This window comes from Uloborus diversus, chromosome 1 (genome assembly GCF_026930045.1).
Source record: "Uloborus diversus isolate 005 chromosome 1, Udiv.v.3.1, whole genome shotgun sequence".
NCBI lineage: Eukaryota > Metazoa > Arthropoda > Arachnida > Araneae > Uloboridae > Uloborus > Uloborus diversus.
Genome location: NC_072731.1, coordinates 3,981,100 through 4,049,602, shown reverse-complemented (window position 1 = coordinate 4,049,602; position 68,503 = coordinate 3,981,100). Strand labels below are relative to the sequence as shown.

Genomic DNA, 68,503 nt, shown 5'->3' with positions numbered 1-68,503 from the left:
CTCAAATTTCGCTTTCTTTCGTCGAAGAGGCATAGTAAAGATTCAGTTAAGTTTACTCCAGCATATAACCACAGATAATCATACACGCCTCGCTACAGCCGTCTACTTATATTCGGTTCGATCCGCCGTTCAGAGAGCGCTGCTCAGCATACGCATGCGCTACCGGTCTGCAATTCTAATCATTTGCATATCATGCCCTACCTTACATTTCCTGCAAATTTCAGGATCCTCTGATGAACGTATCATTAAAAATAACGACGTTGCCCACCTCTAGTATTTGTGCAACATTTACAGCAGCAATTCTCAACCGCTGGTAAAGCTGATCGGCATCGGTCCTTCTAAAAATTGCACCGATTCTAGGTGATTTTTACCAGTCCACGTTAAAAAATTTCTTAACCCCTTGAGGACCAGCGCTCGGAAAACGAAGCGCAGCTACGGGACCGAACGTTCTGAAATGGAACGCCGCCATCGGCCCGAGCATTTACAGCAGTTAAGCCTAACTGAACAAAAATATTCATATAAAATCCGCATCTCAAAATAATGGCTTGAAATTTTAATTTTGCTTAATTAATGTACTACTGATTACTAATTATTAATATAAAGACTATTACATTATTAGAAAGAAGTGAAATAAGTAGAATACTAAAACTTTAACCATGTGCACAAAATTAAATGATACGTGCACAAAAACAGAGTTAGAGTTTGACATCGTGAGTGTGGAATCAAAGAAAAAGAAATGTAGCAAAAAAACATGTTCCTTATGTAATTTTGATTAAAACAACTTAGGTCAACGAATTTAAACTAGTTATATTTCCCACGCGACAAGTCTCAAAACTGCTTCATAATTCACTCGAAAACATTCCCTTTCACTCACTTCGCTAACTATTTTTATTGCAGTTTTCAATTCTCTAAATGAAAAAGAATAAATACAGAAGAACAATATCAGAAAGGATTCAAAAATAATCATAAACTTCAGGCCTCTTGAAATCATTCATGTACTCTCATTGAACGGGGAATCCCAAAAGTCTGGAACACATACGCAAAAATATTTTAACCTTCCTTCCCTCCCCCATAATTTATTCAGCTAGATGTATATCTCTTTCAATTACTCGTAAAAAAAAAGAAAAAAAGATATAAACAAGAGCAATTGAGACCTCACAAATCATATGCGCAGAGCAGTGATTCACTGTTGTTTACATAAAAAAAAATCTATCCCATTGAGAGGCCCAAATAAGAAACTAAAGCGTGTACATGAAGGTCAAATACCATGTGACTCGAATATGATCAAAGTTATAGCCATTTAGCGCCATCTATTATCGTTTAAATATTCCATTCAATCGTTCCATTTCGAGAAAGCATATACGCGACGCTGGGACGTCAGCGTCGATCAGAGCGCGTAGCGGATAAGTGACGATGGGCTGATAGGAAAGGAATCGTTGCGTAGCGTCCGCGTGACGCTGGGTCCGAACGGGTTAATTAAAGAAATAGCAATTGCTTTTGTACGACATATTTCACATTTAATTTTCGATTACTTTTCAAATAGGGTTTTTTTCTGTAAAAGTTTAATTAATTATGCAAATGTAGTGTAATTAAAAAAAAATTACAAAAATTAATTTGAATTTTGGCATCTTGAATTCAAATTATGTTTTTCGCAATCACGAGTGTGTGTGTGTGTGTGTATGGAGGCGTGTGTGGGGGAGATATGTTTGTTTGTGTGTGGGGGGGGGGTATGTGTATGTGTGTCTAGGCATGTGCATTTGGGGGGGTGTGTGGATAGTTGTGTATTGTGTGTGGGCGGGGGGGGGTATGTTTATGGTGTTGGTAGTTGTGTGTATGTGTAGGTGTGGGTGTGTGTGTATGTGTTTGTGTGAATGTGTTTGTTAGTGTGCGTGTACATGGGCGTCGCGGCCGGGGGGGTCCAAGGGGTCCGGACCCCCCCAATATTTGAGGACCTGACCCCCTCAATATTTGAAAATCGGACCCCCTTGATAATTGTCAAGATGTTAATTCCTTCATCCAATGCGGACAAAGCTACTAGTTTATCCCCTAAATACCATAAGTGATTAATGAATTTTTCAATCACTGCTTCTGCTGTATGTTTGTCGTCGTCATTTTGTACGCTGTTAGTTTTTCAGACATATTATATTATTCAAAGAAGCCTCGATTGGGTTGCTGCTTAAAAACATATCTTCATACAGCATTTAATTGTAAAACAGCTTTGCAAAACAGCATTGAAAGGCTTTCTTTTCATGTAAGGTCAATTTAAATTGTTTCTTAAATATAAAAATTTTCAAACAAAAATTCCTTTTGCCACCCATGTGGCTCAGGGATAAGCTCCAGGTTGCCGAAAACATATCCCTGTAGGAGGAAATTCACCAGGAATTATTATTACAAATTATGAGAATTCTCTGTAATCTTTCTCAATTCCGCTTTTTACGAACAATAATATGTCATCCACTTCGTCTTTTAGAATTTAAAAGGTATGTGTACTTGATTGAAATGTTATAAGTTCTGAATGATGGAGATCTTTCCACAAAATTTTGAAGCGCTTAAATAATTGAATATCTGATCTAGAACTAAGAAAGGCAAGAACTTCTTTAAGGACACACTCTGCAGTACGATTTCAAGTGCATGATGATGGCAATCCAAATGTAATATATCACCTTTCAGTTTTTGCTCTAAAAAATTGCATGCACAATTTATACGGTTGGTATTGCAAGTCGTTGCATCAAACACCACAGCTAGAAATAAAGAACTATCATCTAAGATATCATATACAACTGAAGAAATATTTAAGGAATTCCGAATAGCTGTTCAATATTAGGACCTGAAGTTATCACGGTAATTCTGTCGGCGTTCTTTTTCCAGTTACATCTGGATGTAGCTTTGTATCGCAGTGAATAACTACAAAATCTAAATTTAAATTCATGAAATTAAATTTTACCTCTCGAAGTTTTTCTTTTGCTCTCTTAAGGAATGTACGATTGATCACTAGGTCATTTGGATTTAAATTTACTGCATCTACATAGGCTGTTAATAAATGAACAACATCTTTATTCCTAATATGGCATTTGTCTAACAGTAATGAAAGGCGAGCAGATATCAATAGTTGTCAAGCTTTTTTGCATTGTGGTAGACCAGCTGTAGAAAACAAAAGTTCAACAGGTTAGGATAGAGAAATACCCATTTCGATTTCTAAATCTTGTGAATCGCAAGAATTTCATGATAATAAAGGACAATGTACTGAAATAGAAGAAAATTAATTTAAAGTATAGATTTCTACATTGTTCCGATATGGATTTTTTTTTTTAATTTATATTTTAGCTATGGAAAATATAGTATATTTTTATGTTAGCAGTAATCGAGGATGTTTCAAAATTTATATTTAAAAATCAAAAATTGCATAAGCATTTAAATATGTTTATAACTAAAGAACAGCGAATTAAAATATAATTGCAATTACTTATATTTATAGCATTGAAACCTTGCGACTCTATTTGATACACCTATTACATACACAGGGAATTTTGTAAATCAACACCCCCTAAGTCTGGAGGAGGCAATTTGTTGTTGTCAAAGATCGTTCATTAATGGGCTAGGTCATTCATTAATGGACTATAGAATCCCTTGTGTCCATCTTGATGGGAAGAAACGTTCCCCTGCTGCTTGGTTGGAACAAGCGCAGAAGAGCGCTACGCTTGACTCAAGGCCATTGGTGTACATTTCATTCTCTGTAACATGTTAAATTTTACAGAATGAAAGTGAGGGAACGGTCGATCTGGAAGTAGCAGCACCTATTGAGGTTCAAAATTACTTTAATGAAAAACGTTAGAGTATTTTTACATAAAAATGAGAAAATCCGCAATTTTTTCTTAAAAACTCAAAAAAGGGGGCTTCATGGATTGACTTTAAATTTTGCAAGGATAATTTATTTGTACAATGGAACATATTGAGGGGGCGTCGCGAAAAATATCTGCAACTTCAAAAATAAGGACCACCCTAATATATATATATATATATATACATATATATATATATATATATATATATATATATATATATATATATATATATATATATATATATATATATATACACACACACACACATATCTATATATATATATATATATATATATATATATATATATATATATATAGATATATATATATATATACACGCGCGAAATTTTCTTAATGCAACTTGAAAATGCCAGAGTCAAAATGGTCCCCCCCCCAATAAATTTCAGCTGACGACGCCAATGTGCGTGTATGTGTGTGTGGTCGTATGTGTGCGTGCGTGCGTGTATGTGTTTATGTGTGTGTGTAGGTGCGTGTATGTATGCGTGTAAGTGTAGGATATTGACGCAACCTGGAGACGGTTTTCGCTATAGGAGCAACATCGTGAGGAGCCGGTCGACGGTGATGCTGCAGAGGGTGCTGGCGGGAAAATAAAACGATAGCACATCAAAACAGTCAAATGAAAGCAATAAGCAATCGTGATTGCTCAATAATTACTTAAATAATCATTTAATTATTATTGTAAGTAAATCACATTAAAAGTCTTATAATTAAATAATGTAACAGTTGCTTCACTCCTACAGTTGGGGCAAACCTAACCTGGCAGCATTGGGAAGGATGGGCAGATCATAACCACATCATTACGACTCTTCTAGGTGTAATTTTTCTTTTCTCTTAAACTAGAGGGCTCCACCCCCTGTTCGCTGACTCTCACCAACCTCCGAAGATTACTGCGCAACCTTATTTGATTCGTTAAGATTTATATCTTCTTTTAGGAGGATCAGATTATAACACTCAAATATATGTTTTTATTATGAATCACACTGAATTATAGCAAGCAAACTTGTGAACGACCCCTAACGATTCGTCGCCTATCTAAGAATTATTGAAACTCAGCTCATTAAAATTGCTGATAACTTTCTGAATTTTTAAGACATTGAACTGGAATTGTATCATGGGTTGGGGAATCTAGTTGAGTTTTAAATTAAGAAAGTTATCGATTTACGATTCGTCGCCTATCTGAGAATGATTGAAACTCAGCTCATTAAAATCGCTGATAACTTTCTGAATTTTTAAGATATTGAACTGGAAGTTTATCATGAGTTGGGGAATCTAGTTGAGTTTTAAATTAAGAAAGTTATCAATTTACGATTCGTCGCATATCTAAGAATAATTGAAACTCAGCTCATTAAAATCGCTGATAACTTTCTGAATTTTTATGATATTAAACTGGGATTTTATCATGCGTTGGGGCATCTAATTGCGTTTTAAATTAAGAAAGTTATAAATTTACGATTCGTCGCCTATCTAAGAATGATTGAAACTCAGCTCATTAAAATCGCTGATAACTTTCTGAATTTTTAAGATATTGAACTGGAATTTTATCATGAGTTGGGGAATATAGTTGAGTTTCAAATTAAGAAAGTTATAAACTGTTTCACGCATGAGCAGTAAAAAATTGATTGCTTTGAACGTTCATATTTCATCAAACTTTTACATTCTAATTTCAAATTTCAGCAACTAATCTCTGAAATTTTCAGCTCAATACCAGCTATTTAAGATAATTAATGATCAAAAAACGTTTTCGTTTTCCTTCATTTGTTGCTGATCTCCTAGATGTGTGGGCTAATTTGTTTTTACATTAAAATGACAGCGGGAGCATGCTTTTTATGTGATAAAAGCTACAGAAAAATGCGCTCTTATTTCTCCAGAAATCTATACAAATGTGTATTTTTAAAAATGTCCAAATACTTTTGGTGATATGGAGTATTTATGTTCAATAAAAGTGATGTTATCATATTTTTAATAAATGGTGGATACGATAATAAGTTTGAAGGAAACACTTGGGTCCCCTTCATTGGAATGTCTGTTTTAAATTAACTTTTTAAATTTCTATTGTTAAAAAAACTTTGATTTGCTTATGAGTCTACCCAAATCTACTCGCTGTTTACAAAAAAAAAAAAAAAACTTTCCGAAAAACTTTCTAATGGCAAAAAGTTGGTTTTGTTCACGATAAGTAATGGTCCAAAGCAATGGCATAAAATCTATGCAATATCCAAAAAAAAAAAAAAAATCGCCATTAACTAGTTGCTGCTTGGGGCACCAAAAAACAAACATGCTGATCAAAAAGATAATCATCGAAAAAGTTGCTCTAAAAGTTATGTTTATTCGTTTTATACAGCTGAATGAATATAATTTTAGCTGAATCTTAAGCTGAAGAGAAAAGTAAGCGCAGGGCACTTGAATAAGGAATACTAATCACTTCAGTCATGCACCTTCCTATTTACATTCAGTGGAAAAAGTTGGAACCAGCTGCTTGTTCGAAGCAAAAGAAATCCATTCTATTCCAACGAAGCAATTTTGGAGTTACAGTACGATTATCAGCACTCCTTTTTGACCCAGGTAAAAATTGTATTTTTCTATTAATTCAATGATTAGCGAAGGCATTCAAGGAAAAAAAAACCTGTTGCACAGAGGGATAGTAGATGGTATTCAAATGCGTTTACTAAAAAAAAAAATATTTAGAATTTACTTAAAACTAGTGAAAGCATGAAATTCAAAAAAGCGTCTCTAACTTTGAAATTTAGTAATTTGTGTAGCAAAAATCATTAGAAGAAAATTTAATGCAACTGCTAGTGTACTGGATATTCTAAAAGTCCTTGAGGTATTTTAAAAATTCTTCAAAAATTCAGTTCGGATGTTCCTAAAGGGGTCTTTTACTTCTTTTCGGGGGGAAATCATTGTTAATTTCAATGCCAACTCAAGTGGTGTTATAATTTGTCAAACACTTGGCGATATATTGCCAAGCTTTTGTCCGCCAAGTTTTGTCGCCAACTTGGCAAAAGAATTGACAATTTTTTTAAATTTTTAAATCTGGTTTTAATTCGGCCAATAATGGTGATACTTAAAGAGTTAACCAGAAACTAGGGGTGAAAATATTTAGTGTTTCTTTGCTTACACAAAGGCGCTATTATCATTAAATTGGCGTAAAAGGAAGTCATGTGATGGACACATCAGGTTTTTTTTTTTTTTTTTCTGTTAAATTGTGTTGCATTGCTAGCATTAAAGATGATCTGAAGGAACGGATTATCCAAGTATCACAAACTGTTCCACAGTTCGCACTGGCTAGCACATGCTGGCTGTGATACATGTTTTTAAACATTTTTTTTTCTTTTTTAACCATTTTTCTCTTAAAATCAAAAGATAGAAGAAAAAGCATAAAGAAGGCTTAATGCATCTTAAAAATATGGTCAAAAAAGTCAAAAATGAATAAAATAATTTCAAAAATATAAAAGAAAAATTAAAATTATAAAGTAGGGTATTAAGATGGGGAAAAATGTGTGCGTGTCGGCCTGCTGCGCCCCCCCCCCCCCCCCTCCTCCAAAAAAATTAGCTGTCCGATTCCAACAACCTCCCTTTTTTTGGTCGAAAAATCTCGGCGAAGACACTACCTTCTCATGTTTCAGTTTTTGATTTGAACAATTTTTCGTTCAATTTTGAACAGCTCAAAAAAACTTAACATTAGAATAACTACCGGAAAATGTAAGGCAAATACAAATCCTGAACTTAAAAGTGAATTTGCTTCAAACTATGTTGGAAGAAACTCTTGCCGAAGAACACTTCTGTAGAAAATATATTTTTGATTTTAACAATCGAAGTCGGAAAAAAACCGACTCCGACTCCTGGAATTTGAAAGTCTTCAACTCCCGACTAGGACTCTTTCATACCAAAACTAGTTTGACTCCGACTCCACTGCCCCGGTTCTTATCAGGGTTTGCGGAGTCGGAGGGATAAATGAAAGAATCCGGCTCTACTCCGACTCCGGGCATCGAAGAGCCTTCGATTGTGCTTGCTTTACCCTAAAACCAGTCCCACTTCGCAAGCACAGGAAGAGTTGCGAACTAAGTGGAAGAACTACCGACTCCGACTCTTGGAATTTTAAATCCTTGATTCCCGACGCATATACACCAAAATTAGTTCACCTCTGACTCCATGACTCCTACTCCGCAGCCCTGGTTTTTACTGTGAAATAATGATCAATGATATTTGTTTTTATTTTCCTTATAAAGGTTTAATTTATTTATTCTATTTTGGCAAAGTAAAATGAAAGGAAATTCGTTTATGACTTACAGAAAGAGCTCTGTAGACAAGTTTTTCTTTTTTTAATGATGATTTTTTTTTTCAAGTGGACATTTTATCATTAATTATTTATTTTCTAAAGTTTACCTACTTACTTTTTTATAAGTTTTTTGGCAACGAGAGAAAATTTAAATCTGAGCAGCGTTTTTTTTTTTCCCGAAAAAAAAGAGCTAAACAAACGTAGTTTTTTAGCCGTCTTTTTCAGTAAAATCACGAGAAACAAAGAAATGTCAAAAATAAATTAAAAAATTCTTAAATGAGTATCGAAAATTTAAATTTCGGAAAATAGGGTATTGAGATGGGGAAACAAGTCTGTCGGTCTGTCTGTCTGGCCCCCTCCACCCCCCCCCCCTAATAACTTCTGAGTGAATAGTCCGATTTGAACATTTTTTTTTTATTTTGTTCGAAAGATCTCGGCGAGGACACTTCATTCCCATAGTTCACTTTTTCATTTGAGCAATTTTTGGTTCAATTTTGAACAGTTCAAAAGAACTTAACATTAGTGCCTACGGAGAAATTCAAGGCAATCCCGAACTTAGAGGCGAATTTGCTTCAAAAAACTTGATTGGAAAATGCTTTTGATGAAGAACATGTATAGAAAATATCTTTTTGATTCGAATCATTTTCGTTCAATTTTGAACAGTTCAAAAAAACTTAACACTAGCGCCTACGGGGAAATTCAAGGCAATTCCGAACTTAGAGGCGAATTTGCTTCAAACAAACTTTGTAGGAAAAGCTTTTGATGAAAAACACGTATGTAAAATATCTTTTTGATTTGAACAATGGGGTCGTTTCCAAAATTTTAAAAGTGTTTTTTTCTGAAAGAGCATGCTTTAAAACGTAGGACCTGACCATTATTTAAATAATTTATTTAAGTTTAATATTTTAAAAAAATTACTTAAATCGTTGCGCTTTCATTGTTTGCACTTCTGTCGTGTGACATCACAAATGATGAAATGCTATTCAATGTTGCCATTCACAAAACAAAATATTCGCATCTTTACTCACGTGTTGGCAACGATATGGTTGATAGCAAGCGTAGAGCGCAATTTTAATTCGCTGCTTAATTATCATAACGTGGAAACGTAGTAGAAAGATGCGCCAAATTGCATCATTTGTGACGTCATAAAGAACACGCCTTGTTTGAAAAATCGGACATTTTAAAAAATTAATTTAACCCATTAATGCCTGACATTTTTTTTTCAAAGATTTTTTGTTTACGGGTTGCAAATAGTATTTAATAGACAGGAAAAATAATTAAAAAAATCTAATGCAAAAAATAAATGTTTTATTAATAACAGAAAAATTGTCCCTAAAAAGGGACGCTAGGCATCAGAGGGTACATGCTTTTTCAACGACAAATATGTTTTTGCCGACGATTTAATACTTGAAAAAAAAAAAAAAAAAAAAACTTTCCGACTTTGTCATTTTTGTTGAGTTTGGTGTCAGCAAAATGTAAATACTGCATAATTTGCTCAAATCGATTTCTACTCATTGCAGAACTAATTGCTATGTCGTTGACATCAGTTGATGGACTCCAGTAGAGTCTCCGCTGGGGCAAGCATGCATATCCACTTGTTAATAGGATAGCCAAGAATAAACGCAGCTCCTCTCGCGTTATAGAAGAGTATGTATTGTTTTTTTTGTCGAGCATAGAGGGTGCTCTGAAAAACAAATTCATCCAGTATTTCATCTGTAAAAAACTCTTCAAATATTGACACTGGTGTCCATTCAACATTCAAAAAGCTTGGTGTTTCCACATTCCATACATTATTTTTTTTTATTGATGGATATATCTTTCTTAACCCAATTTCTTTCTGTATTTTTGTTCTTTATTTTTCTGCGTTTGCTTGGAAGATGCTGCTCAACATCATCACTGTCACTTGACTGACTATCTCCAACACATACTACCTTACCCTGATTAACTTTTCTAATGGTCATTGTAGCAGAAGATTTCAACTGTTGACCTGATAATTGATTAGCATCAACTGAGTCATCCGGCCCACTGTATTCGTCAGTAATTTCACTAACTTGTGAAGGTGGACAAATGCATATATCAGCCTCCTTGAATTCTTTATCATCAGAGAGCTGTTCCAGAAGTGCTAAGGCTTCTTCAAAGTCAGACAAAACAATGAGAAAATCTCAATGAGTTACTGAAGATTATTAATGTCAAAAAATAACTCAGGTTTCAAAGAAGTTAATTTTTGAAACAGTTAGCTTTTCAAATTTACCTAAGTATTTTTCGAAATTGCAGAAAAAATTGTTACTGAAATATCTTTAAAAAAAGGTAGTTTTATTATTAATTAGTCTTTTTAATTTTTAAAAATAAAACATATTGCCTATTTTTTAGTCTAAAAACATTTAATAACTTCTTCTGAGGCCAATTATGAATTCTAAGCAAGAAACTAGCAACGATTCAACAATGCAGCCTTTACTGCCTAGCGTCCCTTTTTAGGGACGCTCTTAAATTGCTATAAAATCCATAAAATTTTTAAAATCTACAAAAGTGCAAGAAAAGGTAAACTGAAATATTGATCAAAGTAACATATGTATCAAATACAAATTGATTTACTTGTTAAAAATTTTGAAAACTTACTTTTTTGTTCTTGACATTGTGAACAATGAAATTCTTCACGAAGATCATAACAAAATGGTTACAGAACACACTTTATAACGATTATGTGCTGCCGTCTGCTAGTAACGAATTGAAACAATACTAAAGTAATAAATGAACACAATTATTGAGTTGAAATGTTTACTTTTGGGAAATTGAGACACAATTTTTGGACCGTCCCTAAAAAGGGACGCTAGGCATTAATGGGTTAAAAAAAAACTGTTGGGAAAATGAAAGTATTTTTTGGGTCATGTAATTTTTTTTGCTCATTCTATCCATTTCAATGACTAAAAGTAGTACTTTTGACTGAAGGAAACCACCCCATTTTCTGTTCAATTTTGAACAGTTTAAATCCCTTAACATTAGCGCCTACGGGGAAACTGAAAGACAATGTAGATTCCGCACTTGAAAGCTGAATTACTTCAAATAAATTTTGTTGGAATTTATAATATGGACTTCATAAGAATGGACTTTTCGGAGTCAAGAGTTAGTCTCTTAACGAAAACTCCCGACTCCGAAAATTTGGGGGCATCTGACTCCCAACTCCGACTCCTGTACCCGACAATTAGTCGGACTCCATGATATTTCAATGCAAGTTTTATTTCAAATACATTGTTACCTCTTTATGTACTGTAAATTTTAAAACAAATTTTTGATTCGTTCATTTTGAAAAAAAAAAGTTATCTTAACTATTTCACTCTGCCCCACAGTCCCCTAAATGCTCTATGTTAAAAATTTAAAAAATACTTATAGCAGATGCTGTGCACACTCTCTGGTGCGCTAAAATTATTTTAGGTACCAGTTTGTAACACACTCAACATGAATGAGATGGCATCAGCCTCCAGCAGGGTTATTGACTATTCCAGACTGATGCGTCCATAACGAGGACAAAACTGCAGTCTCTGGGTGCAATAACCGGGTTGTCGGTATTTTGCATTTAGTTCTGCCTCATCTCTGGGTAAAAGACGGCAACTTACTGCTCGCTATTCAGTGTTTCATTTCAACTCCCGTCGATGGCCAGTCTAAGGCCCCTATATATATACGAACCGCCGCATCAGCTTAAGATTAGCCATTTTGGATCGGAGCGCGTGTTTGAGTGGTTGTCTTTTCTGGCGAGTTATCGCGTTTGGTGATTATTCACTGTGAGTAATTATTAGCGGCACGTGAATTGGTTATTATTATTATTTTTAGTTTGGCAACGTTGGTGAAATCTGAAACTTTGCTGTGGTAGTCCTAACACAAACAGTGAAAAATCAAATCCAAAATGGCTAAACTTAAGCTGATGCGTCGGCCTATCTATATAGCGGCTCTAGCTAAGGCCCCTATATATACGAGCAGGCGCATCAGCTTAAGATCAGCCTTTTTGGATCGGAGCACGTGTTTGAGTGGTTGTCTTTTCTGGCGAATAATCACATTTGGTAATTGTTCACTGCGAGCGATTATTAGCGGCACGTGAATTCTTTATTAAATAAAGTATTATTTTCGGCAAATTTGGCGAAACCCGAAACTTTGCTGTGGTAACCCTAGCAGTGCAACAGTGAAAAATCCGATCCAAAATGGCTAAACTTAAGCTGATGCGTCGGCAAATCAATATAGCGGCTCTAGCCAGTCCTAAATAAACGTTATTTTTTTAAATTTTGTCTAATTCTTAAACAAACGTCCCAACTCAAAACGCCACAGAAATCCTTTCAGAATTTCTTCGACGATACTTTTTTTTATTTTGAAAGGAAATTGTCATTACGAAGAGCAAAGTGCGGTATCTATATATTGCACGATATCATGTACTCAGAAATTCAGGAAGAAAAAAAAATGGAAGTCTTCTGACACATCCGCTGCCCCGGAGCAGATGAGCTAGGCACGCCACAAACTTATTAATCTCCAATAATCGATTAAATATTCATTGGTAGAGAAATGCTGTTTCAGAACATGTTGATGTAGATCGGTGTTTCCCATACTTTTGACACGTGTGTTACCCCTTCTAACATTTTTGTACCCTTGGTCAGTGGCGTAGTCAAGGGGCGGTTGGCTATGCCACTGGCATGTCACACACACCTGGCGTGACTGTTTACGTTGCTTAATAACTTGTTTAATTAATGCATATACTTATTTATTATTCCTTTCACAAGTTTCTCAAATACTAATTGCTTAGGTATATTTAATTTTTTAATATTGTGTTTTAGTTGGTTTCAGTAGGATAAGGAATCATGTCACACAATAAATTCTCATGGCAGTAATGGCATCACATTTTATTTTCCATGATACAAGGGAGCCCCCTTGTTTATTTTCAGCCATCAAGAAGTTGTGAGATTTTCGTCGGAAAACAAGAAGATGGATTTTGTTTTAAAAACCAAGTGTGGTTATTAGGAATTCTCACCTCCGTGAACTTGAATTTCAGGGATGTAAATTAATGTAAAAAAAAGAAGTGAACATGCTTTCATATGCTTAACATGTGGCAGTAATGACATTACATTTTATTTTCCATGATACAAGGGTTATTGAAACAAGGGTCATCCCTTGTTTATTTTCAGCCATAAAGAAGTTGTGAGATTTTCGTCGGAGAACAAGAAGATAGATTTTGTTTTAAAACCAAGTGTGGTTATTAGGAATTCTCACCTCCGTGAACTTGAATTTCAGAGATGTAAATTAATGTAAAAAAAAGAAGTGAACATGCTTTCATATGCTTAACATGTGCAGATTGTAGCAACGAAGAAAAAACATATTTCCCTGAAAAATGTATCCATTAGGCCTGTATTAACGGAAAACTCCTCACCTCTGTGAGAGATCTTATCCATGTCATTATTGCTAAGGTGAAAATAAACGATGGAGGGCGAAATACACATCAGTTTTGGGCATTCTGAAAAATTATAAATTGCCAGTACATTTTCAAATTTACTTACTAATTTGGAAATATAATAATATTATAATATTTTTTAACTCACATTTGAACTAAAATGACAACTAGAAATCAAGCCGTACTTTAATAATGCTTAATATTAGATTCCCATTAATCATTAAAATAGCACATTGTTTGCACAGTTTACAAAAGTACTACGTTGACATTAAATTGGCCCCGGTTTTTAAACACTAAAAGTTTTTTTTTTTTTTTTTTTTTTTTTCATTTCCGTGAACAAGGCATTTTTTTTAATTAACTTATGAGTAAAATAATTAGAACTTGGCTGTGCCATTGTTTATGGTTACTTCTTGTAGGTAACACTTTCATGGAAGAATAAAAAAAAAAAGGTCTCAAAATTGAAAAATATTTTCGTTCAAAAGTTACTTTCTGGAAAATGACACTTATAAGACTTTCTGTTTTCTAATAGTCATTGGTCATCTCTCTTAAATAGCGTTTTAAAGATCCTAAATTAAATTTGGCATCTTTATCTTTATCTTTATTTTTACTAATAACAAAGCTGAAAGTCTCTCTGTCCGGAGGATGTCTGGATGTCTGTAGGATGTTTGTGACTCGCATAGCGCCTAGACCGTTCGGCCGATTTTCAGGAAATTTGGCACAAAGTATGTAGCATGGGATGCAGCATGTGGTGCTGCAGCACGAGGTGCACACATGCTGTAGCATGTGTGCACCTCGAAGCGATTTTTCGAAAATTCGATTTTGTTCTTTTTCTATTCCAATTTTAAGCCCATTTTTCACAGAAATTTAATAAAATGGGAAAGAATCTTTATCTTTATCTTCTTTACTAATAATAAAGCTGAAAGTCTCTCTGTCCGGAGGATCTCTGGATGTCTGTGACGCGCATAGCGCCTAAACCGTTCTGCCGATTTTCAATGAAATTTAGCACAAAGTTAGTATGTAGCATGGGGGTGTGCACCTCGAAGCGATTTTTCAAAAATTCGATGTGGTTCTCTTTTTATTCCAATTTTAAGAAAAAAAATATCATAAGATGGACGAGTAAATTACGAAATTATCATAACGTGGAACCGTAAGATAGGTACAGTCCAAGTGGCGAGAAAATTCACCATACATTATTTGTAAATATACAGGCGAACCAAAGGACCTTTTGATTTTTCTATTACGGGCAAAGCCGTGCGGGTATCACTAGTTACTAATAATAACGCTGAAAGTCTGTCGGGGATCTCTGTGACGCGTATAGCACCTAGAGCTTTCGGCCAAATTTTCATAAAATTTGGCCCAAAAATAGTTTGTAGCATGAGGGTGTGCACCTCGAAGCGATTTTTCGAAAATTCGATTTTGTTCTTTTTATATTCCAATTTTAAGAACACTTTACCCAGCAAATTATCATAACGTGGAAGAGAAAATTAAGAAATTATCATAAGGTGGAACCGTAACATGGGCGAGCCATTTAAGTCAGCAAATTGGCGAGAAATTTAGTACCCATTATTTGTAAACGTACGGGCGAACCAAATTACCTTTTCATTTTCTACTACGGGCAAAGCCGTGCGGGTTCCCCTAGTATATGAATAAAGTTGACCCAACATAGTTTTAATAATTAAAAGGTGCATGAAAATTTTCCGGATCCTTTTCGATGCACCGAGAGATCAATCTCGTATACTCGAAAACTCGAAAGTTGCATGAAGTAGCTTTGTAGCGCGTTTTAGTGTGTCGTGGCACAATATCCGCTTTTATTTTTCAATAGCAATTAAAAATATAAATATTTTGGTTTTAAACTCAGGGAATCTGTCATTGAAGTCCCTTGGATCTAAGGTTGCATACAAAGTTAGAGTTTGTATTTTCTCATTAATTTTCATTTTCGCTTCCGACTTCCAATATCTTAATTCTGCACTTTATTTTGATCATTTTTGCAAATCAAATTATGCATCTAGGACTAAAAGTTGCAAAATAGAGGGGATTTATGTTAAACGGGGGCATCCTGTATACATTCTAATTATACTTTTTTTTTCGACGGGAAAACGGTCACAAAAGAATTCTCACCTTCATACTTAATACACTGATTATTCCTGTAAACTACACTAAAAAATACCGAAAACAGCAGTACTACTAGAAAATATCCAAACAACTGAGCGTCCATAAAGGCTTCTAGTAGCGATACATCTGTACCTTAAATAACATCATCAATCGTTGCTAGAAACCTTCATGGATGCCTAATTTCTTAGATGGCTTCAAGTAGTACTGCAGGTTTTTTTTTTTTTTCTACAATGTGCAATGCATTTCGATATAAACACACCATTGCTGATATTATCCTAACTTTCCAGTTGAAAATTTTACACTAAATGTAAAAATACGTTTAATAACTAAGAACTGTCCAACCACGGATTGCATGGAATTTCCAAATGTCCAGATAAGACGAATCTATGTGAATAAGGGGGGGGGGGAATAAAAATTTGATGCGCGTGCGTATTCCGCTTATTTGAATGAGACTCTGCTTCTGCAAAAGCTGACATCGGTAAAGAATAATAGATTCGTCCATTTCCGGCTGTAAAACGGATGTTTGTCTTTCCGTACAATCCGTGGTCAGACAGTAATCTCTGTTTTCGTTTTCATTTTTCTTAGGGGCACGGTTCCCAGAATGGACAACCTGACTCTTATATTTGACGACTACAGTATCACACCATCGGAAACGTATCGAAGAGGATTCTGGATGAGAATATTTGGCTCCTTTTTCACTTTGTCAATGGGGATAATGAGTGTTTTGGGAAACCTCGTCGTCGTCCTCACTTATTTCTGGGACGAGACACTCCGAAAGGCGACAGGAAACCTGTTCCTCGTCTCCCTATCCATAATCGACGCAGTAACGGGACTCTTCGGCACCATTCCTCTCTCCGCAGCCATTGCCTGCGACTACTGGCCGTTCGGAGACAGACTCTGCAAGTTCCACAACGGTATCTACTACTCGTGCACCAGTTCGTCCTCCCTCCACGTCCTCCTCATCAGCATCGACAGGGCCATTGCCGTGACCCAACCCTTGAGATACCCTGACATAGTGAGCCCTAGGAGGGCCCTGCTGCTGTGCGCGCTTCTTTTCTGCAATGGAGCCTGCGTAATGATAGCAGTCATGGTGTTTGATTTTTCCCGCTATCACTACTCAGAGGGAACCTGTGTGTTCGACTCGAAGATTTATGAAACTCGATTCATGTCGATACCGTCCATTTTCGCCTACTACTTCGTCACGGCCGTCGGAATCGGCATCTGCAACTCTCTCATCGTGTTCGAAGTCGTGCAGAAGAAGAAGAACAAACTGTTCATCAAGACGGACAAAGTACCGGGAAAAGATTCCTACAGTTCGAGGTTAAACAAGACGATTTTGAGTATGATTGCCATTGCCGTAGTCTTCTACGTCACCACATTTCCTTACGCGATTTTGGAGATTGTCGATATTTTGTCCGATGAGGGCGTTTCTGAGCGACTTAATTATTCCCTTTCGCTATTAACTTACCTGTGCCCGGCTGTAAATCCGTTCATTTATGGCATTCTCAGAAAAGATTATAGAAATGCGTACAAGAACTTTCCGAGAGTTTTAATGCGAAAAATTCGAGGACTGGACTGAAACCATTTGTTCCGTTAGTTATATTACATTACTTTATGTCAGTTTTCAAGCACTGTTGCCTCGTCAAAACGTCATCTCGTGGCCGTGGAGGGGGGGGGGGGACTTTTCACCATTTTAAAAATGAGAAGAATTTAGCTACGTAGCCACATTTTCATTTTTTACTTTCCACTTTATCCATAATTTTTGTTTTTGTAAAAACAAGAGGGCAGTGCGCTAAAACGTTATGTGGGATGAAAAGTATCGGCTTAAAGGTTTCGGTAGGCAAATTGGCTAGAGACTGAGCTCTTGTTTTCATAAAAAACTAAATTCCTCGTTGAAGAGGCAACTAAAAATGAAAATGTGGCTTTGCAAAAAATTTATAGGTGTCTTCTGGCCACTTGCTACTAAACAAAATTGACAATTTGAAAGCCTGCATTTATACATTTATCAGACTTACACTTGAGAGATTCTCCATCCAAGTTTTTCATCTTAAAAACAACTTAACTTTCCTTACTTGTAAAAGAATATCAAAATCGGTATGTAATGAAAGTGATGTTATTTATACAAAAACTAGCAGTGTCCGCACGGCGATGCCTGTGCTAAGAATGTAAAAGAAATCCGTTGGAAAAAAAAATCCTCTCTCCCTCCTTCTGATGTGAAACGGTCAGTTTTCTTCAACAAAAATGAGTACACACCTTTTCAAAAAAACTGTTAAAGTCTCTTTGTAATTTAAAACTATTCGCCAAAACACATAAAAAGATCGCCTTTGTATGCAAGCAGCCCCAAAGGAGGGGGGGGGAGGTGTACTCTCAATGCCGATTCAGTCGGAAAATAACAAAAAGCAGGTCCACTTTTACGTGAATGCTCTTTTTTTCCAAAGTCGAGAAGGGGGGTGGGGGTGGGGGCAATGATCACCTGTTGAAGTTCTTTAAATACAGGCCTATCTAGTATCTCTTATTGACCATCTACCTATATCGACCTCTATACCTATCTATCGGTCTATCTAAACGATCTTTGCATATCTACCTCTGATGATAATTAACAATCTTTTTCTACGTATATAAAACAAAGATCATGCAAAAGCCCAAGCTCTTTAGTTATTTAATTAAAATAGCGCCAAAAAAAAAAGCTCTCTGTTCCTTTTCTTTTTGAGGTATCCCATAGATTCTTATGATTTGTGTCTTGAAAGTTGAAAATTCGCATAGGTTAGTTTCAAAGGCATGTCTGCACCTTTGTAGAACGTCCTCCAAACCGGAGATGGTTGGATGGAAACCACCAGGTCACGTGACATGGAATAAATGTATGATGTTTAGCTTTTTGCAGCAATTTTACGCACCTTTGCTACCTGTTTCCTGCCAAAGCCAGCGCGGCTCAGCTTAAGTAATTGTGAACCTTTCTTGACTGCTGTGATGTCTTTACACAGAAAAATTTTGGGCCTTCATACTGTTACAAATTCTGTAAATAGTAAATTATTGTAGTAACGTAACCTGTAAATAGTTTCCCGTAATGAATATACAGCCCCTATACATTCGACTGAAGTATATGGTCCGCTATTTTTTTTCATTGATAAGATCTGTGAATGAAAAGCAATAAGAAAGTGTGGAACGGTGTAGCATTTTCTGGAATAGTTGAGAGATTTCTTTCGATGTTATAAAAAGACCGTTACGCATGATAAAAAAAATTTGAAAAAAAAATAGAACCGACTTCAAAATTGCTCTAAAAAGTGAAAATAATTTTATTCTTTAAACACCATCGATAATACTTTTAAACATAATTTTTGAAGTTGGCGCAAAAACGATCGATAAAATCATTCACAGCCATAACTCAACTACAAGTATAAATTTAACCAGGTCCAGTTTCTTCACTACCACATGCATTACGCATTGATGACAGCATATTTGAGTAACGATATAAATGTTTCGTTCCTAAGTTTGGATGATTTTTTAATAAAAATACGAACGAAGCATGGTTACAATGGATTTTACTTTTTGTTTTTGCGCCAACTTCAAAAATTATGTTTAAAAGTATTATCGATGATGCTTAAAGAATAAAATTATTTTTCACTTTTTAGAGCAATTTTGAAGTCGGTTCTATTTATTTATTTTTTTTTTTTCAAAATTTTTTTTATTTCATTCTTTTTAGTGTAAATGTAGATATTTCAGTAAAAGTAAGAAGTTACCTAGTAAGAAGTGTGGCTCTATATCACTGTATTGCTTTAGAAAAGCCTTTATTCAAAATTATCATTACAATTACTATTAATGTTACAGTTATATGGCACCAAACCTTTATAACAATGAGTTTCATATTGTCGCGTAGATGAAGATAGCGAAGACAATGTGAAAACCAAATGAAGCGAATACTCGTTAGTCTCAACTCGAGATCTTTATTCAGAACCACGAATGAACGTTACATCTCCTTATATACAACTTGAAAAAGTGCTGGAACTTTCCAGACTTTAAAAGATACAGAAATTAATAGAACATTCGAGAAAATACGGGAAACAGTAGAAACGAAATTTTAGTAAAATTCACTTTGTCCTAGTCGGGACTTGAACCCGGGTTGCTCGTGTGGGAGACGAGAATTCTACCACTGAGCCACCGTTATCCTCGGATGAAAAGAGCGAACTTCGCTACAATATGATTTTAATCATTTAATAGGGAAATTTACTGTTTTTTGCCCATAACTTTTTATCTAAAGAACAAATATGGTCGAACAAAGTAATGGGACCTAAGTTGAGCCATCCTCTATCCATTAAAAAAAGAATCATCAAAATCGGTTCACTAGGTGAGACTATGAGTGGTCAAACAAAAAAAAAACATACATACGGTATGAACTGATAACCGCCTCCTTTTTGAAGTCGGTTAAAAAGTTAGTTTCGATTGAGAATTTGTACTGAGAGCTCTGTTTATTGCGAGGCTTTTCGCTGTGTTGTTTTTCTTATTTGGAAGTAAATACGTGTGTAACCGTTGAGTTTACGGTGTTGTGTGATATTTGCTTAATTGCTGATGATTAATTTAGCAGTTGTTGACGATCTTCCCTGTACATAGTGTAAATAAATTTCCTGTATTCTTAATCAAGAACTGTGTCGTCCTTTCAAGAAAGTTGGAAGTCGCACTGGATCCGTTACAATACTATGACGTAGGTCTGGCACTCATGGGCTCTTGGACTATTAGTAAAGCAATCCAAAATAATACAAAACTAGGTCAGAATTAAATTTGTTGCAAATATCGCTGCGGACAAGGATAAAGTACGATAAAGCATCCAACATCACTGACCATTTACTGGGTGTTCAAACTCTAATTTCTCACCTGCAACCCCTTACTACTTACACGCCTTACCTGACTTGTCATTAAGGGTCGTCGATTGCCCCTACCCCCGTAAAAAGTTGATTTTTTAACATACGGTGGGTATGGTTCTTTTCATTTTCCGATAAATTTGCCCTGAGTACACTCTTTCCCGCCCCCCCCCCCTCTCTTTCTGGCAAAAATTTGAAACGACGGGCCAGGGCGGTCATTCCAAGCTCGTCAGCTTGCGAGATCGAGATTTTCGCTCACGTGATCGGTTAAGACGTAGAAATGTCGCAAAGTAGTATTTTAATCTACTCGAACGTAGCTTGTGGCTAGGATCGAGTAGTTATTCAGTAAGTTTCCGCCCTATAGCCAGGGCTAAGGCAGAAATATGTGAAATACACCGCCAGCTCAGTCAATTCCAGTCGAGGACTGCAGTTTCGTGCTTATTAGCACTCATCAGCCCGGCATAGGAAAGTGGCTGAGCTGGAGATGGAGAACCTCTTAAGGAAGCCAAGAGTGCCAAACAAACTGGTAGCTAATATAGAATTAGCGCAAACCAGTTTGTTTGGCACTCTTGGCATAGGGCGGAAACTTACTGAATATACCTGCTTTGCCTTCAAAATTCGAGTTGAACCGAACCATTGTTTCGGTCACTCGTCTGGTTTGCGCTAATTCTATATTAGCTACCAGTTTGTTTGGCACTCTTGGCTTCCTTAAGAGGTTCTCCATCTCCAGCTCAGTCAATGCTATGCCGGGCTGATGAGTGCTAATAAGCACGAAACTGCAGTCCTCGGCTGGAAATGACTGAGCTGGCGGTGTATTTCACGTAGGATCGAGTAGATTAGAATACTACTTTGTGACATTTCTACGTCACAACCGATCACATGAGCGAAAATCTCGATCTCGCAAGCTGACGAGCTTGGAATGACCGCCCTGTTCCTTTCTTTAGCCATTCTTTGAATTGGAACATCACAAAAGGTTTCCTACAGTCAGAAATGTTATAGAAACGTTTGAGACTGTCTATCTCCTCCTTTAGGACTGTTTGCAGAAGAAATGCTTTATTAAACGTTTTTGAAAACTCAACTTCTCTGAATCTAAGAAACAGAGATTGCAGGCATTTTGTACTTTACATTGGATCGAAAGGTATGATAGCTTCATAAATTTGAAAAAGTTATTCATTTCTCTAGTCTCACAATACGGCGCTCTGACGGTCGAAGTGGACAAAAATCGTGGGATTTTGTAGTCCTCATATATATAATAGCCAATGATAGCGTAATCCGCGAGTTTCAACAATGAAACTTGCGCCATGGCATGATAATTTGATAATATGTTCTGGTAATGTTTGACATGCAGGGTGCCTTTATTGTGACAAGGCTGAACTCGATCCGGTAACTTAACTGGTTTACTGGTAAGACTGAGTCATTTCAGGGGGATGAAGAAACGAAAAATGGTCAACAATGAGCGCTATCTACTGGAGTTAAGGGTTAATCTACTGGAGTTAGTTAAAACTTCAACTACCAAAATATCATCAAACAAGCAATAGCTGCGTTCAAATGTAGAAGCAAATTTTCACCCGTCATACCTTGACGGGCCATTTTCTTATATTGCTTTGTAAAATAATACCTGTAAATGTCAGCTGCTAGTTAATGCAGTTTGTATTCCAAAATATATTAAAGAGTTTCATCGTAAATACCTTATATTTTTGTGTAGATTAGATTTTAAGGAAAACTTAAAGCTGATCACTAACAAACCTAGTATTAAGGAACTTCTAATAAAGAATCAAGTTTTTTTACAGTTAACCAATTAAAATTCACGTTCTTATTACCTTGGAACATTGGAACAACTTTTATCCGATGCAGAAAAACCAGGTTCTTCTGTCGATATTTAATACTAATTTTTGAGAGCATTTTTCGTTCTCCTATTAATGGATTTATGCAAAAATAGATTAAAATTAAAATAAACTAATAATTAATAGTTAATTAATCAATTTGTTCATAGAATATTGCATTGTCATTGGGTCTGAGGTCTCAGAATTCGATCGCAGGAAGTAGGCGAAATTAGAGTTGCAAGATTCCATTACAAGATACATTCATACATACAGGTGAAGCTAATAAAAGCGTGTCGAAAAAGCTCGAGACAGGGAGATCCATCCACTGTCACCGTGTCTGTTTAACATTTGTCCGAAGAACAGAAAAGACAAGCTGAACCTGGAAGGCCCTACTTTTGTACAACCAGCCAAATTTCAGCTTGAGCAGATGACTTGCTGGTCAGCAAGCACCAGGCAACACTCAGGGGGTGCGTTTCTGACCTGTTACTTTCCTCAAAGGAATTGGGTAAGTATTGCAAAAGAACTAAGTACATGACAACATACTTAGATTTTGCAAAATGTTGCAGCGTGCTGTTCAGCTTTGGTCGCCTTATTTCAAGAAAGACATTTTTTTATTGGAAAAGGTTCAAAGAAGGGCTACTAGGTTAGGGATTTGGATTACGAGACCGTGCTTAAAAAAGCCTAATATGTATAGCCTGGAGCAAAGGAGAGCCAGAGGGGACAAGATTCAGTTGTTTATATTTATCAAAATGAAAGATGTTAATCGGTTAAATTTTTGCACGGAAAGCAAGACCTGGGATCATATTCAAATCTCAGGCTAACCTGCAAATGAGGAAACATGACTATTTCAGTAGGTTTGTGGACAGAGCTTATCAGAAGAGGCCGTGATGAGTAAGGGGGTTGATAGCTTTAAGAGGGCCAGGACCAAATTTAACTTCATGCCTTGTTTTGGTCTCCTTTCGAGTTCGACTACTGTCGTTGGGATTTCCTTTTTGACTTGTTGGATTGACCTGAAGATTTTGGCTGTTTTCTCTTTTCACAGGCAAGTGATTCCCCACTCTCAATTTTCCGACTGTTGTTCAATGCACTGTTCACACTTTTCGCCAGTTCATCTTGTGATCCAGTGATGATGCGAAATGTGATATTCTTTCTCTTTTTCTAGTTCTGGAGTCCCCCCCCTCCCCCCTCCACAGTTCCTTACCGTGAGTTAATTTAAGTCATTATATTACGTCAAAACTTTCAAGTATCGAAAACAGCATGGTTTAAAACAGGCTACCAATGTGGTCCAAAAACGGGCTAGCCCGTTTTTGGACCACCATCAGGAGCTTTTTTTAAAACCACGCAGTACTTTAAGTTTGTGGTGTACTAAACTATTATTAAACAAATAAACATTTCAAATCAAGTACATTGAAAGAAAGCCCATATAATCTACTTTGTTTTAAGATAAAAACCACTTACTTCACTGTTTAAGTAAGAGAGATATAAATTTACTTGTACAAGCTTTTAAAAGTTTTGAGTTCTTCAAAGGCGAGTGTTTCTTATAAAACAGTCCCTGACAAAGCACGTACTTCAGCTAACAAGGTAATTTGCTGACAACGTTTTTGCCTCTTCCTGTTGATTCATTTGATACCATTTTTGCGACTGCGCACAACTCTCTTCCCTCATTTTCAGTGGGTGGCCCGTATTTTGACCATGGCCCGCATTTAGACCACTTCTTCTATATTTGTTTGTGTTATTCAATTTAATTATCTACTGAACACTTTTTTTGTTATGACAAAGACAAAAGAAATTTTATAGAATAGTGGAAACGTTTTGATGGATTATGAATGTTGTTTTTCTCGCCCGTTATCGGCGATAAATATCTCTTTGTATTTTTAGCGTCAATTGTTATTATTTTTTTTTTTCCTAATTTATTCAAAATTTTTCTCACCAAAAATATTTGTGAAAGCCGATTAATATTATTTGATTATCCGGGGAAATTATTGGATTAAGGGCTGATCTTTAACATTGCATCTATTGGGAAATATTCGATTCTGGGAGGTTTTATTCGTCTTAGGAGGGCATTGGTTTATCCGTTATCGGATTAAGCGGGGCTAACAGTAGTATTTTTTAACACACATTTCAAGTAAAAGGTTAACTAAAAACTAAGCTGTACTTTAGTTAAGAGAGCTTAATATTAGATTACCACTAATCATTAAAATAGCTCATTGTTTGCACAAATATCAAAATTACTACTTTGATATTAAATTGGCCTTGATTTTTAAACATTAAAAGTTTTTTTCTTTTCTTTTTTTTTCCGTGAACAAGGCATTTTTAATTTTTTTTTTTTTTATATTTATGAGTAAAATAATTGGAACTTAGCTGGGCAATTGTTTATAGTTACTTCTAGTAAGTAACATTTTCATGTAAGAATGAAAAAAAAAAAAAAAAAAAGAAAACAAAAGGTTTTGAAATTGAAAAATATTTGCATTCACAAGTTACGCTTTCTGGAGAATGACCCATACACATATTGTGCACAATGGATTACTGGGAGTATGCCCTCAGAAAAATTGATGAGAACATCACTGTTCAACACAATAACTGTTTGAAATTAAAAAACAATAAAATAGTTTATTTGCTATAGTTGCAAAACAAAATAATTAAATATGTACATCAATATTCAAAAGAAAATAAAAACTTATATGATTAGAAAACTAATCATCATCATTAGTCCTTTGTCTAGCATTTTTTTTACTTCCAAAATTGAATTTGCGCTTTTTAAATACAACATCTTCTTGGCAATCTGTATCCTCCAGTTTTCCAATTGTTTTTTCTTTGAATTTCATTTTAGGCTCATCTCTTGCGACAGGTATAACTACTTCAATTATATTTTCTGATGGCTTTGGCAGCTGAAGATCGATTTCCACTGGTTCTCTAAATAAAGTAAAATCTAATTATATACCATATCTATACCATAAAATAAAATGCATTAACTAAACTTGATGAATTTATAATTGACACAGTTTGAAGTTGCTCGAAAATGAGAATAAAAATTACTTTCATTTTTAGGTAATACTAGTGGTATACGTTTTTAGGTAAAACTAAAAGGTCTCTTGGTTCGCCTGTATATTTACAAATAATGTAGGGTGAATTTTCTCACCAATTGGCTTGTGCCCATGTTACGGTTCCAAGTTATGATAATTTCGTAATTTACTCGTCCATCTTAAGATTTTGAAGAACCTTCTGGTTTCATATGTTCAAACGAAATTGGCTGATTGAAGTGAATGCTAAATTGCAAAAGAAGTACAGAGCTAAAAGGTTTTTGCACAGCAAAATATTGTTAAATGTAACAGTTCACACTCAACAAATTTATGTAGCATTGAATCAAAAAACAGGAAAAATTGTCCAACCATTTACAAACAGAAAGTAAAAGCACTAGAAACAATCCGTTGATTTTTTTAGAAAAAAATAGAAACCTCAATCCCAAGCAGTTCAAAAATAAATTTCAGATTTTCCAGAATCATACACTGTAGAGAAAACGTCTGAATAAAAGAAACGGCGAGGGAGATGTACTTCCTGCACAAAAGTTTTGCAATCTTCTTATAAGATTGCTTTATTACCTAACTAGTGGTACCCGCACGGCTTTGCCCGTAATAGAAAATTAAAAGATCTTTTGGTTCGCCTGTATATTTACAAACAATGTATGGTGAATTTTCTCACCAATTGGCTTGTGCCCATGTTATGATAATTTCATAATTTACTCGTCCATCTTATGATAATTTTATTCTTAAAATTGGAATAGAAAAATAACCACATCAAATTTTCGAAAAATCGCTTCGAGGTGCACACCCCCACGCTACAAACTAACTTTGCACCAAATTTCATGAAAATCGGCCGAATGGTCTAGGCGCTATGCGCGTCACAGAGATCCTGACAGACAGGTAGACTTTCAGCTTTATTATTAGTAAAGATAATTTAGATCTAAATTTCCACTCAGAGAAAAAAAAAGTTGCAAATTGGACAAACTAACAAACACCATTTAAAGGAGAAATATATTTTCATGTACGTTTTCTCCCCCCCCCCCCCAAATAGGACTACAATCCCACATTTTCAAGACAAGAGGTTTTCCACCTCCAGCTCAGTCACTCCTATGCCGGGCTGATGAGTGCTAATAAGCACGAAACTGCAGTCCTCGGCTGGAAATGACTGAGCTGGCGGTGTATTTCATGTATTTCTGCCTTAGCCCTGGCTATAGGGCGGTAACTTACTGAATATTACATTTAGTGTTCGTTCATGAGTATTAAAAGAAAGTGTTTTAACTGGGTGACATCACTAAATTAGATTTATATAAGCCCGTCTTACTTTCATAACCATATTTCTAGCCTATTCTTAGGTAGTCTTAGGGGAAAGTTGGACAAAACTGGGTCTCAAGATGCTTTTTTTTTTTTTTTTTTCTAAGCTGCTACATCAACAAAATGGCTTCAATGTCTACTTGATTGATAAATTAATTCTTTAGTTCCAAACATAAAAATATTTTTCAATGTGAAAGAACCTTATTTTGGAGAGTAATGAATTTTACTGTTCAGAAGTCTTTCAGTACCCCGGTTTTATCCAACTTTTTCGGATAAAACCGGGGGCATAAAAGAAAATTTTAAAAATGTAATTGCTTTATTACTGAAACATTTAAAACAACAAATTGGTACAATGGAACTCCTACACTGAGGAAAATACGTGGATTAAAAAATCAAGGCAAATAAGTAATTTTGAATTTAATACATTTGGAATTTATGTTAAATTAAGTTGATTTATCATATTTGTAAGAAGATTTAAGAATAAAAATCACAAATATAATTTTGATCAAGCTCCTCTGCATTGTTACAAGCTTCATGCCCCCACTGTACTTTTTGATGTTCTGAACAAAAAACGAGTCCTGGCTTTAAAAAAAAAACAGTAAAAGTTTTATGTAAATTTATGTTTAAAAGAAAAATAATAACATGGATTGCATGTACCTTCTCTGGCTTCATCATTTTTTATGTTTTCTGAAAAAAGAGAGCTACTAAATATTTAAACTGAACTCACAAAAAAAAAATCAATTTTTTCATTTTTTTCAATTGTTTCTGGAAAAAAAACAGAAAAACGTTGTTTTTCTTCCCAAGTCTCAGAATTTCCATCTCTATTCAGCATTTTACGAAAATTTAAGATAATGTTAGAAAACTCTTACGTAGTTCCTAATAGGGGAGTTCCCCTATCACAGAGGAAGCAGTTCAAGAATTTTTCTGCCCCCCCTTTTAGGCAACCTATTTGAAAATCTAGTTAAGAAATGAAGAACAAATGACACTCATTCCAAACTTAAAATGCTTTGAGTTTCAGACCTCAAGGTACTAAAGTAATTTCAAACCAAATATGAAAGCTGTAGGTGATATGGGGTCTCCTGGACATCGCACGGCCACACATACTTAAAACTTTGGTAGAAATTTTATAACATAAGAAATATCTACTTTCCAAAAAAAAAACGAGCTGATGTGTGCATCACATGACTTCCTTTTACTCCAATTTAATGTAATTTTTTCATTATTGGCAGTTTTAATGTGATTCAATAGTTTACTCTCTAAGTATCACCAACAGTGGCCAAATTGAAACCAGATTAAAAAAAAAAAGTTTAAAAAAATCCCCAAATTTGTCCCCAAGTTGGCGACAAAAAGACTGGCGATATATTGCCAAGTGTCCGCCAAATTATAACACCACTTGAGCTTACATCGAAATTAACAATGATTTCCGCCCAAAAAGGGGCAAGAGACCCCCTTTAAAGCATCTGAATGCAACCAAAAAGGGAGGTGCACAACTACACCCTACTAGGAGACTGAGTACCAAATTTTAACTTCCTAGGACATTCCGTTCTTGAGTTATGCAACATACATACGCACATACATAAGTACATACAGATGTCACGAGAAAACTTGTAATTCAGTCGGGGATCGTCAAATTGGATATTTCGGGTGTCTGTACGTTCCTAGGCATATATCCACGTATGGTCGGGTTGAAAAATAAACTCAATATTCATTTGGGGGTGAGCAAAATGGAAATTAAGGCCGATTTTTGAGTGAAAATTTTTTTTGTGAATACAATACTTCCTTTTTTGTAAGAGGAAGTAAAAAGGCATAACTACTCACTCCTTTTGGACTGTAACCCATTGACCATAAGGATCATGCCTTGGCTGAGGACCAATTGAACTTGATACTTCTTCGGAGCTTTCTTTTTCTTCCTCTTCTTCCACTTTAATCTCAGTTTCCTGAACAGTAAGCTTTACAGGTGATTTTTCCTCCTAAATTCAAAACAAATACATAAAAATAAAAATTATGATTTTGAATTTTTCTTATTAGTGTTCTTTCATTTCACTACAACAGCATTTCCCAAAGTGTATTCTGACGAACCCTTGAATTAGCCGTTGCATAAATTTATTTTCGATTATTTTCAATAAAAATAAAACAATCAATATCAAGGATGTAAAATATCCCTCCAGATTGAAGTAGTAGTCGTCACAGTGTTTTGCATGGCCATACCAGCCTAATTAAATACAGTAAAACCCCTCCTAACGGACACCCCTCAAAGGTGAACACCCCTCTTATGCAGACAATTTTTAATTCCCCAGTTCCAATGCAAATAATATTATTAAACCCCTGTCCTGCGGACACCTCTCTATTGCGGACAAAAAAATTTGTCCTGTTAGTTTCCGCATTAAAGGGATTTTACTGTAAATACCATCTGACTTGAGGAAAGTTTTTGATTAAGTTTCAGAAATTATTTATTTTTTCAAATCCTGTTTTCTCCAAGCAAAACTATTTAGTAAGATTTATGAAGGCATGGGTAGGCAGCACAAATCACTGCTTTTCCATATGAAATTTGCTGGATATCCAAGAAAAAAATTTTTTTAAAAGGATGTATGAACTTCCAAATGAAGTTCTAATTCGAAAATATCGAAATTCGATTTTTATCGAAAAAATATCGAATGAGAATCGAAGAAGATGATTTTTTAGAGACTAATAATCTATTGACTAGTTTTCAGTACGGTTTCTATTTTCATAACTATTTCGTTGCACTAAAATCTATTACATTTGAAAAACCTATGACAATGTCCATACCCGAGTATGAATCATAATTGCACTTCAGAGATCAACCAATTTTCTAATTCAGTTTCACAGAATAAATTTTGATGTGGTTTGGAAAAGGAATATTTGTTATTGTGTAACAAAGCTGTATCTTAAGAGTACCTCAAAAATGATCAAACGATCAAAAAATATTTTATTGCTTATTTCAAAACTACAAATTATTCCAAAGTGAAAAAGTTTCATTGCTTTAGTTCAAATATTTAAAAAGTTATGAGTAGTTTTAGGTCATGCTCGCTATGTGTTCTTATGCAAAAGAAAAATATTAAAATGCTTTTTCTCGGTGATCGTTTTTTTGTGTTTTCATGTCATTAGAATCCCTAAGGATTTTTTTCTAGTAAAGATACAGCTTTAAAGTAATACTTTTTGCAATTGGGATAATATATTTGACAAAACTGTGCATTGGATAAGCATTTTATAAATTACTCAAATGTTTAGAGCATGTTATACCTTTAAAAACAAATTTTTTTTAAAAAAATTACGATTTTTTTTACATAAATAATCAAAGAAAATGTTCCAATACATATATAAACAAATGAATGCACAGTTTCTTAGAGATGAATATTGTGATTGCTTAGCAAAAATCTTCTTTTAAATAAGTGCAAAAACAAAAAAGCTTTAGGGATTTAAAAAAATTGAAATTTCCCTAAATTTTTTGAGTTTTTAAAAAATGTGGGCAATATTTTAAGATTTTGAAAATAAATTATTGGTTGCAAAATGAGTGTGTATGTTATAGTTTTGAAGAAAAAACACTATATTCATAAATTTAAAAGAAATGTTCAAAAGGTACTGTTACCCCTTAAAATGTCTTCCACTTGTAACAACTTATCAATGCAAAACAAGCTTTCCAGCCTGTGCGTACTCAAAAAAATAAATTTACTTCTTGGATTCTGCTCCTGCTGTACGTACTCAACCTTCCGACATAAAGCAAAAATTTATTGCTATTATCAGTTTCGAAATGAATTAATTTCATTCTTCATATTAATGTAATTTGTTGCAGGGACAATGGTAACTGTAGCAACAATTTCACGGGAAAGTTATGTTTTCATAAACAGGGCTTACTTTAAATTGAATGCAGTATTTTTTATTCATACTGTCTCATAATTTTTTTAAAAGGTTGTTTTCGGTATACCGTTAAATAGTATGACACTGGCCAAGGAAGCCCAATTAGTAAAGCACTGAGTTAGTGTCTAAAGGGTCACAGGTTTGATGCTGACAATGGTTAAAGATCCACCATGTGCGCTAATTTGACTACTGCACGTTTAATCTGTTGTGCTCAAAGTCTTCCAAGGTTCCATCTCAAATGAATACCTCTGGATATAGTGGGCTGGTGTTGCTTAGCCCCTGGTCAGGATTTAGAAAAAGCTGTCCTTAGGGGCCCCTTTAAAAGCGGTAAAACTACCCCTGTGATAGGTACAAAGGATCAGTGGAAGATTTGTAGGTTTGGGAGCTGGTAAATGCATATAAGGGGCCCATTTGCCTATCACAGAACTGTATAAAACATTGTTCATGTGCATTTTCAGAGGCCTTATGGTCATGCGGAACTTTTGAAATTTGTTCTACTTATACACAATGCAAAGGCACTGAATCATGAAAAGAATATCAGTCATGCTGGAGTACAAAAGAATTCAAAGCCTTTCTCTTGAGCAATTGAAGTCAAAGTCAAAGGTGAATCCACAAATGCTTCAATTGAGGTCCCCTTGTAGTTCAGTTTTTGTTTGTTTGTATTATTTTCCGATACATAAGTAGTAATGCTTGATGAAAAACACATTCCACTGTGCCCCCCCCCCCCCCCTCCCTTTAAAATGGTTGGAGGCAAACATTTATCTGCACATCTGCCATTGAGGTACATAGGTGTACCAATTTTCATGCAAATCTTTGTGTTGTTGTTCGACAGACTGCATTCGCACTAAAAGTGGAAAATAGTTCGACCAGGTCAAGTGACAAAACTAATCAAAACCAGCTCAAGAGATTCACATGTATACCAAGTTTCTTTCAATTCCATGCATTAAGTTTTGAGTTAGATCGCCCTCAAGAAATCCGTCAAATGCATGCTTTACACTAACAGACAAACAGATAGTTTCCAAAAATGATTAAGATAGGTTCTGTTTACCTTAAAATGTGTTAATCTGTCAAAATACGAAGATTCTTACCTAACCAATTCTTCTATGCAGAAGAAATAAATTCAATAATGATCATTATTTATCTTTATTATTTGACTCCTAGATCATAAACATGTTGACGTTTAGTCAAAAACAAAAATGGGGTTCCTTGAAGTAAAAGCAAATTATTAAGGGTTCCGTATCCGAAAATGTTTGGGAACCGCTGCACTAGAATATTATTCTATATTACATATAAAATAATTCTAAAATGGTAACCAACCCATTATAGAAAATTAGTAATGCACACACACATACTTATAACATATATTTTCCAACAGAGTGGTGGTATTTGTCCTTTTAAGCCAGAAAGGCGCAGGTTAGAGCCTGGCTCCAGTTGCTGATTTTCATAATGAAAAAAATCTCCAAGGTTCATATTGTTTTAGAAATGTTTATATCTTCATGAATATAGATGATACTTTCATGAAACTATAAAATTACTGCAGAAACTTACAGCTTATTCCCAGCTATTTACAATGTTTTTTTTTTTTTTTTGGTTTCATCAATTTCCAGCTGGTCACCAAAATGATGGGTTATTTAATTTTTATGGCAACATGTCAGCGGAAACATGCCTTTCATGTGACAAAAGTCACAGAACCAATGCTCTCTTATTTCTCAAGAAAGTATTCAAAATGTAAATTTTTGCAAGTGTAGTTTTTTTGTCCACCACTGAACAAAGAAAAACTGTATTATTCAAAGAAAGTTGTACAGCAGAAAGACAAAAAACTAGAAAAACAGTGCAGAGGTCTGGAATTTCACTCCCAAAGTGCACCTATTTGCAATTGGATAACATTGAATGGTATATGAAATGCTTGATCCCTGATTGCTTCAGTAATCAAGATACACCTGGCCAACTTTGCTACAAGCTTTCTGTCAGGAAATGCATTAAAAGCAGAAAAGTACCATCATACTATTCCTCATTTTGTATTTTTGGACACCTTTTCAAGGTTATATCACTAGACAAAAGAAAGGTATTGTCTTAAGAAAAGGAATTTATTTCCTTCATAATACACTCTGCAAAAAGCTCAACCTAAATACAATAAAACCTGTCTACAACAATACTGTTGGGACCCAAAAAAAAAGGATTGTTATAGACAGGTTATCATTATAGACAGTTTGATTATTAATGCCGACATATTGCTGGCGGGACCACGGAAAATATCGTTATAGACAGGTTTACTGTTATAGACAGTACAGTCGAACCTGTCTATCCCGAATTTTACGGGAGAGAAGAAAAATTCGAGATATGGAGGTTTCAAAATACAGTGGTTTTGAAAAAAGTTCTAAAAATAAGTAATTGGAGCAATGACTCGAAAGTAAAACTTTGGAAGCAATTTTAATAATCAACAATGTCCCCTTCCTCTCAGTTTCCGAATGGATATAATTGCTGGAAAACTTGCTTCTTGGACATAAAGTTTTAATTCTGGAGGATTATGTGACTGCTAATATTAAGAAAAAATGCTTTTTGTCTCTAAATTCCAGGTAATAAAGATAGTTGGGGATCGAATTCAAGAAAGACACTTTAGTCGAAATTCGAGACATACAGGTTTTCAGAAAATTTCATTCGAGAAACATGGGGGAAAACATTGAATTAATACTTTATGTGCAGGGAAAATGAAAAACTTTGACATAGAGAGGTTTTTGAGATAGGCAGGTTCGAGATAAACAGGTTTGACTGTATTGTTATACACAGGTTTCACTGTATGACGATGATTTTGACTAATTTGTTGAGTTACAAATAAAAAGTTATACAACAAAAACCAAGTCATTGGATATTATTCAGTCAGGAAGAAAAATAAATCAGAGACAGAGAGCAAAAAAGAATCAAAAACATTCCCACAAAATTATAGTTTAATCGATTAAGTTTTTAAAAGAATATATAAGGGTTGCCCGAATGAAAAGCGGACAAGTTGAATAAAAACAATATTTTTAACGTAAATCAAAAGAGAGAGAAACCGCCATGGGCGTTAAAGCACAGGTCCCAACATTACAGTAGCAGGGTCAATGCCTTTGCTGTAGAAAGATCGGGGCTGATTCCTGAGGAAATCCTACACGGCTTCCTTCACTTCATCGCCCGAATGGAAATGTTTCCCCTGTGATGCTCTCTTAAGTGGCCCAGAGATGTGGAAGTCACCTTAAGACAAGACCGGACTACATGGGGGTGCTCCATAACTCCCCAACGGAAAGTTTGTTTAGGGTCGTCTGGGTTTCCTGGGATGATCTTTGTGGATGATAGTGTGTACCGTTCCTTTACTCAGGTTGAATTCGTGACTGATTTCACGCGTCTCTTAATCTTTCGATTAGCTTGGATCATTTCATTAACGAAGGCAATTGAATCATTGGTGATCGCTATGTTTGCATGGACCGGTCTCCTCAGATCTGATATCATTTGCCGCTAAGGGCGCCCATATAGGGGGGCAAGGGGGGTGCAAGCCTCCCTTAGAAATGGGAACTTCCTTGCTTTTGGTGTTTTTTTCTTTGCAAAAATGTATAAAAATTTCTTTTCCAGTCATTAATGAATAAGCTATTAAAAATATCATATTTTAATATCTCTTATGAACTGAAATCAGTTTCCATGGGGAAAATATTCTGCTAAACCATGGGCAAAACTTTTGAGCCCTCCCCCCCCTAAAAATTTTGCATATTAGCGCCCTTGTTTGCCCCCCTTAACCATACTACCATGCGCTCTAATTGAATCATTCATTCTGATGTTATTGCTCACGTCCACTTTCATTTGGGCAACCCTTATATTCCAATGAAATGCTACCTTTTGTTCCTTTTCAAAGGTCTGTTCAGCTACAGATACATAACCTTCTTCTGGGGGTTCCCATCTTGATTCTAAAATAAAAGAACACATTACAATATAATATACACAGGATCTAAAGTAAAATTGATGAAAAGTAAAACAAAGAAATAGCACAAAGTATCCATGTAGTAAAGTAGTCCAAAAGTATTCAAAAGGTATGCATCAAAAATAGTTTTGGATATAGGAACAAGGAAATACTGAATTGGCATTAAATTTGGTATTCTTTTTTCAATATTTACCAAGCATAAAAACTAACTTTGTGATGGTGTGCAAACACCTTTTACTTAAAAATACAACCAAGTTACACACACAAAAAAAAGATAAGAAATTATGATTATATATTATGAAGATCAGTTCAGAACTTTTAATGTTTATCTTTACTAATGATAAAGCTGAAAGTCTCTCTGTCTGTCAGGATCTCTCTGTCCAGATCTCTGTCTGTCTGTCAGGATTTCTGTGACGCGCATAGCGCCTAGACCGTTCAGCCGATTTTCATGAAATTTGGCACAAAGTTAGTTTGTAGCATGGGGGTGTGCACCTCAAAGCGATTTTTCAAAAATTCGATGTGGTTCTTTTTCTATTCCAATTTTAAGAACAAAATTATCATAAGATGGACGAGTAAATTACGAAATTATCATAACGTGGAGCTGTAGCATGGGCACAAGCCAATTGGCGAGATACGAAATTATCATAACGTGGAACCGTAACATGGGTACAAGCCAATAGGCGAGAAAATTCACCATACATTGTTTGTAAATATACAGGCGAACCAAAAGATATTTTAATTTTTCTATTACAAGTAACTGAATATAGGCATTCCTATTTCTTTATTGTCAACAAAAATATCTAATTCAAAGAAAATTAATTTAAATTAATATGTTCTTGTGTGTGTGTGTGTTTTTTAAATAAAGATAAGAGAATTTCAGCAAAAAGAACTCTAGATAAATAAAGAGAAATTTAAGAGATTATACTATGGCAGGGTTGCCACTCAATTCTGGGGAGGGGGGGGCTCCCTGTATGAATATGCATCATGACTAAGGTGGCCCTACATCCTGGTTTTAGGTAGCCTGTATTCAGTGGTTAGAAAATTTTCTTTTATTTTGTAGAAAACTACAACAACTAGGGGAAAGTGCCCGAATATGAACCACTTTTTGTTGATATCATTTATTGATTATTTTAGAATGCTCTTTTCTGTCCAAAAAATACCAATTGTATATGCATTTCCTTACTATAAGATTTTGGGGGTCAACTTTATTCCAAAATTAATGCAGCTTAAGAAAAAAAATTGGGGGGGGGGGGGGGCTTAGTCATTTGCATGTTTCAGCAAACATGGTTCTTAATATGGTACATCTAGAGATCCTAATATGGCACCTAGTGCCATAATCGGCCCCAATACCAAAATTGATCAAAAAATCAAGATTTCTAAATCAAAAATGAAGATATCAGTGTGTTAAAATTAAAAGACTAATCTCACTCATAAAATAACTTTAATAACTTCATAGAAAACAAATAATTGAAATAATGTAAAAATCAATTACAAAAAAATTAAGTAAATTTATTATTTATTTATAAATATATACAAAGATTATAAAGAAAGTTCAAACCATGGGGTGCACAAAAATAAATCAGTTTTTCTCTCCCCACAATCCTTGGGCAACCACCTAATGCACATGGTACATCTAGCCTAATTTTCACCCTCGCAATAAATTTTTTGGCTGTTAAAATACAGTAGAACTTCTCAATAAGGGACCCATGGGGACCGGAAATTTTGTCCCTTAAATAGAGGTGTCCCTTCTTCGGAGGTATATGAAATGATGCATGCAATATATTAACTCGGTATGATTTCGTACTAAACATAAATTATTAGCATTTAAGATAAAATGCTAAAAATGATTTATACTGAATGAAATTCAAAAGTAATTAAATTTCAAATGTTATTCGTTTAATAAATTAAAATTTAATAAAAAATTTGTCAATGGTATAGTTTTGTAGCATGCATTAATTACTCTGAAGTAATTCCATGACTGAACATGGATTTCGTAGAATTTAATATGACATAAATTTCAATCAGAGTTAACATTTCAAGTCAAGTATCAAGTGTTTGCATTTCAAGTCACATTTCAAGTTTATAAGCAATTCATCGGCCGTTGATTATCCTGCAGCTGTTGCCTACTTGAAAAAAATGCTAAGAGGAGAAAACATGTACGAAAGTTTTAGCAAAAATTTCACAATACATCATATTTGTGCACGTTAATATCAAACTTTCATCAGTTGAATTTTAGATTTTTAAATTCCAGTAAATTCAATACTTTGCATGATGCATTAATACATTAATTGTTGTAATTTTTCTCTGTAACTGTCTCTTAAATAGAGTGACCCTTATTCAGAGGCAAATACATGGAGGTCCCAATTCAAAGGGACTGGGACCAGAAAAAATGTCCCTTAAATAGAGGTGTCCCTTACAGGAGGTACTACTGTAATTTGTTAATTTGGGGTTTTGATTTCATTTTAGTTGGGGAAAAAGGAAAAATTCTCCAAATAGCGAAATTCATTAAATAGAGGTTCGTTAAACTGGGGTCCAACTGTAACAGCATTTTGTTATTTGAAGAACATGGTTAAAATACTTGAAAAGCAGCCATTTACCAGATGTCTCACTATTCCAATAATAGCTGTAACCTTCCTCTGTCACGGACTCGTACCATTTCTTGGGTTCTTCGGCAGGAGCCGTTTTCTCTGCCGTTTTACCACTTTTTTTCTTACTCTTTACTGAAGGTACAGCCGCATCTCTATGTTGACTGTTATCTTTAACCACAACCGCCGGTTTCTCTTCAGGAGCTGATGCTTGCTTCATGTTTTGTAGATCTTTCTCATACGCAGCGAGAGCAGCCTGTAAATTATAATCGACAGGATGTACAAAATGCCTAAACAATAAGCTACTTAAAAAAACTTTTAAAACATTAATTCTTAGTGCATATCTTATCACATAAATCTTTTTGAAGGGATAAATTTCAGCGAAAAAGAGTTTGTACTTGTTTATAAACCACAAAAGTTTACAAAAGTCTGGTTAAGGGTGGTACTTTTCCCTTACAGGTATGTTATAGCTTATTTTTAACACTTTTCGCCAAACTGGTCAATTAGTCTGTGAGCTAAAACAAAGCACGTATTTGCAAGTCAAATGTTGCCAAAATCAATGATTTAATGTTTATTTTTTAAACAAAGTAATCAATTGAATGAAGTTAATACTTACATCAAAATGAAAAAAAATCCACCGAACAAATTAACTAAGCTGGTATTAAATACATAAAATTTGAATCTTTGCTAGAATGTCTATGTAGTTGTTGGATCTGTTTTAGACTTAATATATTTTTTATTCTTTCTCTCTGTTGTACTTTCCTCAACAGAGATTTAGCCATTAGATCTGTTTTAGCCTAGATATTTTAAGGAATCTACTTAATTTTTTTAGAGACGTTCACAAGCAATATAAGCTAAGAATAACAATACAATTTGGGGAAAATGATAGTGATTGTTTAGAAAATGATAACATGCTTTTTTATGCATTGTAAAAAAATAAAAATGATGTTAAAATTTACACTATGTTTTTTAAATATTAAGGACATTTGGGACTTAAAAGACTTCGTATTCTGATATTACATTTCAAACTTTGGCATCAGAATTTCCTGAAGTTCTCTCTTCGTTTTTTTTAATCAAATACACTTAAAATAGGAAGAATCAGAATTAATCTATTATGCAATCAGAGAAGTGTTTTAATAAATAGTAATTTCATTATAAGTCATAATAAACGAAACATCCATCTCTGATTCTGTTAATTTTATTCTTTCCATTCATTGCAGGGTTGCCAACCAAGGAGAAACAATTTGAGGAGTATCTAGGGTGGTTTTTAGGAGCATTTTGAAATTTTGCGGAGCAGCTCAGTATTTTGTATAAAAAAACAATAAAAAAATTGTTTTTGAGCTTTGATAACCATTTTAAGCACCAGCATAAGAATAAATGTTTGAAAATTAATAACTCTTTAACCCTATAATTTTAAACACTATATCATGCTCTGAACACAAGGGTTTAATTTTCATATTTACATGCCCAATAAATTAGCAAAATATAATGAAAAGTAATTTTATTTTATTAAAACCTTTGCTAAGCCTGATCAGGATAAAGACCAAACAGGAAATGCAGAGAAAAATAATTTTTTGGTGGAGCTGCGGAGTTTCGCTATTTTTGCGGAGCAGTTGGCAACCTGTTATTGTCATGATGCTCTCATTATTTTGAAACATTGAGTTTTATTAAAGTATCTAAAACCTACATTTAAAATTATCAGAGATAGTTTGAAAAGGTTTCAAACAAAATTATTAATTTATCAATACTTCTAATATAGTTCTGAAGTTGAATTTTGAAAATGAGAGCAAACATTTCCATAAAGGATATATTTTAACAAACACGGCCTTTCGATTCATTGTTGTTACAACATTATTACAGTTCTTAAAGTTCAATTTATTTTTCTATATTTGTCTTAAACATCACCTGCTTCTTTAAAAATAATTTTGATTTCAAAACTAATTATAATTAATGCAGTTAATAATGTATTCATGTTTATGTGAACCCATTTTTAATAAAGATTTTCTTTACACGTGAAAGAGTAGAGTTGGAGTCATGAATTTAAACTTTTCTTAAAGAACAAACAGTTTTTGATGTTGTGAGATTCCAGACGTTTGCAATTTATTGTAAAATTAAAACCAAAAATCTAAAAATCGTATAAATCTGCCATAAGACCGCACAATCTTACAATGCAGGATTAAATCATACAAGTTGACATTTATGGCAGAGCAACAATCAAGAAAATGAATCTAAGACAAAGTTTTTAATTCAAAAATATGTAAAGAAAGCAAGAGTACACCACGTAATAGCTGCAAAAATTAATAACTATTTTAAGTTTAAAAGGGAAATGCCTAAGAGCCCAGTAAAAATGGTACATCAGTAAAAAGTTCATGAGGGGGCAAAGACCCTGCTGGCTGTTGATTGCCAACCCCCAGAACTACTATGGATTATTTCCTAATTTGAGCTCGCTTTATATGCAGATTGGCTGGGTTACTGTAACATGGTTGCTCGGAAAGGTAAACCTTAGATGATGGACTTTTGGCGAATCATTTTACATTTCTAATTAACTGTTCCAGTGTAATTTAATGGCTCTTTTTATTTATTTTGGGGACCACTTTAAATTTTAATGCAACTTTTAGCTGTTTATAGTAGTTTAATTTATTTAGTTAGTGAAATTTTCACGTTTTAATGGAACATTTGTAATAATGGCTGTGGTGGCAAGACTTTTCAAAAAATCCCGGGACCGGTCTGGAAACGCTAACAATTCAGCCAATCCATCATCACAATCTCAGAAAGAATTCGTACTCGGTAAAAGCTAATGTTCCTTATATAATGCCCGGCAACTCTTTGAAATTTAAAATCATTGCAGAAGCAGCATACTTTAGTTGTATTTTAAAAATAGTATTCAGGGCCCAATACAGGACGATTTTACTACCATTTATCTGTACCTTCACAAAAATCCCTTTGGCAAATTCGGTACCTTCACAAAATTAATGTAAAAAAATCGGTATCTCACAGGCATTCTATAAAAAAAAATCGGCACATTCACAAACATTCAAAAAAAATAAAACAAACTGGAATTTACGGAAAAAAAAACGTTTTGACGAAAATTCATTCATTTCCGGTTATTTCCCTTCCGGTTGCTTATTTTTTCTTCCATTGCCAGTGGCATTTCCGCTTTAGCGAAGCTTGCGTTTGTTTTTCGACCGGTAGCTACTGATCACGTGACAGATAATAACGTCAGTTCTAATGCTTTAGCATGTGACTTGTAGCTGCCGTCGAGGTCGGCGAACGCAGCCAAGTTGAAATGAAGTCATTTCTGAAGAAGAGCTCGAACGAACTGAAATGAAGCGAGGCCCGAAGAGTCCATCGTTGGATTGTTTACTTCCAGGGAGCACGTGCATTTCATTTTTGAATCGGAGTTATATCAGCTTGTTTTTCAACTAAATTTTTGCCAATTGAGTAATAACTATGAAAAGAGGACGACCCGCGACTGGATCGGGAAACTCCCGAAATAAAAATTACTACATAAAGCGTTTGAGACCGCAAGACAGACAACAGATGATTTCAATCAAGAGCTTTTTCCAGACGGATAAAATAGATGCTAATACTAAATCAGTTAAAACAAATGCAGCAGCAATTGATCACAGTTTTTCTACTGACACCGCTGAAAGTGTAGCTAGCCTTAATAACAGCTATTCTGCTGGCGGAGTAACTTTAGTTGGTGCCGCTTCAACTGAAGAATATTCAAGACCCTTTTATGAAGGAGATACTATTGACCCTGCTATCAATGCTACTTCAAGTGAAGGGAATTCAAAACCCTTGGAAAACAATGAAGGAGTGGCTATTGACAATGATATTAATGCTACTTCAAGTGAAGAAAATTCAAGATCCTTTATTGAAGGAGAGAGTATTGACAATGGAGCTAATACTCAAATTGTAGAAAAATGTGCAACTACCATCAATGAATTCGATGTTGTTGATGTGGCTATCCTAAATGATCAAAATAGCAATAAGCAAAAAACAACCAGTTCTGAAGAAACTGTTATGACAAATGTCTTAAAATATGAGAAAAGTAAAAGTTGGGTATATTATAGCCCTTCAGCTGGAGGATTTTTGTGCAAAATTTGCTCCGTTATTTCTGCAAAGGAAGGACCTTGGGCAACAGTTGGTGTAAATTTCAAAGGACATCCTACTTGATCTATGAAATCCCACGAAGAAAGTAGAATGCACCAAAATTCAGTGAGTTTGACGAAAGTTTCCAAGGTGTCTGTTTTTCAGAATTTAAAAGAAAAAGAGTGCAAAGAAAAAGAAAAAAAACAAGAGCAAAATGCTGTACTAATGACGAAATTTATTAGAGTAATTTATTTCATGGTACACAAGCAATGGGCCGTTTCAGATAATTTTGAAAGTGTAATTAGATTTTTAGGCCATGATCTGGGAGATGCAGACATGAAGTTACACTTAGATACATGTGCAAAAAATGCAACTTACCTTTCTCGTTTTTCTGTACAGAATTTATTAGGTTGAATATCAGAATATGTTGAAGAATGCTCACTAGCAATGTTAAAAGCTTGTGATGCACATGCATTATTTGCAGATGAGAGCAAAGACAAAGCTCAGAGAGAGCAGTTGGCCTTAATTGCCAAATTCAAAATTCCAAATGGTGAAATTAGAGAAATATGCCTTGGAGTTCTAGCTTTATCTGAAACAACTGCTTTCAATATTATGCAGACAATTGAGCAGTTTATGGTTGCAAAAGGGATTGATCTAAATAAGTGTCTGTTTATTTCTTTAGATGGCGCTAATGTCATGAGTGGTGAAGTAGCTGGTTTACAGCGTCGAATAAGGCAATATTCACCCCATTGTATTTACATTAATTGTCGGAACCATCGTTTAGCTCTTATATTTACACATTTGTTAAAAAAATATTCTAATTTAAAGTGTATGGATGTTCTCTTGATTTCATTGTGGAAAATGTTCCACTACAGTCCCCAAAAATATCACATATTAAAAAACATCCAAGAGAATGTTTACAACTTAGAATCCTTGAAAATGTTGAAAGTATCGACAACCAGATGGTTATCATATGGACATGCCTGTCAGAGGGTAGCATCGAGGTATAAAGAGATAGTTGAAACTCTCGATGCTATATTCGAGAAAAATAAAGAACCAGAAGTTAAAGGGGTCAGAGAACAGTTGTTGTGCTCGGATGTCTTTTTGACAATTTTGTTTTTGGCTGATCTTTTAAGCATTGTGGATAAATTAAATTTATGGCTCCAAAAAGACAGAATCAACTTCAGCTGCATCCAAAGCAAAGTTGAAACAATTGTAAAGGAGGCAGAAAATCTCTGTAACAACTTGCAGAAAGCAACTTTCTTCAGTAAGAGCAAAGAGTTTTTGCTTTTTGCAGAAGAAAGAACAATCTTAAGTCGCAAACTGCGAAAAACTCAGAAGTCTTCCATTGCAGATGATGTTCTTTTAGACTTTAAAGAAACTTTCATTAATCCATTTTTTGAAGATTTTAAAAAAGAAGTCAGAGAAGCATTTAAAATAAATGATAGATCACCGTTATTGTCGTTTGATGTTTTCACGGAAGAACCTAACGATGATTTATTTCATAAAGAACTGATGGAAAAGAAATGGATTGATCTAATTTCTTACTATGGACAGAAGCAAATTGCTGAATTCCAAGGGCAAGTATCAGAATCAGTACCATTTGTTGATGAAATAGTGGCAAAAAAGGAATTGGAGAGCTTTGAAAAAGAGATAGAAGAAGCTAGGCTGACTTTTTCCATTGAAAATATGGAGAATGCAAAGCTATTTATAAGAAAAAATGAAAAAGAAAAGGCAAATCTAATCCTTGGGAAAAAAATGACACCTTCAGATTTATTATCTATTTTGGAGAAAAAATCAACTATTTGGGACGAATTTCCAAATATGATGAAGTTGCTAACCCTATGTGTGATCATTCCCTCTTCTACAGCATGTGTAGAAAGATTGTTTTCAAGAATGAATTTGATATGCACAAAACAAAGGAGTAGACTTTCACAAAAATCATTAAACTGGCATTTGAATATCATACTGAATGGTACAGAAAAATTAACTCAGGAGCAAACTGCTCTGATACTTAATATTTTTAAATGTTCTGAAAATCGCAGGATTATTAAATACAAATACAAATACAAAAGTGACGACCAGCAACAGGCTCTGGGCCCAGCTAGACTGGTCCTAGTCAATTTACAATCCCCAGTGAAGATCAATGGCCCTCTTAAAACTGTCTACTCCTTTGCTCATTACCACCTCTTCCGGTAAGCTGTTCCAAGGTTCCACTACCCTGCTAAAATAATAATTTTTCCTAATATCCATGTTAGCCTGAGATTTAAATAGCTTAAAACAATGACCCCTTGTCCTGTTTTCAGTGCTAAACTTTAGCCCCGTAACATCTTTCGTTTTAATAAATTTAAACAGCTGAATCATGTCCCCTCGGTCTCTTCTTTGCTCAAGACTATACATTTTTAGCCTTCTAAGCCTGGAATCATAATCTAAGTGGGAAAGTCCACTTATTAGCCTTGTAGCCCGCCTTTGAACCCTTTCCAATACATTAATGTCTTTCTTAAGATAAGGAGACCAAAACTGAACAGCATACTCCAAATGGGGTCTTACCAAACTTCCATATAAGGGCAGAAGAACTTCTTTAGATTTATTTGAAATAGATCTATTGATAAACCCAAGCATCTTATTGGCTTTGTTGGTAGCAATGCTGCACTGTTGGCTAAACTTTAAATCCTGACTTATTAGGACCCCCAGATCAGTAACTTTGTCTGCCTGACTAATGACTGAACCTTGCAAATAATAACTTGTACACCTATTTCCATGCCCTAAATGTAGCACTTGACATTTCCCAACATTAACAGCCATACCCCATTTATCAGCCCACTCCGTAATATAATCTAGATCCTCTTGCAGCTGATTTGCTTGTTCTTCATTTTCTACAGTCCCCATAACTTTGACATCATCAGCAAAACAATTCATGTTCCCAGAAATATTTTTGTGAATATCGTTCATAAAGATAATGAACAAAACAGGCCCTAACACTGATCCTTGAGGAACCCCGCTTAAGACCTCACTCCAATTAGAATAATTTCCTTTTACAACTACTCTTTGTTTCCTTCCGGTCAGCCAATTTTTTACCCAAATGAAAGTTTTCCCTCCTATTCCTATATCAGCTAATTTGCTAAGTAGAGCAACATGCGGTACCTTATCGAAAGCTTTTTGAAAATCAATGTAAACAACATCTACAGGCTTCTTATTGTCCAAAGCCATGGTAACTTTGTCATAGAAATGTAATAAATTAGTTGCACAAGATTTACCTTTCCTAAAACCGTACTGAAAACTAGTCAATAGATTATTAGTCTCTAGAAAATTTACTATCTTAATTTTCATCAATGTTTCAAAAATTTTGCAAACCACCGAAGTTAGACTCACAGGTCTATAATTTCCCGCACTCCCTTTAGACCCTTTCTTGAAGAGCGGTGTAATGTTAGCCAGCTTCCAGTCCTCTGGCACTGTCCCCGAACTATAAGAAGCATTGAAAATGTTTGCGATTACATCTGCTAATTCCTCTGCACATTCAACTAAAATTTTCGGATAAATATTATCTGGCCCCGGAGCCTTAGTCTCTTTAATTTTTTTCAAATGAAGTAAAACTTCATCCCTGGAAAATACAAAGTCCTCAAGCTGTACTATAGCTTGTGTCTTGTTGGTGTCAACTGTTGAGATACAATTATCGTTAAAAACACTCGAAAAAAGTTATTAAGAACATTAGCAATATCACTATCGTCCTGAATTAAAATTCCGTGCTCATCAACCAGTGGCCCAATATGACTATTTCGAACTTTCCCCGAATTAGCGTATGCAAAAAACCTCTTGGGATTCCTGTTTATGTTATGTGCCAGTCTTTGCTCCAACTCTCTTTTCTGAATCCGTACCAAATACTTAAATTTACACCTTGCCTTACAATATTGGAGCCTATCTGCACTGTGACCTGTTTCTCTAAACCTATGAAAAGCAGCTTGCTTGTAATTTAGAGCGTCTTTAGTTTCCCTGGAGAACCACATTGGCCAAATTTTAGTGTTGATACCCTTTCTCCTAAAAGGAACATGATCCCTAACCGTATTCGCTAGATTTTCCTTAAACTCTGCCCACTGAAGATTCACATCGCTATTGTCCAATCCAGAAGAAAAAACTGCTTTCAAACTCTGCCGAAGTGCCACAAAGTCAGTATTTCTGAAATTGGGCCCTAAAATTCTCTACTTTGTGCATATCAAATTTAATCCCAAACCTAATACTGTTGTGGTCACTATCTCCAATGTGTTCCCCTACACATAACCCCTGAACAGAGCCTTCCATGTCGCAGAAAACTAGATCTAAAATCGCGTCCTGTCGAGTACCCTGAGTTATAATTTGATCTAAGAAACAATCACCAATTACTTTCAAAAAATCCTTTTCTCTGCTATTACTATGGTAAAAATTATTCCAATCAATTCCTGGAAAATTAAAATCTCCCATTATGATGACTGACCCCTTGCTAGAAATGTCACTAATAATACTAAACATCTGTTCGTCTTGACCCTGGCTTAAGTTGGGTGGCCTATAAATATTCCCCAAACGTAGTTTTTTGCCCTTATTACTAATCAACTCCAGCCAAATCATATCAATCTCATTAGGTTTATCATTAATTACCAATTCATTGCAAATTAAAGTGTCTCTGACATAAAATAAAACCCCACCACCTCTTTTACCTACTCTATCTTGTCTAAACAAATTATACCCAGCAATAGATAATAAATCATCGTCACTTTCGGTAGCCCATGTCTCGGTAACTCCAATAATATCCAACCTCTCGTCTATAATTATGCTTTTCAATTCTTCCATCTTGTTCCTAATACTACGAGCATTTGTATAAAAAACCTTAAGTAAGCCCATCTTACTTTTATTTAATGCTGCACGATTGTTTGAATCCCAAGTGTTAAAATCTTTTCTCTTATTAGCCACCCTATTTCCGTTTCTACTAAAATCCCGATAGTTAGTACCCTTTCGAATTCTGCTCCTTAAACCATGCCCCCCATTCCAACTTAGTTTTTTGATTCTGAAGCCTCTAAAACCAAACCACTAACCATTTTGACTCCTGTAGAGCTCAGATGTAGGCCATCCCTAGCAATCCAATCTCGTTTACATCTACTCCACACATCAATAAACCTGATACTACGCTTAACGCAAATTTCCTTGAGTACCAGGTTCATACACCTAGCCCGTTGGTTTAACCAACTCCTATGCACTCCATACCTGGGAAGCAAACCAACCACATGGACATTTGCAGTGGCGTACTGGGTCGATAATATGTACCGGGAAAAACACTTGACCGGCGCCTTGCCCTATATTCGTAACTCCCCCCCCCCCCTCCTCCACCAAGCTCAACTCATAAATTAAAATTGACGAATTTCCTATCAGAGGTGTAGATAATCTTCAGCGCCCTCGGATAACTGAAGCTTTTGTGCCCCCTCGCGTTTGTCGAAATGAGAGAAAGTTTTTCTTTTTTTACTTCCTTCGGTGATGTTAGAAAGAGGGGTGTTCTGGGGGGGGGGGGGAGGTATGCTCAACTGGAAGTTTTTTGAAATTGAAGTCCAAAACACGATTGTAGGAAAATCTTAGACAACGTTAGTAAACGGGGAAGGAATGAGGTTTGAGACTCTTAGAAATTTTTCGAAATATGTTTCAAATACGCAATACAGTAAGCTATCTTAGGCGAAGTTAGAAGGGTTGGGTTTCGGAAAATTTCGCCCGGAATTTTTTCCATATTACAGTCTGAAAAACGAAAATTCAGACGTTTTTTCAGCAATTTTGGAGCAATGCTGAGTTTAGAGGTTCTCCTCCAGAATATTTTTAAAAACTAGGTTCTAAAAACAAAACTAATGATGTGGGAAATGAGTTGTTCAGAACTTTTTCTCCGGAATTTTTTTTGAAATTAAAGTCCTGAAACCGTAATGTAGACCATCTTTGATGATTTCAGGGATGAAGATTGGGAATTCTCCTCCGATAATGTTTACAAATTCAAGTCCTAAAAGATAAAAAAGAGACTTTTTTTAATAATAATGGGCAGGAATAGAGTATGGGGCACACTCGCGGAAATTATTCAAAATTGAAATCCTAAATACTCCTTCGTCTGTCATACTTTGATGACATCAGTTGAAAACATGGATTTCGGGGACTTTCCCTGGAAATTTTTTCAAAATTGAGGTCTTAAATCGGAATTTTTAGACGATCTTTAATGAGGGTGAACATTGCGTTTGAGGGGTTCTCCCCGAAAATGTTTTGAAATGGAAATTACAAAAACGTAATTTCAGACTTAAGCTATCTTTGATAACCTGAAAGGAAGAAATGCAGATCAGGTACTCATCCTCGGCAATGTTTCGAAATTGATGTTCGAACTTCTAAAAATTGAACTTTAGACGAGGTCTTATAAATTTGTGACAGGATTCACGTTGACGGAAAGCTCTCCCACAAAACACAAGAGGAGGCTCTCCCACAAAGTTTTTAAATTGATAACTTGGAACCGCTGTTTTAGGCGTTTATAAATGTGTGCTACAGTCGGGAGTGTTCCCTGGGCTGCCGCGAAGTTAAAAAAGTAGAGGGTGTACAGGGGTGGATACAAAGACAGTTTTTTCAGGGGGCAATGGACAGTAAAAAGCAGGGCAGGACTGGACCCCTCAAAGGAGCGCATGATATTTCTGAACCTATTTACCCATTGTAGATGTATACAACGAGGGGAGTAAGGGAGGAGAAAATGTTTTCGCGTGTCATTGCTCATTACTAACTACAAAATTTCTTGCATAGGTGTTCCCACGAGAGGGGCATTAAAATTTTTATTTGGGAGTTTTGCGGTATTTTTTGTGGGGGGGGGGGGGGAGTTGTCTTTCTTAGGATTATAATGTTTTTACCTGCTATCTTTTTTTTTAAATTGACCTTAAGAGAGGGAATTTTATTAGAAGAGTAGTGCAGGGTTTCCCTTTTAATAAAATATGTATTTTTCTAAAATTTAGGGGGTCCGGGGGGTTCTTCTCCGGAGGAAATTTTCAAAAAACGATGTAAAATTATGCATTTTGAAGCCTTATAAGGGGGAAATCGTCACTACAAAAATATCAGAAAATAAAATGGATCAACTAAGTTTTTTAAGGTATATACTTCAACTGAAAATTAAGATAACACACAGTAAAAATTGTTTTGGGGTCGACAAATCAATGGCTGCAGTCGACAGAGAGATAGAGCCACGGAGGAGAAAAGATAATACTTTGTTACCTCTGTTACATCGGCTTTTGGTGTGATTAGTTTTAGAACAACCCTCCAACAGTGGCGCAATTTTTTTTTTCTTTTGGAGCACATTAAAAATTCTAGAAATTGAAGCTTTAAAAACGCGATTGTACGCCATATTTATTGACTTTTGGTTAAGGAATGGAGCTTCAGGGAGTGACCCCGATGTTTTTTTTTTTTTTTTTCAATAGATCGAAATCAATTATTCCTCCCCCTCCAAATTTTCGAAATTGAAGTTTCAAAGACGCAATTGTCGACAAATTTTGAAGATTTTACGAAAAGGAGGTTCTGGAGCTCTTCCCTGAATTTTTTTTCGAAATTATGGTCCTTAAACAGAAGGAATATTTTGTATTCAGGGGCTATTCCGCTTTTTTTTTTTTGCAAGTGCAGTCTAAAGAGCCTAATTTTATATAATTAGAGGAAGGTGGTTCGGGGACCCGTGCCCGTATATTCTCCTTAATTGACGTCTTAAAAACGCTATTGTAATACCATATTTTGTAACCCAAGAGCCGGTAAGTTTTCGAAATTAAAGCTCCAAAAACGCAATTTTCGAACTTTCTGGGCATTTGGGGGCGTCCCCATAAAATTTTGCGGAATTGAAGATTATGCTTTCGGTGTGCGTGTGTGTGGGGGGGGGGGGGAGCTTTCGAAGACTTTCTTATTTACAGTCGAACTAGAAAAAAAGGAAAGGAATGGGGGAGGGGAGATAATTAACTGACCAATAAAAAGTAACTATTAAATATTTTTCATTCAAAGATTTTTTAAAAATAAATTAAGATTTTCCCCCGACAGTATTATGATTTTTCTTTTTTAATTAAAATCACTTTGTTTTCCCCAATACGTGTTATTCAATAATGAAGAACAGTTTTAAAAAACATTCAACTCAGCATTCTGGGGAGGGCTGTGAGCCCCCCTTCTGGTTACACTGACTCAGACAATGCCTTCCAACCAAACAATCTCTAATAATTGCATAGAAATTTTGCAAAAGGAACCTGTAAAGCTTTTATGACATTTCTACTTTAACTGATTACATGACTGATGTCATTGATTTTACTGCTTCTTTTGAACGAATTAAAATAATACTGATTACCGATACACAATTTATAACATTAAATATTTCATTATAATAAAAGGAAAATATGATTCTTTTGGATCTAAAATTATGTTTAAAAAATGTGATTACCGTATCATAGTGTACAAGAAATTGCTCTTTTAATCAAAATTATTACCACATCCAAAGCTAAAGTAGCATGGCTAAACATAAACATAAAAACGTAATATAATGTTATCTGAAAATAACGGAAAATCTATAAATAATTGTGAACGAAGTTTACGAAATAAGTAAATGAGCTGAAGTCAATAATGGCAATTGTGGAATCAGATAAGAGAAATTATGAATTATCAATATATGTACATAAGGATGCTTCTTTAAAAGGAAAAGCGGACATTTTCCTAAAAAATAAGTAAAAGGTTATCATAAAGTTTAAAGGAATAATTTAATAAATATCTTCACAATGATAAAAGTCGTCTCATTTCTTGACTTCACAGAGTTCATCAATAACTTTTTCATTGTAAATTGTAAAAAGTTTCTGTTATATCCTGTCTTTTCAAAATTCAAGCTGGCAAAAACGGACCCTTCAAGAAACTATTTGCCTGCAACAGAGCATAAAAAAATATCCTTAAAGACCTGAGAAAATGGGGGAAAGGGGGCAGCCCGGATCTACGTAACCGCAGACGCCGCAGTACGGGGAGCGGGGCACACCGCAGAGGGACCCACGGCCCGAGAGACCAAAGAATCTTAGTTAAAATAAATAAAAAATGTGTGCTCAAATTTAAAAAGGTGAAAATATTTTCAACATTATTATAAAAATCAGGATATAAGCCCCTCATAACTGCTCAAACCCTTAAACAAATATTAAATAAAAATAAATTTAACATTTAAACAAATGAGCTCATAATTATGGTAGAAATATTGAAGCGGTCAAAAACAAACAACAATAGGGAAGTTGCAACCAATTAAATGTTCATATTTTGACTATTGGCTATTGTTAATTGACCCTCAAAACAAAAAAATTCACCATCGCCGAATTTTAAAACACCGTGATTGATTTTTAATGAATTTTTAAAAATCCACGCGCAAAAAGTGCGCTCTTCTGAAACGTCACGAGCTTACGTCACAGGGCACTAATGGGCAGCCTTCCGCCGAAGATCCCTTGTTTTCGCTAGGGACATTTTGAGCGCGCTGATATTTTTATTTTTTAGAAATTCAATAATTCTTTTGAACACACTATGGAGGCTGGATTCGTTAAAGCACAATCTAAATAATCTTCCTCAAGTAACATCAATGGTGATAATTCGGATTTTCCGAGAGGATGAGAGGTTTAATGTTAAAGAAACGGTAGGAGTTAAATGCGAGGTGATAAGCCTTTTAAGTTTCGTCTTCGAAGTCAACTTCGAAGCACGTCGGCTTCTCCCGTATCGGAAGGGCGCATGACGTCACTTCCTATGCCATTTGACATCACAAGCGCTTGAACTTTAAAAATTAATTTAAAAAAACTACTTATCGTATCGCAAAATTTTTTCCACCTATGATGATCATACATGTTACTCTATCAAAAATAAAATTGAAAACTCGAAAGCTTCCCTATTACTCGTTTTTAAAAATTAGCGATTAAAGGATTGCCGTAAAACTTATGCACTTCAGAATTTCCAGGTGTCAGGATAAGAAAGTAGAAAAATCGTCAAAGGGAAAAAAATATTTTTTAAGCGACAAAAAAAGAGGAGGGTGAAATCAGAGCAACGTGAAGTCTTCATGGGGGCGCTTCGCCAGCGCCACGAAATTTGCAATTACTTCACAATAAGAGAATTATGAAACTATTGAAATATTCCGCGGTGCTCCTGAATCATGAATAACACTAAAGGGCTGTGCAATGCTGTTATTTCAGTTTTATTAATTTTTCGCTGTTAGTTATGATTAGTTATATCAGTGGCGAATCCAGGGAAGGAGCTACGTGTTTTTTGTGTGTGTGGCTGCAGCCTGCAGCCGCACTACCCGCCCGCAAATTTGATGAAACCGAAGTTTTTGCTTTTCTTTTACTTCGTTGGAACCGACATCAAGACGATATAAAAAAAAAATCGACCTCAGCCCCCGCCCCCCTCCTGGACTAAAACCCTTGCCTTGCCACTGAGTTATATAGTGAAGGGCGCCGTAGGAAGGTTAGATGTTCAAAATAGGCGCCTTGGTTCACAAAATCTTGTAACCACGGTAATAGACAAAAATTTAAATGGAAAGATGTATTAGTTTCATTTGAGTTCAAGTCGGTGCTACTTATTGTACTATAAAAAAAAATCCTATGAAGTAGTACGGTCGTCTAACTTGTTCATTTCACAGCGCACTAAGGACACCGGCGCACCGGGAATTCTCCCGGTATCCCGGCGGCCCAGTACGCCACTGGACATTTGCCGAACAGTTTGTTGCTTTGTCCAACAGGGAATCCCATTCCTTTGTAAACTCATCATTGTTACTATGGCCTACATCGTTAGTTCCCACCAACAAAGTAACTACATCCTCTTTATTAAATACCCCCTTCTTTTCAGCAACCCTATTTACATCTCTTACCCGAGCCCCTGGGAAACAACATCTAGCCACCTTACGTCTAACTCTGCCTATTGAGTTTCCCACCTCACGCACCATTGAATCTCCCAAAATTATACCCTTTGTTTCCCAGTCAGTCGCCTCAGCAATAACTTTCCCCTTTACCTCTGGAATTTTCCCACTATCTAACACACAGCTAATGCCAACCTCCTTTTTGCTAACTTCCCCCTTTCCCTCTGGAGTGTTTACCCCATCTACACGCCTACAGCCTAATGCTAACTCACCCTAAAAAGTAAGCATCCTAACCCTGATTTCTGAGAGTTCAACACAATTTGTGCAAATGAAATCTTTCTCAGACTCATCCTTCCCCTTAAACAAGCAGAACATCTGACATAGGTCACAAGAAATCCACTTGTCCCCTTTACCACTTTTAACCTCCTTCATTATGCATATAACTCCCATTCTGGCTCAAAATGGTACACTTAAAAAGTCAATACAAAAATACAAAATTGGAGAAATAATGCTAATTATTAGAATTAGAAAGCATTGGAAGTAAAAGATACAAATATTACTAAATCCTAAGACAAGCAGTAAATTAAAATAAACAAGTTACACCCTAAACAAAGCAGTCAGGCTTAACAAGAAATCAGCACAATTTAGGCTTAGCTACACAGAATAGAAAAACACTTTAAGAAAGCAAGTAAATCAAAAATAAGACTTAAAAGCACAAGAATACTTAATTATATGATAAAATACAATAAAAATACTGAAACTAAAGTAGTAAAATAAACAATTACAGTAAAAAATCACTTATCTCAGGAGCAGCAAAAACACTCCCCAGCAACTGTAGCGCCCTCTAGCGGCGAAAAAAACAAAGTATGTTGCAGATTTTCGTTCCGACTAGGACCCGAACCTAGGGCCACTCGTTTGGAAGCCCACCGCTCTAGCCATCGGGCTATCGGAGCTATTATTTAAAGTTTTTCTTTTTTTCCATTCTTTTTAAGCCATACCATAGTATTTGCAGAACTTTGCTGATTTGATACTCTTTTGAATAAAATTAATTGTTCATGGCTTGAAAAATTGTGCATGTGAGAAGTTTTTTCTTTTTTTTTTTTAAATTGCTACAAGTCTGATTATTTTTAGCTTGACTGTTGACAGATTAAAAAATTGATCTCTCAGTTTTATCATAATTAATTTTATTTATCATTTGAATTTTTTAAAAAAAGGCAAGACCATTAAAAGGAATGAAAAAAAAAATCTAGTTCCATGCCCTTATGAACCAATTTTTTTATCCAACTCATTTAAACAGCTTTTGAACTTATTTGCCTTCTGCACCATAAAATGGCCCTTTTGTGGTTTTTTTTTTTTTTAATTTGAGAAGGACTCATTTTGGGGCATTTCAAAGAGAGTTTGGATTAATTTTACCAACATTTTTATTCTTTCAATTATCTCGTTTGAATTGTACAGTCCTTTCCAAGCTATTCAGTTGTGCAAAATTGGAAAAAAAAACAAGAACAAACTAGAACATTTCTATTGAGTAGAATTTAAAGTTGTTTGCAATTATGAAAGGAGGAAAAATAGTCTTCACATTTTCTCAGGTATGTTGATTCTACATCCTTTTTGTTGAGTATTAGTCTTTTATCATATTTTTAATAATTTATAATTATTGTTGACAACATAAGTTCTTTTACGTATTAATAGTATAAATATGGCATGATTTTTTTGTTCAAATTAAGTAGCTTAACTTTTACTGTTTTAAAAAAAGAACAGTGAATATTGTTCATTAAAATAGGATGACGATTAAATGTATTCATAAAAGTAGAATGACGATTAAATATATTCACAAAAATAGGATGACCTTTAAATATATTCACAAAAATAGGTAGTAAGATAAAAATCCTGGATTGGCCCCTGGTATTGATGGGGAGGGGGGGTATCATTACATGGAATGCTTGGAGCATTTTCAAAGTGTTTTGCCAAACTAATCAAAGTAAGGAACCTATTTGCTAATCAAAAAGTTGACATAAACAATGTTGCTGACATTAAAAATTATTTTATCAGCTAAGCAAGGAATTAATCAAGCCTAAAATATCCATTAAAATGAAAAAAAATCTGCCAAGTAATAGAAAAACAACTCTAAAATGTTAAAAATACGCCAAATAAATATATGGGTCATTCTCCAGAAAACGTAACTTTTAAACACAAATATTTTTCAATTTTGAAACCTTTTGTTTTCTTTTTTTTATTCTTACATGAAAGTGTCACCTACTAGAAGTAACCGTAAACAATGGCTCAGCTAAGTTCCAATTATTTTACTCATAAATAAAAAATTAAAAAATGCCTTGTTCACGGAAATAAAACGAGCTGATGTGTGCATCACATGACTTCCTTTTGCACCAATTTAATGTTATTTCCCTATTATTGCAATTTTAATGTGATTCTCTCTCTAACTCTCTAAATATCACCAACAATGGCCACATTGAAACCAGATTTAAAAAAAAAATTAAAAAAAATCATCAAATGTCGCCAAAACTTGGCGAACAAAAGACTGGCGATATATCGGCAAGTGTCCGCCAAATTATAATACCACTTGAGTTTGCATCGAAACTAACAATGAATTCCCCCCAAAAAGGGGCAAAAGACCCCTTTGGAAACACTCGAATGCAACCAAAAAAGGAGGTGCACAACTAGACACCACTAGAAATCTACGTACCAAATTTCAACTTTCTAGGACATACCTTTCTTGAGTTATGCGACATACATACACATATACACATACGCACATACATACGTACGTACAGACATCACGAGAAAACTTGTTGTAATTAACTCGGGCAAACTTCAAAATGGATATTTCGGGCGTCTATACGTTCCTAGGCATATATCCACATGTGGTCGGGTCGAAAAAAAAACCCAACATTCATTTGGGGGTGAGCAAAATGGAAATTAAGGCCGATTTTTGAGTGAAAGTTTTTTCGCGAATACAATACTTCCTTCTTTGTAAAAGGAAGTAAAAAAAAAAGATAATTTTTTTATAATGTTTAAAAATCAAAGCCAAGTTAATATCAAAGTAGTAATTATGTTAATTGTGCAAACAATGAGCTGTTTTAAAGATTAGTGGGAATATAATATTAAGTTCTCATAATTAAAGTACGGCTTAATTAATAGTTATTGTTTTAGTTCAAATATGTGTTGAAAATAGTATTTAGTAAATTAGAGAATATACTGGCAATTTATAATTGTGGTAGAATGCCTAAGATTGATGTATTTCCCCTCCATCATTTCTTTTCTTTTCACAAATGATGACATTGATATGGTCTGTCATGGAGGTGAGAAATTTTGCATTAATATTGGCCTAATGGATACATTTTTCAGGGAAATATGTTTTCTTCGTTGCTACAATCTGCACATGTTAAGCATATGAAAATATGTTCACTTTGTTTTTTACATTAATTTACATCCCTGAAATTCAAGTTCACGGAGGTAAGAAGTCAAAATAGCCACACCAAGTTTTTAAAGCAAAATCTATCTTCTTGGTTTTCGACAAAAAGCTCACAACTTCAACTATGGCTGAAAATAAACAACGGGGCTTCCTTGTATCATGGAAAATAAAATGTGATGTCATTACTGCCACGTGTTAATGAGGAATGGCATTTTGTGTTCGGGTAATGAAGGTGATAATTTTTTGTGTGACATGATTACTTAAGTAGAAGCACAAATTTGTAAATTACAGCATTTTTGCTGTAATTTACAAATTTGTGCTTCTACTTACGTTGTTTGGTCTGACTTTACTATTCAGCACAAAGGTATTTATTTATCTTATGATTACTTATCCTGAAAAACGAACTGAAACACAACATTAAAAAATTAAATACACTTAAACAATTAGTATTTGAGACACTTGTGAAAGGAATAATAAGTAAGTATATACATTGATTAAACTAGTTATTAAGCAACATAAATAGTCACGCCAGGTGTGTGACATACCACGGAGAAGAGAATTCACATGTTGTCAGCCAAAAATATGCTAAAATAAAAATATTGTTAAAAAATGTTGGCTGTTTAGATATATTTTTGATGAAATTAAAAAGCATTGTTAATTGAATTGTTCCTCAAAGTTTTTAGTGTAAAAGGCGTGCGACAGAAAGAAAAGTTTGAAGCGTTTACCTATAAAAGCTATATATGTTACTACCAAGACTTACGCTATTGAAATATGTGATTATACACTGTATTTCAATCGCGTACAGTTGAACAATTAGTATTTGAGACACTTGTGAAAGGAATAATAAATAAATATATATATATACTTTTAATTAAACAAGTTATTAAGCAACATAAACAGTCACAAGGGGTGTGACATGCCACGGAGGTGAGAATTCTTGTAATGTGAACGAAAAATATATTAAGATAAAAATTATTGTTAAAAAATTGTTGGCTGGTTTAAATAGATATATTTTTGATGAAATTAAAAAGCATTGTTAAATGAATTGTTCCTTAAAGTTTTTGCTGTAAAAGGCATGTGGCAGAAAAGTTACACTTTTTGAAGAATGACCCATATGAATATATGAATTCATTAAAAACAACAAATATTTCTCTAAAATGTAAGATTCATTTTTAAAAAATCCACCAATTTAGTTTTAAAAGCCACAAAATTACATTAAAATATTATGTAACATCAATCTCCCCAAGCGAACATGGTACCTTAATCCTGCAATATTTTGGCTTTCCATAGCATATGTTTCCTTTTCAACTCCAACTTTAGGAAAAAAAAAAAAAAAATTAAATAAATAAATTGATTACTTGAGAGGAAGAAACCTTCAGAAATCTGTTATTTGAAAAGTGTCAAAAGCCACTGTTTCATGTTTACTTAAGTTCAGTCATGAAATTTATTTAATTTTGAGCAATTACGATTGCTTATTGTTCTCACTTGACTGTTTTGATGTCCTTTGATTTTATTTTCCCACCAGCACCCTCTGCCAGCATCACCGTCGACCGGCTCCTCACGATGCTGCTCCTACAGCGAAAACCGTCTCCAGGTTGCATCCATGTCATACATACACAACTACACACACATGCACGTGCACACACACACACACAAACACATACACCTACACACACTAACACATACACGCAACTACCCACACATTCATGCCTGCACACAGACACAAACACATATGCCTACACACACATACACATACCCCCCCCCCACACACACATACACATACCCCCCCCACACACACATTCATATACACAACTACCCACACACTTATGCCAGCACACAGACACAAACACACATGCCTACACACACATATCCCCTACACACAAACCACATACCCCCCACACACAAACACACATGCCTACATACACACACTCATGATTGCAAAAAACATAATTTGAATTCAAGATGTCAAAATTCAAATTAATTTTTTTTTATTTTATTAAAAATTAATTTCAGAATTAATAGTTTATTTTTGTTTCAGGCAACAATTAAAAAGCGATGTGTGCTGCCCCTTCTGAATGGTTGCTTGGTGGACCTAATTTTCATCTCACCTGTAAGTGGTTGTATGTATTCATTTTATCTTATAAATGGATATAAATAAACAAATACTGCCCAAAATTTATAGACTGAATAGAATTATGTGGTAAGCTTTCACTCATGCTTGTAATAAAATTTAATTTTACACTACTTGATTTTCTTTTAGTATTCATAGGACTCAATTTATGCTGCCTGTCCTATTCTCATTATTGCAGAAAAATAATGAAAATAATTGGGAAAAATTCAAATAACAAAAATAAAATGCTTTCATTATGATATCAATAAGAAATTTGAAAGCATAAAACTGTAAATTTAAAATTAAAAGAATCAGAATGCTAAATTTAACAGCACTGAGAATTATTAATTACAGAGAAAAGTCTAAAGTTAAAACCAGAAATTGATACGGGTATCCATAATGTTCAAAATTTCGAACGAATACTGAGCAGCTGACACTGCAAAAGGCACACATAACAACAAAGGAGATTACAATGTTTCAGAATCAGAATGATTGCACAATGCGTAAAATGTGACAGGAAGTAAAAGGTAATGCATAAAAACAGCACACAAGTTCATTTCTTCTTTTACACCAATGACCATTTCTTAATTCCTTAGCAAGAAAATGAAATACAATAAGAATAATAGCAGGCAAATATTTTAAACTATAGTTGGGGCAAACCTAACCTGGCAGCGTCGTAATGATGCGGTTAGGATTTGCGTAGCCTTAACATTGCTGCTAGGTTAGGCTTTCCCCGACAAAAGTGCTTTGAAGAAACTCTAAACATATATTATTTTATAAATATATTCAGTAATCCTGAATTCTTTCATGAAGCTAACAATAGAGGAGTCCAGAAAAAGTGCTCCTGGCAAAATGAAATTTTTTTTCACATAAAAAGGAAACAAATCTTATTTTTAGACTAAAGTATGCCTGCACGTTTTAAATTTCAGGATTAATTTTGATATAAAACATTATCAGATTTTGGCTATATTTGACAGCACAAAGACAGCAACAAAAAAATGTTTTTTAGAGAGATAAATTCAAAAGCTATATTTTTCTTTTTTTTTTTTTTCAGAAAAACTTATGAAACACCATAGAAATAATCGCTCTACTATAATTATGTGTCATAAATTCAGAATAAAGACTTTTAATAAGTCTTCAACCTTAGAAAATACCCAGACCACTTTTTTTTAGTCACACTCAGTGGCGTAGCTACACTTTCTGCCCTCCAGGGTGGTTCCTCAATTTGCCGACCTTTTGACGGGAAATAGCTAGTACATAAAGCATTAAAAGTATTTAACACTTTCAAGTCTGAGCTATTTTGACCGCATATATTCCTCCAGACTAAGTTTTTTTGGTACTTTGCATGATGTTTTTTAAAAATACTTGGAAGATGTGTATTGTAGTAATTTTTTTATTGTATTACATACTTCAAGATGTTATCTTTCATAATAAAGGAACAATTTGAATTTTAAAAAATCAATTTTTAGCAAGAAATTGTTGAAAAAAGCATGTTAGAAACTAAAAAAAGAAGAGTTCCGCATAGGAAAACATCATTCTTAACCATAAAAGTTTATCCAGACTAAATTAAAAACTTACTTAAATCTTGAACAAATATCTGAAAATAAATTTTATTTGTAAATAAACATTATTTAATAAAATTTACTTTTGTATCGCACATTTCAAAGCACAAAGTGGAATTTAAACCATAGAGTTGAGATTACGTAGAGGAACCCAGACAGCATTTTCCCCTTCAGGAGAAGCGCTTCAGAATGGCTCTCAAATCACATGGTGGAAAATTGCAATATCTGGCTTTTATCGCATATCTTGGCGAGCTTCTCTAACCAATAGTGAGAGGGGCAATAAAATGCTAAAAAAAGGATTTTTCCACTTACCTTCTCAATTTTTTCCATGTCATCTTCAAGTTTCTTCTGTTGTTTATATTGCTTTATTCCTTTCTTTTGAATCTAGAGAAAAATTTTATGAAACATAATTTAAGGTGATAAATCTGATAAAAGTGAAAAAGTATACGTTATCAACTATCAAAATATAATTCATTTGCATGTAGTTCTGCCATAGCCTTGGCTTAGGGGCGTAACTATGCTTCAAATCACTGCTGTTATATATTTCAAATATTTATATTTTTGCTATTATCTGGTTAGATAATTAGAAAATAATATAAATAGTTTATAATATATTTCAAATATTTATATTTTTGCTATTATCTGGTTAGATAATTAGAAAATAATATAAATAGTTCTATGGATTTACAGTAAATAAACAGTAAAAGAGAAAAGGTACGAAAAGATTTTTAAACATTGGAACATACTTTTAAAAATATACAGCCCAAATATTTTACTATCTGATATAATGCTAAAACTATTTAAATTTTCTATATGTTTTCCTTTTCTAAGCTATTAACTTATTTAATTAGCTTTTTAAAATATAAAAGAGCATGTTCTGTTAGCTTAATTATGCAGCATATTCCTAAATGCCTAAAGACTCTACAGGGTGACCAGCAAAGGACTCCCTGGTTTCAAAATTAAATATCTCGAAAACCAAGGACGATATTGGAATAAAATAAACTGTATGTTTATTGTGAAACCCATAAAAGTCATATGCCAGAACTGGTAAATTAATTTTAAAAACTGCCAACAGGTGGCGCTGCACAATATAATTGCAATAAAAGTCTCCATAAATAGTGCAGTGAAAAGGTTTATTGTTTCAGCAGTAGTTTAGACACTCAGATATGCTTACATATACACTAGAAATTATCGTCCAACCCCTTTGCAGCACTATTTAAGGAGACTTTTATTGCTATTAGTGTGCAGCGCCACCTGTTGGAACTTTTTAAAATTAATTTACAAGTACTTGCATATGACTTTTATGGGTTTCACAATAAACATACCATTTATTTTATTCCAATATTGTCTTTTGTTTTTGAGATATTTAATTTTGAAACCAGGGAGTCCTTTGCTGGACACCCTGTAAGTGTCCTATATAGGTCCAAACAATAATACACTTTTGGTGCAATAATTACAGGCAGAAAAAGAAAAATTTGTCTCAACCTCTTGAATCCTTTTCTGAACATTTTCCTGATGCCGCTTTCCTCTTTCATGAAATTCAATACTCTAAATGCAGAAAAAAGGAATCAATGAACAAAATTTTTCAGAATAGTTTATCCAGTGATTAAATCACGTAAAAATAAATTTTTGGGGCTACCCCATTTTAAATTTGTTTTTTAATCTCTTCTATCTCTCTCTCTCTCTCACACACATTTGAAACATGATAAAGGGACCTGAAATCCTAAAATCTACAACCAACTCGAAGAATATATGAACAAAAAACTTAGAATTACCAGCAAAAAAGATATTTATTATAAAACACAATTATTACTCTAGTGCAAAAAGCATGTTATATTTAACTTAGACAACAAGAAAACACTTTGAAAATGATTGATAACCAAATTTCTCTATGAGAAGATTTCATTTCTGAAGCAATTCCAATATATATATATATATATATATATATATATATATATATATATATATATATATATATATATATATATATATATATATATATATATATATAAATAATAAAAGTGAAAAATATTGAAAAGACCACACCAAAAGCCCATAGATGCGCAACGTAGCAAAACTAAAAAGCCAAGTAAATATAAAATAAGCAAGCCAAATTCCAAATATTAAACAAATTATATAAAAATAATGATGATAAAAAGGAAAATTGCAAATAGCTATTAAATAGGAAAAGATAAAGTATGAATCCAGAGCTCATCAGCTGCGGATTATTCATTAAATATGGTCAAAAGACCAAAATTTTTTTAACTATGAACTAAAAGAGAATGCTTAAGCTCTAGTACATGCAATATAGAGTAACATTGGGCAAATGCACCACATGCTAAACTATAAACAATAAACAAGAGCTCAAACCTAAAACCCCCTGCTTTTAAGATAAATAAATACCATTGTGCTGAACAGTAATTGTTTGTCTTACTTTACCCCTGCTTTTAGTTTTAGGTATCTGCATTTATCTAAATATATATTTAGAAAAATCCAGACTTTAGAATTGTAGGTACCATGAAAGGTATTCTTGAACAATTGGAAAAGTGATTTTTATCAATTCAAGAGCACGAACAATGCAGTGAACTCTCTCTATTCTGAACACTCATGGGACCGAACAAAAGTGTTCAGATTATGGGGGTGCTCATTACAGAGGGAGACTGGATAATGCATGTATATTTATTCCATTGCATTAATGGACTATGTTCTGTACTTTGCCTAGTGAGCTATACCAGTTTTACTGAAATAGAGCTGTTGAATTTCATATTGGTAGCTAGTGCAATGTCTAATTCAACTTAGTAGGACTTAAACTTTTGCATTTACTACTTTCCTTTTAAATTTAAAAAGGTTTACATAACGCTCAACAGTAAAATATTACGATACCGCTATCGGTACAATACTTGGATAAGGAAAGAGAGTAATTTTTAATGTTTTTGCATTGTGTATTCCCATGCAAGGTACTGTTTGACCACGTATTGTAAGTAATTCGGCAAGCCAAGTAAAGACGATTCCATCTGAATGAATCTAGCAGGGGAGAAGGGAATATAACCATGGGATTTTTATGCACGCGTTTTATAATGTCACTAGTGCCTTATTCATTTATTGCATTCTCTAAAATAAAATAGGTTATACAAAAATAGTTACTATGGAAAAACAACAAAAAGAAAATAAAATATTTTCATTTCGTTCAGGAACGTAAAAGCAAAATGGTATGCTCAAAACTTCGTTATGAATAAATATAAATCAATTAATTTTTGCCGTAAGAATATAGATCAAATATACTTCAGATTTAAAATATGCTGATATGAGCCAATTTTCATTTTTACAAAACTAAGGCTAAATAATGGAGAAGCAAAAGTGCACATCTGAAACAAACCACCTAACATCCCTATAAACTAATAGATACGTCCATTTCCGCCTATAAACTGGATATTAGCCTTTCCATGTAATGGATGGTCAGACAGTACGTGTTACATCCAAGTGAAAATGTTTCCGGGTGATTCTCAACCGCATTTTACTTAAAACAAGGTTCATACTCCAAAATGAATTTCAAGAGTTTTCAGGAGTCAAAAGCAGAATTTTCAGGAGTAATAACACAAGTGGTTTTTGTGTATTTAGTATATAGTACTTCATATATTATGTATTTGTAGTATATTTAGTATTATCGATGCTAAATATACTACAAAATAGCAACAGCACTACTAATTAGCAATAAAGAAAATACGCTGAATAGCAGTTAACACAAAACCTAGGACGGTGTTGGGATCATGAAACGTAATGGGCGTGTTTGAATGGCGTAACCGGTCAGTCGGTTCAAAACACACCCTATGTCTTTGCGAAAAGCAATGGGTGCTCTGTATAAAACGAGATTTTTGATGGGCTCTTTTGATATGGCAGCTTAACAACATGGAATTAAAATTAGCGATTGTTAAAGTTTTATTTTAAGATTGATGAAGCACTTTTACTAGTAAAAATTTTTTTCAGGAGGAGAGGGGAAAAATCAGGAGATTAAAAAAAAATTCAGGAGTTTTAAGGGCCCTTAGAAGAAAAAATTAAATTTCAGGAGTTTTTCAGGATTTTCAGGAGGAGTACGAACCCTGTTAAAAGGTCTTGAATACTACTTGATATAATCATTGGATTCTTGAAATATAGTACAGTTTCAGAAACTTCAGGTTCATATTGCTCAGTTAAATTACTTGATGTGACGCAGTAATATTCAGGAAAGTAATTTTTCCTCTCCATCTACCCCTTAATGCCCTTCAATCATCGACAAAATTGCAAATGTATTTCAGGCTTACCAATTTGATTCATAGGAAATCTCAGGTACTGGTTGTAAACATGTTCAGTTTATAGAGAGGTAATAATTAAACAGGGTTAAAGAAAAGAGTTCATAATACTGGGGTGCTCATATTATAGGGTGTTCAGAGTACAGAGAGGTCAGCCTATGGTAAGTCTAAGGAGTTTCGCCGAGACCATCAAAATGTGTTCAGAATATCGGGGTGTTCACAATAGAGAGTGTTCAGGCAGAAAGTCCACTGCAACTGTGTTTGATATCAGATTCAACAAAATTCAAGAGAGGGACACAGCAATAAAATTAAAATTAATAACCTGTGTAAAAATATGAGCATGAAACCAGCAGAAGAGTCAAAAAAAAATATTCCCACTCCTTTGAACCTAAATTTTTCTGTAGCAGTTTAAAATAAAATTGCAAACCTACGACAAAGTGAAACATTGGCAGAAACTTCAACTCAAAGTGAAATAAGAGAAATTGACATATTTTCTAGAACCGCTACTTGAAAGAACAAAATAGTTTTCAAAGTGGCAAAAATTTAATTCCCAAACCTATCCCAATTGGTCAGAAAGTACCTTTCAGAACCACGTTTTCAAGATGTACCAAATTTAAAGAACACTTATTTTCCAAATCTGGTAATTTAAAAAAAATGCTCTATCACACTAGTGCAGCCAGCAATGCCTTCTGAAGGGGGGGGGGGGGTAGATGAAAAGTACCTTCTGAAGAGGATCTTTTGATCAAAAATACCTTCTGAAAGGGTTTTTTGGTCAAAACAGTACTTTTAAATATGTACAAACTACCATATTAAAATTTGTATTTATGTTAAAACCAATTCCTCTGGGGGGTGTTTTTACCCCCCACCCCCACTGTGCCACTGATGTAGTGTGATTTTAAAAATGCAACTTTAATTTTCAAAATAGCTGAAGTGAATCCTAATTTTAAGAAAACTAAACACTTGATTTTAAAACATGTCAGAGTCCTAGTATAGTTTTGCAGAAAACTAAAAAGTCGTTCACGCCAAGAAAATCTTCACCTGAAATGGCTTTTTCCCATCATTCCCATTTTCTCCTTAACAGAGGTAACACTTTAAATTACAACATTCTACAAACAATTTTTGACATAAAAGGAAATAAAACAACAATAAAAGGCACTAATCTGCATACTTGTCAACATTCTTAGATCATTTTTAACTTTTTGCACAAAGATATTTATTTAATTTAAAAGATTGTAAGATTTCATATATTTTTAAATTTTGAAGCAAAGAAAGTTAGCAACTTGCATGTAGAGAATAACAACATTAATGCAGTGAAACAGAAGGAAATGAACTATTTTTACCGCTTTATTGTCCGCAAACCAGCATTTACACATATCACAAAACTTGCGGGGCAACGATTTCCAATACTCAGACCTAATTTAAAAGAAAATAATACAATTAAATCCATTGAATTTCTTTGCTACTAAATAATAAAAACATTGCACCAGTACTCTTGAAAACTTCCATTTAGTAAATCCTGATGGGGAATGACAAAGATAAGTTGGAACTCAACTTATCTTTGTCATAAGACCGTAGAATTATGAAAAAATGTGTGCAAAACAAGACAAAAACAGAAATTTAAATGTTGTACAATGTTTCAAATTACATGCAATATACTAACAGCGTGGTTATGCCATCCAAAAACAAGTTTTGTCATTGTTGTGGACTCATCAGTCCGGAACAGTCAATTACGGAGTCGGAGGAAGATGTCATTCCATCAGCCATGTTTATGTGGATCTTTTCCTATCTCGGAAAATCCTCCCCGAAAATCTAAAACTTAACCATATTCCAGTTCAGTAAATTACCGCCCAATAGCCAGGGCTAAAGCAGAAATACATGAAATACACCGCCAGCTCAGTCATTTCCAGCCGAGGACTGCAGGCATGGTATACTGAATATACCATGCCTTGCCTTCAATATTCGAGTTGAACCGAACCATAGTTTCGGTCACTCGTCTGGCCTGCACTAATTCTATATTAGCTACCAGTTTGTTTGGCACTCTTGGCTTCCTTAAGAGGTTTACCATCTCCAGCTCAGTCACTTTCCTATGCCGGGCTGATGAGTGCTAATAAGCACGAAACTGCAGTCCTCGGCTGGAAATGACTGCGCTGGCGGTGTATTTCATGCATATTCCAGTTGTTTCCCGGGTAACTGTGGATCTTTCTGCCATCTGCTATAGACAGGAGTAAATGCAGGGTTTTCACCAGAATGCAGTTTGGGAAAGAAGCTTGTTTACCAGCTGGTTATAGCCGCTAAGGATGCTGGGTAAAACCGCTTTCTGGGGCTCGGCGGTACAAACTCTTTTTGCAAGTGAACGGTGTATTTTCCATCCGTTTCCCCCCCCCCCCCCAGAGTAGGAGCAGGGAAATGCGAGGTACAAAAGTCTAATGTAAATGCAGGTATTGAAGCTCAGAGTGTCAACAAAATTGGTAGCTAAAATAAATTTGGCACATCTGCAAGAGTCGGCCATAATGATGTGGTTCAACTCTCAGGGGTCAATCCAGGAATTTTTTTCCCACTACCTATTTTTGTGAAAGTATGGCATCAATATTCTATTTTTGTGAAAGCTTTTCTTTTCTCTTATCAGCATTGTTTTTGAGGTTTTTAAAGGAAAATTTTAGTTGCTCATTTACTATTATTTCTGAGAGGGTTTTTTTTTCCGGGGAGGAGGGGAGGGGCTAAAAACCTAAGAGGTACGAAACATACCATCATATTTCAGCCCCAATAGGCTTTGTACTGTGTCCAATTCAGGAACTTGTAAAGAAAAAACAGCCCCCTTCCCCCTTCCAAATAGATGCTAAAAGATAGCAATAAAATTGCGTGGCTGCACTTTGGCGAAAAACGGCAAACAATGAGTTAAAACACAACAAAATAATCAGTATGCAAGCTATCATATCATGTAGTTCATTTAAATCAGTAGAGCATTTTATTTTATGAGTAAATTTTGTTTTAAACAGAGAAACAAATTAAAATGCTGGTTTTTGTGAAATTTTTGATTTTTTAATATTGTTTTTGTAACTGCTGATTTTCAAAGTTAGTCTTGTGAAGCTGCTGATTTTATTACTTGATTTTTGTGAAAGTGCCGTTTTTAAAATAGGATTTACGTGGAGGTACCAAAAAACGGTGGTAAAATAAGCAGCCTGTATTGGGCCCTGACTCTTCAATTGAAGGCAAAGCTTGGATTGGTAAGCTACAGCCCCTAAAGCAGAACTACAACCCAAGCTTTGCCTTTAATATCAATAACACTGTAATGCTCTTGGAATGAATTTAATTGCAACTTTCAAAATTGCAGGCAACAAAGTTAATTATTAAAATATAGAACACTCAAATGTAGATTCTTAAGTAAGAAACACCAAAAGTTCTTAAATAGCAAAATTACTTCTTAAGTTAAGCAATAATGGGTCCACTATAAAACCAAACCAATGAAAATCTTTAGACCTTTAAAATGGAAAAGTGGACAAAAGCAGGACCTGATGAACTGTGCAGTGGCAATAAAAATAAAAAAAATATACCACACCAAATTCAGCAAACATTATGACACTATCGAACAGTATCACTATGAAAATATAGCCTATAATTTCAATCAAACTCTTCATTAAATAAGAAGTAAGGAACGTAACAGAAAGAAACTTACATAATAAAAAAAGTTCAATAATTTAACACAGGATACTTAAGTTCAGAAATTACTCTCTGTCAGTCTCAAGACAAGCAATAACGATAATGATCTTTAATTAGAAAGCGAATAATTATAAAGTATTGACACATTTTCAAGCATAAATTAAAGGAAAAGATTTGAGAACAGGGACAACGCAACGGCACCCCAAGAATTTGAAAAACAAAATGTAAACAAAGCGTTTAGAGTAGCAACAGTCACAGTTACAGACGAAGGAAGAGCGAAATGCGAATAAGATTGCGGAGCATCTAGCTCTCTACCTGGGGGGGTTGGGGGGGAGGAATAAAGTTTTGACGGCTGGACAGGGTTTCCGCTACGGTCGCATTTTTCGCATAATGCGAAAACACTATCTGAATTGCGAAAATAAAGCAATGCATTTTCGCTTTTTTGCTCAAATAAAAAATAAATTAGTTTTTTAAATAAAGAAGAAATGTATGATCCTAGAGAGGAAGCGTGCATGGCGATAATCAACTTAATCTTTTTAAAATCTTAGCTAAGATGTTTAAACTACAATTAAGTTCAATAACTATTAGTCTTATCCAGCATTTTGTCCCCCCCCCCCCCAAAAACTGCTTTATTAGGAGGAGGGAACTGCAACGTTCTAACACCAATCATGTTTTCTTTTTTTATTTTATGTTTTAAAAGAACTGCTGCTGTACTTCAAGAATGTCACAATTGAAATATGAATTTTATTTTCAACTGGAGATGAAACACACTGAGGCATATATAAATATATGAGAATGTGTAACATTTTAGCATTTTGCTAACATTTTCCCATCAATTTTAGCTTTTATGCTAAAGAACTTTTGAACCCTGCTTAAACCCTGCGGCTGGAGAAAAGTAATAATTTAACTAAAAACACAATGTTTACTTAATTAAAATTATAATGTGGGCTGCATTCAGACAATTAAAAAATATATTTTTAAATTTCCACCTTTTAGGACAGATGACTGAATCTCCAAAATCCTATCAATATTATGTCCCAGTAGCCTAACACAAAAATTATTTAACTCAGAAAGTTTTCATTTTTTTAATAGTTAGAAGTAACTTTTCTGATGTTATTCTACTCTTATTAAAACAATAACTCATTTATTTTTTTTTCTATAATTTTTTTTAAATAACCAGAGAGTCACACTTTTGGCGTGTCCCCATCCGTTTTTCAATTTTCTTCAATTATTTTAAAAATTTTATATCAACATTCCACAAATTCAATTTGTATTACAAAATTAAGCACACTTAAAGGTGTAAAATACCATTCTTTAAATAAATTAAATAATTTAAATCATCATGGTACATCACATCGTTTTAAACTTTGTCCCCAGGTTTCATGTCATTCTCCTGTCCTAGGAATGAGTTC

At 34.4% G+C, this 68,503-nt stretch overlaps 2 protein-coding genes across 2 annotated transcripts; one reads left to right on the top strand and one right to left on the bottom strand.

The window, feature by feature from the left end:
- The first annotated feature begins 16,277 nt into the window (after nt 1-16,277).
- On the top strand, nt 16,278-17,255 carry LOC129234277 (histamine H2 receptor-like). The gene has a single exon (XM_054868273.1). It carries the CDS (start codon nt 16,278-16,280, stop codon nt 17,253-17,255), a length of 978 nt encoding a protein of 325 aa, XP_054724248.1.
- A 7,712-nt stretch (nt 17,256-24,967) lies between these two features.
- On the bottom strand, nt 24,968-67,304 carry LOC129234398 (WW domain-binding protein 4-like). Its single transcript, XM_054868394.1, has 8 exons — nt 67,108-67,304; nt 64,775-64,847; nt 60,634-60,696; nt 59,461-59,532; nt 37,103-37,346; nt 34,421-34,491; nt 28,502-28,653; nt 24,968-25,265 (listed from the first exon to the last, which is right to left on the bottom strand). Coding segments are annotated over exons 1-8 (897 nt in total). The 5' UTR covers nt 67,110-67,304; the 3' UTR covers nt 24,968-25,045.
- Nucleotides 67,305-68,503: the final 1,199 nt, after the last annotated feature.

Coding starts and splice junctions, on each gene's coding strand:
- LOC129234277 (XM_054868273.1), top strand. CDS start 16,278: ATGGACAACCTGACTCTTATATTTGACGACTACAGTATCACACCATCG.
- LOC129234398 (XM_054868394.1), bottom strand. Junction 60,697..64,774: donor GGTTTGCGGACAATAAAGCG/GTAAAAATAGTT, acceptor TTCTGCATTTAG/AGTATTGAATTTCATGAAAG. Junction 25,266..28,501: donor TGGGTTACAGTCCAAAAGGA/GTGAGTAGTTAT, acceptor TACTTTATTTAG/AGAACCAGTGGAAATCGATC.